The 63,003-nt window shown below is 54.5% G+C and overlaps 2 protein-coding genes across 13 annotated transcripts; both read left to right on the plus strand.

Annotated features, from left to right (window-relative positions):
* The first annotated feature begins 9,159 nt into the window (after positions 1-9,159).
* On the plus strand, positions 9,160-31,978 carry RAPGEF3 (Rap guanine nucleotide exchange factor 3). 11 transcript variants are annotated; one of them, XR_012324428.1, is made up of 29 exons: positions 9,160-9,408; positions 10,764-10,976; positions 16,945-16,998; positions 17,085-17,191; positions 17,399-17,520; positions 17,673-17,841; positions 18,453-18,537; positions 18,863-18,923; positions 19,034-19,110; positions 19,288-19,434; positions 19,983-20,095; positions 20,387-20,475; positions 20,780-20,858; positions 21,066-21,216; positions 21,295-21,377; positions 22,181-22,220; positions 22,855-22,943; positions 24,723-24,804; positions 25,067-25,235; positions 27,112-27,227; positions 27,672-27,797; positions 27,884-28,065; positions 28,310-28,400; positions 28,540-28,590; positions 29,254-29,372; positions 29,522-29,609; positions 29,958-30,022; positions 30,485-30,539; positions 30,640-30,668. XR_012324428.1 is itself a non-coding variant. In XM_073788769.1 (29 exons), the coding sequence occupies exons 1-29, from the start codon at positions 9,211-9,213 to the stop codon at positions 31,674-31,676; spliced, it is 3,093 nt and encodes a 1,030-aa protein (XP_073644870.1). In that variant the 5' UTR covers positions 9,168-9,210; the 3' UTR covers positions 31,677-31,978. The 11 variants fall into 11 exon arrangements, 10 of the variants coding, with proteins under 10 accessions (XP_073644874.1, XP_073644875.1, XP_073644870.1 ...); XM_073788769.1 differs by lacking the exon at positions 29,254-29,372 and adding an exon at positions 31,558-31,978 and having other exon boundaries at positions 9,168-9,408; positions 30,640-30,711; XM_073788771.1 differs by lacking the exon at positions 29,254-29,372 and adding an exon at positions 31,558-31,978 and having other exon boundaries at positions 9,168-9,408; positions 20,814-20,858; positions 21,073-21,216; positions 25,089-25,235; positions 30,640-30,711.
* Positions 31,979-42,293: 10,315 nt separating this feature from the next.
* Positions 42,294-56,983, plus strand: ENDOU (endonuclease, poly(U) specific). 2 transcript variants are annotated; one of them, XM_004310991.4, is made up of 9 exons: positions 42,294-42,432; positions 49,362-49,433; positions 49,965-50,099; positions 50,578-50,749; positions 51,132-51,331; positions 53,976-54,089; positions 54,751-54,857; positions 55,586-55,728; positions 56,358-56,983. In XM_004310991.4, exons 1-9 carry the CDS (start codon positions 42,378-42,380, stop codon positions 56,476-56,478), a joined length of 1,119 nt encoding a protein of 372 aa, XP_004311039.2. In that variant the 5' UTR covers positions 42,294-42,377; the 3' UTR covers positions 56,479-56,983. The 2 variants fall into 2 exon arrangements, with proteins under 2 accessions (XP_004311039.2, XP_019790115.2); XM_019934556.3 differs by lacking the exon at positions 42,294-42,432 and adding an exon at positions 46,329-48,941.
* Positions 56,984-63,003: the final 6,020 nt, after the last annotated feature.

The raw sequence follows: 63,003 nt of genomic DNA on the forward strand, positions 1-63,003 counted from the left end.
AGAGATAATTATGTAACAGTAGCTTGGGCCCAGGATGTAGGTTACCAGCAGGCTGACACTTTTTTTACATGTGGAAGCAATACGGAGCTGTTGAAGGATTTTGTGTTCAGATGGGATCACCACTTACTGTGCGACCTGGGCAGTTTTCCCCTAACTCGGGAGAACTTTCTGCCAAGAAGAAAATATTCTATATCTGCCCTCTTCAGAACGGCAGCTACTAGTAACATGTGGCTGTTGAGTATTTGATATGTGCCTAGTATGACTGAATTTTTAATTGATTTTAATTTAAATAGCCACACGTGGCTAGTGGCTACCATATTTGACAGCACAGGAACTTCTCGGAACCCCTGTCGCTCCATCTGTGTAGTGGGAATGATGATACATCATCGGCTTGTTATAGCAATCGAGAGATATTGAGATACTGCAGTTAAAGCACTCAACACAGTAATTTGACAAATTATTATCACTGTTGTTGAAATTATTGTTATTATTGAACAGGGCTAGCATGACATAAACCATGCCTTAAGAAGATTATTTGGTATCCAAGTTGGATTTGATGGGAAAAGAAAATTGTAGAAGAGAAAGCGTTCACAAGGCTATTTCTGTGGTGAGATGTGGGATAATTAAGATCTTATCTGGAGAAAGGCCACGAGAAGGGAAAGCATGGGAGGGTTATGAAGCTGCAAAGCACACTGGTAGGCACCACGCATGCTCTTCTCCCCACATCAGCTTCCTTTCCAAGGTGCTTTCTGAGAGTGCACTCCCATCCCAGCCCAAGACAGACACCACTGCCCACCCCCCCCATCCCCAAGAGAGAGAGCCATTCTCCCTGCCTGTGACAGAGACCACCAGTGTTCACCATTAGCATCCTTCTTCTGGCACGTGACCTACTAAATAGGAACTTTGAACACTTCCCAGCTTCCTTGCAGTTAAACTGATGCCATGAGAGTGAGTTCTGAGCAATGGAATCAAAGCAGAAGCAATGTGTGCCATTTCCAGGCTGGACCCATACAATCTCCCACGCAGCCCTCATTCCCTCTTCCCATTCCGTGATGATTCTAGAGGCCACATGTTGAAGACAGCTGCACCACATGGTGGAAAGAGCCTGGGACCCTTGAATGAGTGAATGAACAGAACTACCCACTCCATTCCCCAAACCTGCATCGGACTGTAATAGGAATGAAAAATACATCCTTTTCTTCGTGCTAAGCCACTGAGATTTCGGAGTCATTACAGCTAACCTCATTACCCTAATACACCATCCCTCATTCCATTTCAGGTCATGAAAACGTCTCTTATATGGATAACTTGTCTGAACTACCAATCCCTCCGAAGTCACTTTTAAATTGGGCCCCACCAGTATTAAGACAGACTCCTAACTCCCACCCACAGACACCTTGTCTCCTAAGACATTTCTTTCTCATTCCCCCAAAGCAGGCACATTCCAGACATAGATCTCCTCCCACAATGTTACATCAAGGATACCCCTACCGAGCTATATGACAGTTCATTGAGTTTCTTGGACGTGTGAGGGCTTCCTCCTCTCTGCTTCTTAATCCCCGCACAGAGGGACCTCTGATGTCCTTTGGGGTATATCCTTGTTTACTGTAGCTCCAGCCCCAAACCTAGGCACCAGTTGGTCCTCTCCTTCCTTTACCCCCTATGTGCAGTTCATTAGCAAGTACGGTTGGGTCTGCCCTGTCCTTTCTCCCCAAGACACTGCTTAGTCCAGGCACCATCATCACCACCTCCCCACTTGCAGCAGCTCCCTACGTGGTCATCCTCTGCTCGTTCTTTCCCCTCCAATCCACTCTCCAGCCAGCAGCTGGAATAGTCTTTTAAAAATAACAACCAGAACATGGCACTCCCCTGCTTAAATCCCTCCAATAGATTCCATAGCAATTGGGGTAAACAAGTCAGTTGCCAACTCCAGCTAGTCTCACCTCTGCCCATTTCACTTCAGGCACACTGGCCTTCTTTCTGTTTCTTGAATGTGCCAAGTTTGTTCCTGCCCCGGGGTCTTGGTAACTTTGTATCTGGAAAGCTCTCCTCTGAGTGCTCATAAGATTCATAAGGCTTGCTCATCATTCAAGCCTCAGGTCACATGCTACTTCCTCAGAAAGGCAATCCTGTCCTTCCTCTCTAAAGTACAGTCCCCTACTCTGTCTTACATCTTGTGATAAGTGATAGCACTATGTGAAATTGTCTTGCGTATTTGTTTATCCTTTCCAACTCCACCCTTGCCATCCCATTGGAATATAACCTCCATGAGGGCAGGGGCTTTACCTTTTAGGGACCAACTCCTCTCAGTTTGCCTAGGACTGTCCTGGTTTTACCAACACACGTCCAACATTCCAGGAAACCCCTGAGTCTAGGGAAAACTCTGATGGTTAGTCACCCTATTGCCTTCCTTGATCGCTTCTGTATCCCCAGTACCTAGTCTAATGCCAGGGCCTTAGGTAGGAACTCAATAAATATCTGTGCAATAAATGAAGGCAAGAATGGCTGGCTGTCCATAAAGAATTCTTTGATCCTGGCTCTAGGGGGCAGCCTTCTCCACCCTTGTGTCTTGAGACCGAGCTCTGCAAGGTTGGGCTAAAAATCTTATTTGCAAGATTTTCCCCAGAACTTACGTGGTCCCTTTGCTCACCTCCAGCCCTTGTGGAGTTCAAGGCTAAGGACCCTGGTTAAGGCAGCCCCAGGCCGTGCCTGACACGGAGGTGGATCCCCTGGGCCCAGCCCGCCTCAGCTGGTCCCCCTGCAGCTTCGTCTTCCTCTTGAGGTCAGGCTCATAGACCACAGAGCTGAAAGGACCATTCTAGAGAGGAAGAGCAGGTGGCTCCTTGCAGGGAAGAGCTGGCCCCATCATGAGCACCGCAGCTGCCCAGACTGCAGGAAGTAATCCCGAGCTGAGGACTCAGATCCAGGGGGTCACCTTGGCCACTCCTCCCCCAGCGCTGCTCCCTAGGGCCGTGGCTGCCTTCTGCCCCTAGAAGGGGACATCTTCACCTTTTATGGCTAGAGTGAAACCATTCACAGTCTGGCTTCTCACTGAGACCCCACTTCTTCTGCCTGCCCACTGACGACCTGGAGGTCCACGCAGAGGACAGGATGCTGAGTGAGAAGATGCTGAGCGGAAGCAACAGGTCTTTGAGCTCCAGAGCTAGATAAGCATCAGAGACAGACAAGTGTGGAGAGGGAGAATGTGCGAGCGTGTACGCGTGTTAGCAATCACAGCCGCCGCAGCATTTGGAAGGGCAACAAGGAGGGGCCCGGGGCCTAGGCCTGCTCGCCTCTCCTTGTCCTCTGGCAACTTCCATCTGCTGACCTGAACCCCCAATCACAGGTGCATCCTCCAATGCGCTCGCTCTTTTCCTTTCCCTTTTGCTGTGGGGTTGTTGTTGGGTGAGGGGAGAGAGAGGGAGAGAGAGAAAGAGACACAGAGAGATAAAGCCAGGAGTTAACCTCTGCATGGACTGGAGCCTGGGGCTGTGGGGAGTGAGCGAATACAAAGGCTGAGGCCAGGAGAGGAGGGCATCAACTCTCCCTAAAGGACAAAGCCCGGCACAGGGATTAGTACATATTTGTCCTTCAGATTTGAGTTTAGGGACTGGATTTGTTGAATGAGAAAGTCACCACGGAGTCTTGATCAGTACACGCAGATCCCCCCAAAAGCTTGACACCTGTGCTTAGTCCAGCGCTCGGGACCCATGAGTAGCACCCTAGAGAGGTTTGAGGTGCGAATCTGAGGGCACTCCCTGGAGGAGGGAGAGGATGGGCTAGAGACAGACTGAGGCAGTGCGAGGAACAGAGATGGGCCAAGAACCGGTTGGAAAGGTAACAGGAGAGGCAGACCTGGGGGAGCCATGAGGAAGGTAGAAGGACCCATGGCAGGAGAGGGGGAGACGAGTTTACCTATTCCACTCAAGAGGCCTCTCCTGGGTCTTCCCTGGTGGTGCAGTGGTTAAGAATCCGCCTGCCAATGCAGGGGACACGGGTTCAAGCCCTGGTCCGGGATGATCCCACATGCCACGGAGCAACTAAGCCCGTGTGCCACAACTACTGAGCCTGCGCTCTACAGCCGCGAGCTACAACTACTGAGCCTGCATGTTGCAGCTACTGAAGCCCGTGTGCCTAGGGCCTGGGCTCCACAACAAGAGAAGCCACCACAACGAGAAGCCCGCGCACCAACAAGGAAGAGTAGCCCCCGCTCGCCGCAACTAGAGAAAAGCCTGTGCTCAGCAACAAAGACCCAATGCAGCCAAAAATAAAATAAAATAAAATAAATAAATAAATAGAAGAAGCGTCTCCTGAGGGCCTCTGTGCCCACAGCCCTGGCTGTGCTAAGCGCGCGGCCTGGATTTCTAATTGTAGTTGTGGTGAGTGCCGGGCGTGTGGAAGAGAAATGGGGCCCTGCAGGAGGAACTGACACAAGCCGGGCTCTGTGGCAGGAGAAGAACCCGGCAGGGGCACAGCAGTGGCTGCTTCGCCTGGCACCCAGGACCCCAGCCGGCACCGTCAGCTGAGGCCTGGGGGAGACTGGAGATTAAATCAGGATCCAGTCCTCCGTGGAATGAGAGGGGGAGTGCTGAGGTGGGCTCCATGCCCGCCCTGCAGCAGGTTTAAGGGGAGTCCGCTGCCCCTCCATTTCTCTGGAGGTAAAGCTCCTAGCTGAGGGGGCTCCGAGGCAGGAGCAGGAAGGACTTCCTGAGGCCTGGGTGGGAAGTCTGAGCGGCTGAGGGCTGGGTGGGAAGTCTGAGCCGCTGGGGGCCGCCTCTCCATCCTGGAGCGGAGGACTGATCCCAGGCGGGGAGGGAGTGGCCTGCGGCCTTCTCTCTCAGTCAGACCTGCAGACGTCACCTCTCTTTTCTGTTTCCCTCTACAGACCCCATCTCTGCAGCCTCCCCTGGCCTTTCGCTGTGTCCTCTCTGGAGGGAGGAAATGGCCAGTGGGTCTAGTGCCGAGTCTTTGGAGTGTTCAGCTTCCTCTGGCCCCAGCACTTCCCGAGTGGGATTTGGGGGCAGGATTGGGGTCTGCGCTGATGCTGGGAAGGGCCTTCTCTGCATGGCCTGCTTGCCTGGCCACTCACAGCCTTGCCCTCTCCTTGGCCAGCGCTCTGGATCCACACGGAACCCTCCCTCGGGCTACTGCAGCTGCCCCTGCCTAAGTCTCTAAAAGGGCAAAGTGGGTGCAGAGTTCGAGTCCTGAGCAAGGGCCCAGGGAAGATGGGAGCCCCTGAGATGAGGGTCCGGGGAAGGCTGGGGATGTTGGGAGGAGGTAGTGCAGGCAGTGAGCCCCAGGGAGAGGCGGGGGAGTGGTGTGGGCCAGCAAGTGCAGACTGGAAGCCCCAACAGGGGTGCAGGCGAGGGAGCCAAGGAGAGGGCTCTGGGCCTGAGGGAAAGTGGTCACGACTGGGCTGGAGCCACGGTTTCAGAGCACTGATTACTCAAGGGCAGATGCAGTGTCTCCTGGGTATGTGGAATACACACACACACACACACACACACACACACACACACACACACACACACACACACACACACACTTGAGAAGCAGAAGCTGGAGGGAGAAAGCACTGCCTGCACATTCAAATACCACCAAACTTGCCTGCTAGGCAGGCCTGTTCCCCTCCCTTTAGCACAGCTCCAGACCTGCCCCTGCCTTCTACCCTGCTCTGCCAGCCTCTCCTCACCCTCTGGCTACCGCCATCAGCACCATGGGCCTGTCTGGTGACCGTTTCCTTGCTCCTGTCATGCACGGGTAGCTTGACCACCAGCCAGAAGAATGTGCCTGCAGGAAAGCGTGGGGACTCTGTTCTCGCCTCAGTCAGCTCCCCACTGCTCCCCAGCCCTGTCCCGCCCTCACAGACCTCCCTCCAGCTTGCCCCCCACTTCCTCTGCGTCCCTGCTCTACCACTGTCATAGTGGCTCAAGAGTGACTGGCTGTGACCTGCTGGTCCCAGGAAGGTTTGGCTTGGTGCCCATCAGTGTTCCAGCTCCCTGCCTCAGCCCCCCAGGAATGGGCAGGGGAGGAGATGGGGGAACTGGACTGGAACCATCCTTGGGGCCAGAAGCCTGGACAAGTGCCAGAGGACCTTCAACCTTCCAGAGCCGGGAGGTAGAGCCCAGGTGAGGGTACCTGGGCTCTCTTCTCAGTCCCTCTGCATTTGTTAATAAGCTATGGCCAGGGGATCACATCAGGATGCTGAGGGAAGCTGCAGCAGGCCGAGGTACCCAGGCACAGCCCTTATAACCTCTGGCCTCCAAGCTGGCCCTTTTCCTCAGTCCCGCTGCCAGCCTATCAGCTAAGACGTCCTCCAACCTCCCACCCTCCAACCCACCAGCAACCTCAAGGGACACAGTTGAGCCTCGTAAGCAAGGTTTGCAGCACAGAAGGAGAAAAGATAGGAGACAAAGAAGCAGCCGGCAGGGAGGTGAAACAAACTGTCCGAAAATGAACTGGGAAAGCAGCCCTTCTCCCTTCCGCCCTGCCCTTGGTACAGGCCCACAGCAGGCCCTGGCTGACTGTCCCACCGACTTCAGCTCATTTCCACCCGGAATCATTGAGCACCTGCTTTATGCCAGCCACTGTGCTGGGTATGGAGGCCTGACCAGATTAGTGTGTTAGTGAGCTACCAGAAAATTCCACCAGGCTCCGTGGCCCTGGAACCCAGTATCTGCCCAGTTTTAGATCTCCAGTTTACAGCAGAGTTGCTGGAACTTACAGTAAATGCCGTTGAAGGAATTAAAGATTCTTGTGGCACTGCACAGGAAGGACTGAGGAAGGCAAGGTTGAGAGTAGCGATCACCGAAGTGTGATTAAGAGGGTAGGCCCTGCCGTCAGACTGAGTTTGGCATTGCTACTTACTAGCTGTGTGACCTTGGCCAAGTTACTTCACCTCTCTGTTCTTCAGTTCTGTTCCTCACTTGTAAATAGTGATTGTTCTGAGGATTAAAAGATGATGTCTATAAAGTAGTAAACAGAGTACGCTGCACATAGTAAGTGATGGAAGAGACCATCGTTCTGCTAGAGCAGTTTTAGTGGGGATGGGGCATGATGGGTGGATGCAAGAGGTTATCCATTGGTTGAATCAACCAGAATTGGAGGCTGATGAGATGTGGGAGAGGGAGGGAGCGAGGTATCAGGTGCCTTGCTTAGGCAGTGGTGGGGGTCCTGGAGCAGGGAGCTGAGAGAGGCCAGGCGGGAGGAGAGGCAGCTGGGGTGGGAAGGGAGTTTTAGACTCGTGTAGTGTGAAGATTCAGGAAGCTGTGGGCTCCACGAGTGTAGAGCTCAGCAAAGAGGATTCAGTGGGAGGAATACAGCCCAGAGTCACGCCGGCCAAGAAGCCCTCCTTTCCCATTAACCCTCCTGGACTATTCCCTGGGAGCCTCTGCCGTCCCCTGCTGCCTGCCTGAGGGAGGGAGGCAGGGTTCCATGAGGCTCATGCCCTGGCAGAGAGCTCATCATGTGGGTGGACAGTGTGAAGAGGCCCTGCTGGTCAGCCTCCATTATCTGTCTGTCCCTCCCCCTACGTCTGGAGCCTGTGCACCCAAGTGTGAGGGAAATGACTCTGGACGTGGGCTTCTCTCCCTTTGCAGGAGCTGTCAGTATATTTGAGAGGCAGGATTACAGAGTGGTAAAGCATACAGACTCCTAAGTGCTTGGGGAGAACCACTCACTGCTCCACATCTTACTTGTGGAAACTTGGGTGTGTCAGTTAACTTTTCCATGTCTCCACTTCCTCGTCTGCAAAATGGGATAACAATAATACCTATCTCATAGGATCATTGAGATGATTAAATCAGTGAATGAATCAAGAACATCAACCAGTATAACAAGTACCAAGAACAGGGCCTGGTGCATGTTAACTATTGTTATCATTTATCTGTCCTAACATAACTTTCAGGCATCTAAAGATAGTCAGAGGAGGGTGGAGGCTGCACCAGGGTATGGCACGATTTTCCCTGTGATGACTCACCATCTGGCTTAAAGTGTCTTCCTCAGACACACTCCCCTAGTCCCCCGCCCCCTCCAGGCCTTAGGCTCCATCAAACACCTACCGAGCGTTCATTTCACAGGCCAGTCCCAACCAGGAATCCTGAGAAGGAAACACCTGCTCCATCATCTGCCTTGGTGGGAGGTGGGGGGCTTTGCCCTCCAGTGACAAGAACGAGACAAGTGGAAGGTCCAATTTGAATGACTTTCTTTGGATCCTTGTACCCTTGACCTTGGCAAGCTACTTGGTAACTCTGAGCCTCAGCTTCACCATCTGAAGTGGGAATGACAGTAGTACTGCTTCATAGGGTGGTGGCAGAGATAGAATACCTGGGAAGCACTTGGAACAGTGCCAGGCACTTACAGGCTATTGTGGCCTGCTGAGAGGGACGCAGATGTCCTGCCTCACCCACTGGCTCCATTTCCACTTGCCCAAAGTAGGGGCAGGATGAATAGGAAAGGGGGGACCCCTTTCTGACCCAACTGCCAGTCTCCGGAAACTCCCCTGCAAGGACTTCTAGACCAGGTCACTGGCACCAGAGACCTGAAATTTCAACTCACTCCCCCAGCCCCACTCCCTCTCTACTCTCTTCCCCATGGACACCTGTGACCCCAGGCTGTTATCCCTTCAAGCTGTTCTTCCTTCTTCCAAATTCCCCAAACCTGAGTGGATGGGTTTGGTCTGGGGGGCAGATTCATTTTCGGGCTCCCCTCCTTCCCTGAGGGGGTCATTTAAAACTCCACTATCATTTCTCAAAGTGGGAACCCAGCAGATTGGGGTATTTGTTCAAAATATAGATTTTCCACTTCATGCCAGTAGGACTGAATCTGAATTTGAGGGGATGGAACTTACAATCTGATAAACTCCTGGAATGATTTTCAAAGACATATTAAAATTGATTTTAATCACAATTAACACCCCCTCCAAGAAAATAATCATCGGTGAAACAGCAGGGGACACGGATTGTTAGAGACATGTCTTCCTCTGTCCAGGCAGGCTCAGCAGCAAAGGGAAAGGGACACAGGTGGGGCAAAAAGGGGGTGAGTCCTAGAAAGCCGGGGGCGAGGCGTGCGACTCCTTCCAAAACCCTCGGTGACGCCCTGAGCAGTTACGGCGCCGGCGCTGGGGGAGCTGCTGTCCCGGAGCCACTGTCTCTCCGCGGACTCAGAAGCAGGAGTGGAGCGAAGAGGGGGCGCTGGGCCAGCAGCGCGGCGATGGGAACTGAGGCCCAGGGAGGCGATGGCTTTCCACACAGAGCCCGCCTAGGACTCTGGAATCCCGAGCTCGACCTTCACCCGCCGGGGGCGTGGCCTTCTAGCCCAGCTCCTCTGGGATCTCAGCCCCACCTCCAGCGCCCACAGTCCCCGAGCGCCGTCCTGCCTCTCCAGCCTCAGTGTCCCCACCCGCGGCGGGTGTGTGTGTGTGTAGGGCGGGGAGAAGGGGGCGGACGGGGTGTGTGCATAGAAGCGCGGCAGTGGGAGGCTCGGCAGCGGGATTCCCTGCGGGAAAACGGCCCCATCCCTCCCCCGGCCTGTTCGAGACCCTGAACCGAAACAGGAGGCAGGAGGCCCCCGGCCGGCCGGGAAGCGGCCCCAGCCCGGATTTCCCTCCCGGGTGGGGCCGCAATGACTCACCCCCTTCCCCCTTCCCCCGGTTTCCTTGTTTGCATTTCTCCTCCCGGCCACGTGGCGGCCGGTGTAGCGGCCCGCAGCCCCTAGCCCGACACCCCCGCCGCCGCGGCCCCGGCTCGCAACCCAAGGGCGCTCCGGCCCGCCAGGGTTTCTCGGGACCCGGGCTCCCGCCGGCTCGGCTCACCCTGGGCTCGAGACTCCGCCCCTCGCCCGTGCCCGCCCCCGCCCCCGCCCCCTTCCCTACTGTAAGGCCTGGCGCGTCCTCCCCGCCCTCCCGGTCCTTCCCGGGAAGGGAAGAGGGCGGGCCGCGCAGGGGGTGTGACAGCTCCCGCCCGGACCAGTGCCAGCTGCAGCCTCGCTTCAGCGCCCGGTGCCAGCTGGCTCTTTCGTCTGGGACGGAGGGGAGGCTCGGGGCTCCTTGTCGCTGGGGGTGGGGGAACACCGCCCCTCAAGTCCCCAGCTTTCCCCCCACCCAAGAGGAGCCTCTCAACCCAGCCTGGCTCGGGCTGCCCTGGCAGCGGGTCCAGCCAGGAATTGGCCTGCTCACTTCGCCTGGGACTTACAGCAGGGGCTCGCTGTTGGCGGGGGGAAGGGGGGCGGGGGGTCTCCCGTCAGCCCCCGCCTTTTGCTAGAGGCTGCACGGCTGTGCGAGCTCGAGGAAGAATATGAAGGTGGGTAAGGTGGGGTTAGGGGGAGGAGGAGCCGGAGAGGAAGCTGGCACGGTCGGGGAGTTGGGGTGGGAGAGAGAGGCTTGGTCAGGGGTGAGGGAGGTGGAGAAACGAATGGTTTGAGCTGAAGCTGCATTTCTGGGGCATCCAGAGTCCGTAGTCCCATACCGGGAGTCGGTGGAGATCCCTGCAGGGCCATGGGCGGTGGAGTGGGGCAGAATTCCCCAGAAGACCGGGAAGAAGGACCTGATCTCTGGTGCGCCAGCTGGAGACCCCTAAGTGCGCCAGACCGGCAGGCCCCAGTGAAGGTCTTCCTGTCCCTCCCCCGGCTCCTGGCAGGGATGCAGCACCTCCGCCTGACCAGTCCAGAGGACTCTAGGGAAGTGGTTCTGCCTGGGGCAGTTGTGCCTTGGTCCAGCTGCCCCAGGTCCGGCCTCATGGCTGTCTGCCTTCCTCCTCCCGTCACAGGTGAGCTGGCCAGGTGAAAGCCGCTGGCAGGTGGGCCTGGCTGTGGAGGACAGCTCAGTTCTGGGAGCCCCGCCGGTGGGAGGGCTCCCGGACGTGGTGCCGGAGGGGACGCTATTCAACATGGTGCTGAGGAGGATGCACCGGTCCCGGAGCTGCTCCTACCAGCTGCTGCTTGAGCACCAGCGCCCCAGCTGCATCCAGGGGCTTCGCTGGGTGAGTGCCCACCCCCTGCCCGGGCCAGGCACCAGGGCTGGAGGGGGCCCTGACCGGAAGAACGGGCATGCTTCCGGCGGCCCAGCTCGCTCTGGGGGCATGAGGGGGACAGCTGGGGTGGACAGTGGGTCAGGCAGCTCGGCTGCAGTGTGTGGGTGGCTCACACAGCTGCACTGCGTGTGCATGTGGTGCCCAAGTCCCCCCATTCAGGCATGAGGGGAGGGGTACAGGGATCTGTCATTTACTTGTCACCTCTGTGTGCCTAGAGTTAGGTGCTTGCGTGTTCTCCAGGTGGTGGTGGGAGGCATGTATGAAATGCTGGGGACCAGGTCAAGTGGGGCGGGTGTGAGGTAAGCTTGGTTACTGTTCTTTAAACATCGCCGCGACAACATTCTCCTTTAGTGAGGGCTGAACTGCATCGAGTCTGCTTTTGGATTTCGGGGTGAGGTGGTCATGTGAACATTGCTTGGCATCTGGCTTTGAGGGGCTCAGGGGAGAATTCTGAGAAGTTTGGAGTCTCTGAGATGAACGGAGCTCCCTTTGCCGGTGAAGAATCTCTCTGGAGCTGCAAGAATGAAGGAGAGAGAAAGGGTGTGGGGGAAGGATGTGGGGGGGCTGGGGGGGCAGGATAAAGGTTGCAGGATCCAAATCACAGAGAAGCTCTCCCCAACCACCCAGACTTAATAGGTTCTTCACCTGAGATTCGCTGTGTCTATTACCTGTGCCCAGCCTGGGTGGAGGTGAGTGCGGGGAGAGTGCTTGGGCAAAGGGGCGGAGAGAAAGCAGGGCTTGGGAGAGCTCCTCTCTTATCAGCAAATTCCTCTGAGTAGAATGACCACCACTTTCTGCCTCCTTCCTCCTACCTCACCCAACCACCATTTATATTTACCAAAATATGAAGCTGGGTTGAGAAAACTGAAGCCCACCAAGGTGATGGGGTTCTCCTTGCAATGGGAATCGGGAGGAGAATCTAGGTGTCAGTCCCCAGCTCTCCCCCAACCCCTCCCTCCCTGGGTCTTCCTGACAAGGGGCCTCATGGGCCTGGGTCCTGTTCCAGATGACGCTCTGGAGGGGGCAGGGGAGCTGGGTTCCCTCTGGGCTTCGCTGTCTGCCCCCCTCACCCTCCAGGTCACTGGCAGTAGCTACTGCTTGGAGCCAGTGGGCTGGAACCCTCCCTCCCTCTTTCCCTCTCAGGCTATAATTACTTGTGCATTTCCTGTCCCCTTCCCAGCTTGTAGAGGCAAGGTGGGGAGTGGGGGGAAGGTCAGGTGCCGGGACAATGAGGTCACTGGAGGATCCCCTGGGACCCAAAGTCTGGGAGGGGGTGGAAGAGGCCGCCAGGCTGTCTCCTGGCTCCCCCAGTCCCCCAGAATTGAAGGGCTGGTATGCATGGGGAGGCTGGAAGAGTGAGGGTGAGGGTTAGTGGAGTAAAAAATGGGGTCAGAGGCACAGAAACAAAGCCCCTCCCCTGCCAGGTATGTGTGGGTGTTGGTGATTAGAGGGAACTTAGATTTTCAGGGCTAGAGACGGGGCACATCCTCTCCTGAGGACCATCTCTGGGGAGTGGGGGGGCAGAGGTGGTTTCAGCCCGTTGCGTCTGTGGTGTTGTTTTTTTTTTTTAACATCTTTATTGGAGTATCATTGCTTTACAATGGTGTGTTAGTTTCTGCTTTATAACAAAGTGAATCAGTTATACATATACATATGTTCCCATATCTCTTCCCCCTTGTGTCTCCCTCCCTCCCACCCTCCCTATCCCACCCCTTTAGGTGGTCACAAAGCACCGAGCTGATCTCCCTGTGCTATGCGGCTGCTTCCCACTAGCTATCTGTTTTATGTTTGGTAGTGTATATATGTCCATGCCACTCTCTCACTTTGTCACAGCTTACCCTTCCCCCTCCCCATATCCTCAAGTCCATGCTCTAGTAGGCCTATGTCTTTATTCCCATCTTACCCCTAGGTTCTTCATGACCTTTTTTTTTTTTTTTTCCTTAGATTCCATATATATGTGTTAGCATACGGCGTCTGTGTTTAAGAGACTCTGGGTACCTGTGAGCTGTACCTCTCTTCTCTGGATGATGCCTTTGGCCGAGGAGGGGCTCACATGAGGGAACAAGTACCCGGCAGGGAGCGTGCACACACAGGGTGAAGGGTGGATGTTGAAAGGAGGTGGGGCCCAGAGCCCCAGGAGGGCAGTGCTGGGAGTTATTCAGGCCATGCCCCCCTCTTAGAAAATCAAGGGGGAAACCCGTCAACCTCCTGAGGTCTGAAGAGAGCACTTTCTGTTCCTACTAGACCAGGACAAGAGAAAATGAAAGCAGGTTACAGCAGGAGGGCCTGAGGTTAGATACAGAAAGGACTTACCAACCACGGCAAAGCTGATGCTGGAATGGGATGGAAGGACGTCTCCTTTGGAAAACATGAAGGGGAGATGAGATCTTGTCCGACGTCCGGGAGCCTACAGAGGGACCGATCTGTCTAGAGGCAGGGGCGAGATCAGGATGACCTCTGCTGGGTCCTACCAGCTCAGAGAAGCCTGGGATGCTTCTCTTTGAGTGACTTATTTGGGGGACGTGGCTCTATTCTCGAACTCAGAAAACATGCTTTCATCCAACCTGTCCAAATCATGGTAGTAGCTAATCGTTGTGTAGTATTTATATCCCAGGCGCTATTATGAGCTTACTTTGTCATACCAGATAATCTCACAGCAGCCCTGTGAGATAGCTACTAATGCCATCATCTCATTTTATAGATGCGAAAGCAGAAGCACAGAGAGGCTAAGTGAGAGGTCTAGGGTCACACAGCTGCTAAGGGACAAAGCTGGGTTTTGGTCCTAGGCGATCTGGCTGCAGAGTTCAAGCTCGTAGTGGACTTTCTATTGCTGTGGATGGTAACACCGACACCCCAAAACATCACCCCCACTCATGCATCCTTTCCCAGTCCAATCGTACACACAGCCCTGGCCTGAGACCCTAGCTGTGGCCTAAGGGAACTGGTCTGACGGGTCCCAACATGGCTTTCTGGCTCTGTGCCTGCCCGTCCAGCGCGACTCCGACCCTCAGTGACGGGGGTGGGGCAGGCCATGGTGCTGATGCCAGGGAAGCTAGCTGGGACCTCCTCTTCCACCCTGAGTCCTTCCTGTCCAGACATGAGAGGAGGCGGTGGGTGAGGGCCTTCACCCCTGCCGTACCAGCCACTGCTCTCCAGCTGAGAACCCTCTAAGCTGACACTCAGGGTTATCAGATCAGGGACAGGGTCAGCGGAAGTACAACATTTCTTGCACTGTGTCCAGATGACAGGTGCCCAGCATGAAATAATAATGTTACATCAAGGTACTTAACACCGACTAAGCAGTTACTACAGAGCAGGCGCGGCTTCGAATGCTGCATGTTATGAACTCATCGGATCCTCAGAATTACCCTGTGGGACAGGTGCTGTTATCATCAACCCCATGTTACAGAACGCTGAAGCACAGAGACATTTATAAGCAGCCCAAGGTCACACAGCCAGCTGGTAATGGGGAACCGAGATTTGAACCCAGGTGCCTGGCTCCGGAGCCCACACACCTGCTGCTCTGGAATAGCGCCTCCAACCCGATGCTGGGAACATGGCAGGGGTCCAGAGGGGCTATGGAACTTGGTCTAACCCAGTATTTTCCAAACTTCCTTGCCCGTGGAACATTCCTGAGGGCGGCATTCACCTCTCTCATCTCTGCTTTCATGGCACACAGTGGGGGAAGCACGGGGCCGCGGAGGCACCATGGGATATGGTAGGGCTTGGTGGCTAAGGACGTGGGCTTTGGAGTCGGAGAGGCACAGCGTGAATCCTGGTGCTCCTGTTTACCGGCTCACGGGGCAGGTTATGTAACCTCTGAGCCTCCTTTTCTCTAGCTGTGAAATAGGAGACAAACACCTACTTCAGGGTCAGCGTTGGTAGGGTTATGCAGTGGGATCTTAAATTTCTAAGCGGTTGTGTGACTCTGGACAAGTTGCTTCATCCCTCTGGGCTCCTGCTTTCCTCGCAAAATGAGAAGGATGCCTTCCTCAGCTCTGATGGGCCAGAGCCCCCAGCTTCCCAGCCTTCAGCCTCCGTGCACATCCCCTGGGGCAGGACAGGAAGTGCTTTAAGCAAGGCCTGAGGATCTGAGATCTGAGTCTTGACCAGCCTGGCCACGTGACCAGGCACCTCCCCTCCTGATGTGCCCTGCGGGGTCACAATAATACCAGGAAGGGAGTGTGTGTGCGCGGGAGCCTGGGTCGTGGGCACCGAAGGGACTTGGGGCAGGGACTGGGGCCACCTGGGCACTCTGACAGCTACAACAACAAGTCATTAGCACTCGGTACTGTTTGTTCCAACACAGGGGGCTGGCTGGGTAGAACTCCTGCCCTTCCCCCTCCTCGTTTCCTGTCAGTAAGTCTCCAGGGCTATGTCTGGCACCAGGATGGGCCCCATGACCGGGTCAGGGATACCTATGGGACACCTAGCGACTTCCGCCCGGCGTTGGGCCAGGCACCTACGCGCGCCAGACCTCAGGCCTCTGCCTGGCACACGGTGGGAGGATGCTGGGACCAGGGGAGGGGACTGTGGCCCCAGGCCTGGTCGTACCCTAGCTCCCCAGCCAGGTCCTCTTCAGGCCCTGTGTGCGGATGGGAAAGCAGCAGAGAGAAGTGGGACGGGAGAGGAAACAGGCAGGTGTGGTGGGTGGAGTGGGACCAAGAATGTGAGCACTTCTGGTAGGAACTTGAGTTTATCCGTGACTGTGCGGCTGTGTCTGAGTTACAAGTGCACTTCATCTCTAGACTTTTGTTTCTTCCTAAGTCAGGGGGGATAGACAATACCTGCTCTGCCTACTTCCCACCTGATCCTATTCTATATGAGATCAGATGAAATCATGGAGGTAGACATACTTTGTAAACTTCAAGTGCCTGCCTTTGGGATGGCTCATAGAGGGTAGGGCATCCTGTCCAGAGATGCCCACAAATTCCAGTCCTCAGGTGGCAGGAAAAGAGGGCCGTGGGAGGCTTTCATGGCCGACATCCCAGGGCACACAGGCCCAGGAGTCCTGGATGCCCAGTTGATGCCAAGGGCAGGGAGACCTCGTTCTCCAATGATTTGTACGTAAACCCCGTCTTCCAGAGCTGTCCTGTGTGCTAGCAAGACTGACTCACTGTTACAGGGCTATTTATGAGCTAGCAGCGACGGCATCTTGGAGAGGAAAGGGGCCTTCCAGCTTCACAGATCAGTAATAATAACTAACATGTATATACAATTACACGTATATGTCAGGCAGTGCTTTAAACATGTGATCTCTATTAACTCACATAATCCTTCCTAAAGCCTGAATTGTTGTTAGGAATGTTTTATAGATTTATAGGCAGGGAGAGGTTAAATCATATATTCAGGGTCACACTGCTAGTAAACAGAGGAGCAGGGATTTGAATCCAGGAGTCGGCTCCAGGGTTTGTATTTTTAACTACCAGTCTGCACCGAGGCCCACGGAGGGCAGGAGTTTCGCCCACGGCCCCGTGACCGGGGACTGACCCTGGCCTGGCAGGAGGCCCTGGGACGCCAGGCCTCCCGAGCTGCTCACTTTCTGGCCTCTCCCTGGCCTTCTTATCTCACGTCATCATGCTCCCCCCAGCTCCACTGTGCCCCTTCCCTACACGGTGCAGTTTACCTGGGAGCCTGGGCACACCTGGGCCCTGAGTAAGCAGAACTGGAATCTCATCTGTGGGGATGTACCGCTGGAGTCAGGAAGCAAGACAAGGGTCTGGGGATAGGGCAGCAGGGCGGGCATGAGGCGGACGCCTGGCATATGGGGGGTGCTCAGTGAGTATTTGTTGAAAGAGTAGCTAAGTGGACGCCTGGAGTCGGGGACTGGGCAGGGGCTGGGACTGACGGGGGTGGGCATCTGACAGCTGGGTTTAAAGGCCTGGCACTAATACTCAAACCCTCCCACCGCCCTCAGACGCCACTCGCCAACAGCGAGGAGTCCCTGGATTTCAGCGTGAGCCTCGAGCAGGTACAAGCCACGAGGGGTGGAGCTGGGAGGCGGAGCACAGCGAGGGCTTCAGGGCCTGAGCCAGCTGTGCCTCTCCCCGCCCCTAGGCCTCCACGGAGCGGGTGCTGAGGGCGGGGAGGCAGCTGCATCGGCATCTCCTGGCCACCTGCCCCAACCTCATCCGAGACCGAAAGTACCACCTCCGACTCCACCGGTGAGTGGTGGCCTTGGCTACCTCCTCGCGCACCCCCTCCAAACCCTCCCCACCCCCTGTTTTCTTTCCCTTTCACTCTGTCCAGGCACCTGGGCCCAGCCCTGCTTCTAGACCCAGGTGCCTTTCAGATGGAGTGTTCTTCCCTCTCGCCTCTCCCGTCCTGCCATTTGAGACTCCTTCTTCTTCCCTGGCCCCTTCACCTCCCAGGCAATGCTGCTCTGGCCGGGAACTGGTGGATGGGATCTTGGCCCTGGGGCTGGGGGTCCATTCCCGGAGCCAAGCCGTGGGAATCTGCCAGGTGCTGCTGGATGAAGGTGCCCTCTGTCATGGTGAGCCCTAGCCCTGGGTGGGTGCCCGGGGCTGGGCAGTCCTGGGGAGCAGGCACTGGTGGGCATTGCTGGTGGGCATTGCAGCAGGGGGCCTCACACCCACGTGGCCTCAATTTCCTCTCCTCCCCAACGCCTGGGCCTCTGCCCCCCAGTGAAACACGACTGGGCCTTCCAGGATCGAGATACCCAATTCTACCGTTTCCCCGGGCCGGAGCCGGAGCCTGCAGGCCTCCACGAGCTGGAGGAGGAGCTCGTTGAGGCTCTGGCCCTGCTCTCCCAGCGGGGGCCTGACGCCCTGCTCACGGTGGCGCTTCGAAAGCCGTAAGTCGGGCGCCTTGCATCTCGCAGCCCTGCTCTCAGACTCGGTAGTTTCGGTTTCCCCTCTGAGGGGGTGGTCCCTTACTTTTTGTGGAGGGAAGGGACCCTGGCTGGACCAGAGGCCTGAGCTCTGGTCTGCATTCCGCCATGGACTTGCTGTGTGATCTCGAGCCCTCCTTCCCCCTCTGAACATGGTCCTTCCTCTGTAACTGAGGCCGTGGGACACGTGGCCTCCGGAGACGCTACCCACTCTGCAATGCAGAGAGACGGAAGGCTTTGGAATCCGCCGGCAGGTCTGCGTTCAAATTCCAGTTCCACTGGCTACTAGCTCGGTGACCTTGGGCCTCTCCATGCCGGCTTCCTCTTCTGTCAAAGGATAACAATACCAACGTCATGGGGTTGTCGTGAGGGTGGAATGAGGTAATGCGTGTAAAGCGCATGGCCCCGTGTCTGGCACACAGTGTGCTCCCGGTAAAGACTGGCCCACTATTGATAAACAGCTACTGCTGGGGCACCGGCTGGCCCAGGCCCAAGCTGGGTGGACGTGGTGGCTTCCCGCTCTTGGCCTTGGGCCCACAGCTCATCACTTCTTCCCCGCCTTCCTGTGCCCGCAGCCCCGGTCAGCGCACAGACGAGGAGCTGGACCTCATCTTTGAGGAGCTGCTGCACATCAAGGCCGTGGCCCACCTCTCCAACTCGGTCAGTCCCCCGACCCAGCCCTGCCCTCCCCACCCCCAAACCTCCCTTCCCTGTGACCGCTGCTGGGCCAGAAGACATTCCCCTCCCCTTCTGCCTGTGTCTGGGAAACCTCAGTCTAATTTCTTGCCCCCGGCATCCTTATCTGTAAGCCCTTCTGCCTCTCTTTGCCCATTTCTTCCCCTTGCTTTGTCTCCCGCTGAATCCCAGGTCACCTGACCTAACTACATCTCTGTCCCCTGAGCACTTGTGGCTTTGGACCTAACCGCCTCACATGCTCCCTCTTCCCCTGAACTCACCTCATTGACCCTCCTCTCCCCACCCCCAGGTGAAGCGGGAATTAGCGGCAGTTCTGCTCTTTGAACCACACAGCAAGGCAGGGACCGTGTGTAAGTCAGACGGGATGGGAAGCTGGGCACCAGGGACCTGGACATGGGCGGAGGCCACAGGGAAGAAGTGATGGGTCCCCGGGGGCATGTCTGATCTGTGCTTCTCTCAGTGTTCAGCCAGGGGGACAAGGGCACCTCCTGGTACATCATCTGGAAGGGATCTGTCAACGTGGTGACCCACGGCAAGGTGAGTCTTCCCTCCCTGCCCAGCCCCCTGGGGTTGACCTCATGGGCAGTGCCTTTAATAGACCCAAGGCTGCCGATCTCCCGGGTCTCCTCCTGCCTTGGTGGCTCTGTCCGCCATGGGTCTGTCCCGGCGAGGGCTGGGCGGTGGGGCTGGGCTGTGACTCAGGCCTGGCTGCAGGGCCTGGTGACCACAGTGCACGAGGGAGACGACTTCGGACAGCTGGCTCTGGTGAACGACGCACCCCGGGCAGCCACCATCATCCTGCGAGAGGACAACTGCCATTTTCTTCGCGTGGACAAGCAGGACTTCAACCGTATCATCAAGGTGCCATTGCTGGGGGTGGGGAGGGCAGGGGACGTGGCAGGGACATGTCTCTGGAGAAATGGTGTGGGGCAAAGAGTAAAGACCAGAGAGAGCCTTTAAGGGTCAAGGAGAGGTCGAGGGTGGAGAAGCTCGGGGCGCTGGCTGCAGGTGGCAGCCCAGCCCTGCGTGTGTGAGGAGGTGCAGAGCGTGCTGAGGAGGGCCAGCGAGCCCTGGGGACCCTGGCTCGGGTGGGAGACCAGGGGCTGGGCTTACAGAGGGTGGGGGTCTAGGGTGCAAGGGGATGCAGCATAATGGAGCATGGGATCCACGGAGGGAGCCCTGGGAGGGATGGGGTGGAGGAAGGGCTCAGGCTGGGTGATGGGCAGGGGTAGGAGTGGGGGTTAAAACCAAGGTCATGGGCACTGAATGGAGTGGGAGAAGGGCTGAGGGTCCCTGTGGGAGCCTTGTGGGGTTCAGCGTTTGGAACGGGGGAGGGAGAGGGAGAAGCTGTAGGGTGGGGAAAGGAGTCATGGTGTATGTTGAGCACTGGGTATTGGCTTGTTCTCCAGGATGTGGAAGCAAAGACCATGAGGCTGGAAGAACATGGCAAAGTGGTGTTGGTGCTGGAGAGAACCTCTCAGGGCACTGGCCCTTCTCGTCCCCCAACCCCAGGCAGGAACCGGTAACATACCCACCATGCTCCCTTTCCATACCACCTCTCTTGCCCACCTCCTCTCCTTCCATTTCCCAGGCTTTACTCCCTTCCCCGTGTCATACCCCTGCCCTCTGGCCACCTGGGGGTGGAGAGGCTTCCAGGGACTAAGAGGCATCCCCTGAGTTGGTCCCCCCTCCACCCCAAGGTGAGAGAGGGCTGGCAAATAGGGATGAGTGATACGATTGATTATTGATGTCTGCCCCGGCTGTGGGAAGGGGAGTCGTGGCATAAGTGCTATGGACTGGCTGCTTCTGCTAGGTATATAGTGATGTCTGGCACCCCGGAGAAGATCCTAGAACTTCTGTTGGAGGCCATGCGGCCTGATTCCAGTGCTCATGACCCAACAGGTAGGGGCAGGAGACACCCTGACTGCTCTCTGACTCATTGGGTGGTCAGCACAGCATGGGAGAGGGCCAGGCACCCTGCCGTCTGACCTCATCGGGTGCTAGTTTGGTCCATTTGGTCAGTTGACGGGAAGTTTGCATTCCTGTGTTCTTGGTTTGGGTGGGAAGCGTGGTGACAGGGACTGGGCATCGCTGGTCCCCTGCCCGTGGTGGGATTGGGGAAAGGGATGCTCCAGCTGTGCATATACTTGTGCTCAGTAGACGTGACCGCTGAAGCCCCCACCTGTCCCCTGTCCCTGCCCTACAGAGACATTCCTCAGCGACTTCCTCCTGACCCACAGTGTCTTCATGCCCACTGCCCAGCTTTGCGCTGCCCTCCTGCACCAATATCCTTCCGGCCCCAGGGGATTAGGATGGCGTGTGGAGTGGGGAGAAGGAATCCCTCGTATCGTGGCTGTGCCGAACCCCCCGAAGTACCAGCATCGTGCCAGGCCCAGCTTGTGCATATGGGCTCTGGGCGTCCTGCCCCTCCCTTGCCCAAGGTGTGGTGGGTGGTCTGGTTAGATGTTGTGGTTCCCTTGACGGGTGCCCACTTTCCACGCGGAGCCCATGGGAGGCAGCGAGCAGGAGTGCAGCACCTACATCTGCAACAAGAGACAACAGATCCTGCGGCTGGTCAGCCAGTGGGTGGCCCTGTACGGCCCCATGCTCCACACCGACCCTGTGGCCACCAGCTTCCTCCAGGTACCTGGGCGTGAGGCAGGGCTGGACCGGGCTGCCCAGGGTGGATGTGGAGTCTCAGTGAACTTTGGCTCCTCCCAGAAACTGTCAGACCTGGTGAGCAGGGATGCCCGGCTTTGCAACCTGCTGCGGGAGCAGTGGCCAGAGAGGCGGCGACACCACAGGTGATGCTTTGGCTCAGGTTAACTCGTCACCTGGGGGACGGGCGGCGCAGCGGGGATGGAGAGCACTGCCTCTGGGGCCAAGCACGTGGCTTCAGTCCAGGCTGCACCACTGTAGCTATGCCGCCCTGAGCCCATTACCCTCACTGCCCCCCCACCCCCTAGGACTTCAGCTCTTGTCTGTAAAACTGGGAGAATACCTACCCCTCACTGCACCTGAAGAGTGCAGCTCAGGGTGTGCTGTGCTCACTTGTCTAGACTTGTTAGTGTTCTTACCGGTCCCCTTGCTACTCGCCCTCCCATCACGTGCTCCTCCGTATGCTCACGCAGCCACAGTCATTCGTGGGCCATCCTTCTAGCCCCAGCACACCTGCTGTGCTCACTGCCTCCTAATTATTGCCAAGCACCCGTGGTGCCAGCTTCTGCCGGCCAGCCCGGTCAATTTCCTAGCGTTTACCTCGCCTTCCGAGACCTTCCCGCCCTCCCAGGCATCCCATGGGGGCGGCTGAGGTCCAGGGAGAGCTCCTGTGCAGGCTGCCTGCCCGGACACCGCGTCCCTTTCTCCCTTGAGCTCTCTTTCCCTCCCTTGCTGGCCTGGGAAAATCCCAGGATCCAGGGGCTGGATTTCGAGTCTTGCCTGTCTCACCAAATCTTTGATCCTCACCAAATCTGCAAACCTCTGAGCCTCTGGTGAGGGCAGGTAGAATCCAGAGCCCGTGTCGTCCTCTCTGCTCCTGACCCCATGTCATCCCGCCTGCAGGGGGCCCTGCCCGCCACTCTCACCTCGCTCCTCTCTTGCTCCACAGGTTGGAAAATGGCTGTGGGAACGCATCTCCGCAGATGAAGGTGTCTGCCCCGAATGAGGTCCTCTCGCTTCTGCGGGGCCCCAGCTGTCCCCACTCCTCCAGGGACCGCCGGGCCCCTCCTTCAGCCCCTACCCAAGGGGCTCTGCGTGGGCAGCCCCCCGTCCCCTGTCGGCCCCAGGCACATCCTTGGGTCTGGGATAGGTGTTCATGGAGCTCAGGCTGCATGTGGCGCTGGGGCCAGGCCCTGCAGGGAGACACAGAGGTCTAAGGTCACTGCTCCCCCCGCCTCCCCCAAGCCAGAGGGCTGTTATTCCATCCGGGAGGTGATTCATGCTCACAGTTAGAGCCAGCTAGCAGTTCCCACCTGGGAGGTGAGGGGTGGTGCCTGGGGGTAGCCTCGGAAGCCCAGGGGTTCCTGGGGGCCACTGCAGGGAGCCCAGAGGAAGGCAGGCCGAGATCCCAGTGCCATTCCCAGCAGCAGGCGGGGCGGGGGGAAGCAGGAGGAAGAGCCGTGATGGGCGCGAGATTTGAGGGATGGGGCGGAAGGGGCTGGGCAGCTAAGTTGGGGCTGGCTGGGGGCTCATGCATTGGGAATAACACCTAGATGCCTCACCTGGGCCTGCAGCGCCCAGCTGCTTCTCCCACCTCATCCTGCTCCCCCCTCCTCCTCGCAGGCTCCTTTTCGGCTAAAGGTGAAGTTCAGCCCCTCCTCAGTCTCCTGCCCTTACCTGCTGGCCCCTCTCCCACCGGGCTCCCCTCCAAGGTGTCCTCTATGGTTTTCCTCAAAGCATTATCCCAGTGGAATTGTTTTCTTTGTTTGTGTACTTGCTTATTGTCTGTTGGTGTCTGTCATGTCCCACTGGAATGCCCGCGTGAAGGGCCTTGACCTCTGTCTCCCCAGCCTGTGGTTGCCACTCAGGGAACGGCCGGCGGGCACTGCGTTAGGTGCCGAGGATGCCGTAGGGGGCGGGGGGAGCCACGCTGGCCTCGAGGGGCTTGCAGCGAAGCGAGGGACGGGGCTGCAGGGCAATCTCATGCTGTATAAGGGCGAAGACAGGGGTCTCTGGAGACGGGAAGGGGAGGGCTGACTCCGGGTCAGGGTCAGGGAGAAGTGACCGCTGGGCCTGGAGGAGAGGGGGGAGGTGGGCAGGGGCCAGAGCAGGTGCCCCCCCCCCCCCCCGCACTGTGGGCCACGGTAAGGGGCCTGGCCTTTGACCCCAGAGCAGCGTGAGCCGTTGAAGGTGTCTGAGCCGAGGACTGACAAGATGAGATTTGCGTATTGCATAGGTCAGCTGAGGAGACTGCGCTATCCAGCAGACAGTGACGGTGGGAGCCGTGATAGGAAGCTTAATCGGGCTCTTGTCAGGCAGATGGCAGTGGTAGAGAGGGAGGCGCTCGAGAGGTGAGGCTGGCGGAGAATAGCTGGGCCGTTTTAGTAGATAAAGAGTGAGGCAACACACAGGCTGGTGGACCCTGAGGTTGGCCTGGGCTGGGGAGGGGGGCACACGGAGACCCCAGGACTAGAGACATGCCGTGGGGAAGCGGGGGCTGGGCAGCAGGAACCATGAGCCCAGGGGAATGGCGGAAGAGTAGCCTGGCAGGTGGGATGAGGGATCCGAGAGGTGTGTTGAGTTTGGGGTGATGGAGCACAGACGCGGGAGGATCCAGGAGGCATTTGAGACCAGGGCCTGGAAGAACATTCAGTGCTCAGTGGTATGGTTTTAAGAGTCTTCCATCTGCGGGGGTGGGGTGGAGTGGGAGGGTGCGTGAGGCTGGGGGGAGCTCGGAGGGGAGCGCAGAGATCTGGAAATCCAGGGAAGAGCCATGAACCAAGGTCCGAACCTGATCTGCCACCTTCAGAGCAGGTAGAGAGTCAGTACAAGAGTTAGAAAGAGTGGTCGGTGTGCAGAGGAGCTGTGTGAGGGAGGCCTCTGGCCAGCAGGGGCTCCCCAGAAGCCCACTGTGGTGGGGCCATGGAGGAAGGGCTGTGGGGTGACGGGGCAGCTGACACAGTTGAGTGCTGGTGGACAAGAGCGGGGTGTGTGTGTGGGGGGGCGCAGGTGGCGGGTTAGGATTCCAGCTGGGCCACTTAGCAGCTGTGTTTCTTTGGGTATGTTACTTAACCTCTCTGAGCCTCACTGATCTCATCTATAAAATGAGGATAATAATATTTTGTCAAAGGGCTTTTGTGACTATTTAGATAGTTAAAAGATGCCTGTACTTAGCCTGGCATGTAGCAAATAGCAAATGATAGCTGAAGGAGGAAAAAACCGAGATCAACAGCTGAGGTGTGTTCGTATTAGAGCAATTCTAGACCCATCTGGTAGAGGGGGTAACACACACGTAGGGGGGCACAGACTTTGCTCTGTCTCCTCCAGGAGCCTCAGTCCCCAGCGCCTTACCTGGCCCAGATTCATGGGCCAAGCAGAGCCCCAGGGTGGTGTGCGTGCCCCGCGAGTGCCATGCTCCTGGTGACAGAGGCCCCTCCCCGTCCCTGCATGCTCTCCTGTGTCCTCCCGGCCTTACTTTCTCTCCCTCTCAGGCCCGGAACATGCCTGTTTGGCTCCCCAGCCAGGATGAACCTCTCCCCAGCAGCAACTGTGCCATCCGAGTCGGGGACAAAGGTTGGTGGTCTGTCCAAGCCAGCCAGTTCATAGCTCGAGCCCTACTGTCATCACCCTTGACCTTGGGGCGCCTGGCCGAGGATGGCATGCCACGCTCCTCGGGGTCTGTGTTCCAGGCTCCCCCTCTCCTTGGCTCAGGGCCTCCCACCCACCCAAGCTACTCCGTAGTGCCCTTGCCCGCCTGCTCGGGACCCTCCCTCCGCTGCAGTCGCTGCCCTCTCCCTCCTGGGGTGGGGAGACGAAGCAGCCCCCCCCCCCACAGCTCAGCCAGCCTTCCTCTCCAGTCCCCTATGACATCTGCCGGCTGGACCACTCGGTGCTGACCCTGCAGCTGCCTGTGACGGCCTCAGTGAGAGAGGTGATGGCGGCGTTGGCCCAGGAGGACGGCTGGACTAAGGGGCAGGTGCTGGTGAAGGTGAACTCTGCGGGCGGTGAGTTGTGTCTCTGGGTAGGGTGGCCCCAAGGGAGGGGACCCCCTCAGAGCCGTGTCCATCCCCCGAATTAAGATTATCATCATCTCTATTATCTTTATCATGTTAGTGATGGTTGGCATTTATTGGGAGGTTTCTTACATCTCTTCAAAGTGCTTTGCATGTGGTGAAGAGCATGAACTCTGGGGCCTGTTGCCCACATTTGACTTCTGCCCTTTGGCTCCCTTCTCTCTGTCCCTGGGCAGGATGCTTAATCTCTCTGGGCTCTGTTTCATCATCTGTAAAATGGGGATGAAAAGAGTGCCTGCTTCATAGAGGAATTGTGAGGATAAATGAGCTCATCTATAAAAGCGTTTAGAATGCGGTCTGACCCATAGTCAGCACTACGTTATTATCTGTTATTACGTAGCTACTGCTACGTCATTATCATGCTTACATATTTATTGAACTCTAATAGCAATCTTATGAGATAGGTATTCTGATCCTATTTTCAGACAAGGAAACTTAAGCTCAAAGGGGTTCAGTGATTTTCCCAAGTTCACACAGCGAGAGCATCGTCGAGAGCCTTTGAATTCGGGTAGTTGCTCATTTAGTCTGTAGTCATCTTTGAGGGTCAGCTGTGGGCCAGCAGTGTGTTAGGAGGTAGAGGTACCATGGCAGGTAAGATAGAGCAGCTTGACGGTTAAGAGCCTAGACAGTGGACTCCCAGATCTGAGCTGGAATCCCAGACCCACTGCTTACTGGCTGTGTGATCCTGGGCGAGTCGTTTAACCTCTGTGAACTTCGGTTTCCTCGTCTGTCGAATGAGCACTGTAACTGTACCTATCACATAGGACTGCTGTGGCTATTAAATAAGCTACTGTGTTTAAAGCCGTTAGCACGGGACCCAGCATAAAGCTGGTGCTCGGAATACGGCAACATGAGGATTATTAAGACCTGCCTTTGGAGAACTTGGGACATTAAAAACCACTGTTGTCCATGAAGGACACAGCCCAGGTCTGACAGCTGGAGCCCAGGGTAGGCAGCTGAGAATAATGGCAAGGAATGGCAGGGACACTGGCAAAGCCTCCTTCCTTCAGGAAGTGGGGAGAGAGGATGAGGTCACCTGTGCCTATGTGCTGCTCTGGGAAGCACTGCCCTCTGGTGGCTACCTGGCAAGTTGCAGTTGTCCTAAGCCAGTGTTTATTGAGACCCTACGTGCCTCAATATTTTATTACAAACTCCATAATATGTGTATATTTCCTTGTAAGTCACATACGTATATTCCTACCCTAATGTTACATGATCATAACACAACACACAAAATAGAAGTGCAAAACAGGTGAGAAAAACCAATAAAGTGAAAGAGCTAAGGTTTTTTCCTAGACACGTGGATGGTCTTGTGTACCTTACTTTGGAGGCTGATGGTCTAGGGACTGGGGACTCAGATATGACTAAAAACCCAGTCTCAGTCCACAAGAGCTGATGAAAATCCGCACAAAGATTTCTGCAGGGCCTTTCCCAGTTCTCAAAAGGCCTGTATATGTATCGTGTATTTATAGCCACTAGTTATATTTATATCAATGATTTCATTTGACTTGTGAGTAGTCAGGGAAAATCTTAGTGTCTCCGTTCGACAAAGGAGGAAGCCGAGGCTCACTGAGACTCCAGCGTTGCCTAGCGTCAGCCTGTCTCACTAAGACTCCCCTTTCATCGTCCTTGGGCCGTGCTACCCTGTGTGTGCGGATGCGTGGGCATGCGCACCTGTGTATTTAGAGCACCTGCCCAGGGCTCCAACCCTGCTACGGGGAGAAGAGACCTTCCAGCCTCCTGAATGGGGTCTCCACCCTGCCTCCGGTTGCTTGCTGGCCGCCCTCTCTGTCCCCACCCGGCACAGCCTCTGCTCTCTTTGCAGACACTGTTGGCCTGCAGCCAGATGCCCACGGTGTGGCCACATCCCTGGGACTCAACGAGCGGCTCTTTGTTGTCAACCCTCAGGAAGTGCACAAGCTGGTAGGGACAGGCAGGGCGCCAGGGCCTGGGGAGGAGCTGCGTTTTGCGGGTGGTAGGAGTGGGTGCTAGGGTCACATGGAGAAGACGGGGAGGGCTGGCTCTGACTGCTGCTGGGCCTTAAGGAGGAAGAGGAAGGAGTTGGCCTCAGCCAATGGGGAAAGTCCCCAGGATGTGGGAGGGGAGAACGGGTTGGGAGCTCTCAAGGGGGAAGAGGGAGACCTGCCTCATCAGGGGTTCCCCAGAGAACAGGCACCCTACAAGGAGGGGTCCCAGCGTCGGGGAGCTGTCTGGGACATGCCTCCTTGGGAAGCCCCTCCATCAGATGCTCCTCCAGCCCCTGCCCTCCCTGACATTCCTCCGACCCTGGGCACAGAGGCTCCTCCCACCCTGCACCTTTCCCCCGGATTCCCCAGGCAGCCCCCCTGAGCACTCTTCCACCTGCAGACCCCACACCCCGAGCAGCTGGGGCCCACCGTGGGCTCTGCAGAGGGGCTGGACCTGGTGAGCACCAAGGACCTGGCGGGCCAGCTGACGGACCACGACTGGAGCCTCTTCAACAGCATCCACCAGGTGCAGGGGCAGAGCGGAGGGGAGGGGGCCGGCGATGTGGGCTTCCCGCCTGCCACGCGCTGACCGCTCATGCTGTCCCCGCCCAGGTGGAGCTGATCCACTACGTGCTGGGCCCCCAGCCCCTGCGGGACGTCACCACCGCCAACCTGGAGCGCTTCATGCGCCGCTTCAATGAGCTGCAGTACTGGGTGGCCACGGAGCTGTGTCTCTGCCCTGTGCCCGGCCTGCGGGCCCAGCTGCTCCGGAAGTTCATCAAGCTGGCTGCCCAGTGAGCGCTGTGGGCTGGGTGCGCTGGGTGGGCGGAGTCCTGAGGCTGCCTTTACTTAAATGCCCGATCCATGGGCAGGGTGTTGCCAAATCTGCCAGCCCCATGCTTCCCTGGGTCCCCTGGAGCCTCCGCCTCCCCACCCCGTCCGGCCCCAGTGCCCGCAGGCCGCTGGACCCCAGGCCGGCTGCTGTATGGGTGCGGGGCTTTGCACGTGGCTGAGGGTCTCTGGGTCTTCTGTTCACAGCCTCAAGGAGCAAAAGAATCTCAATTCCTTCTTTGCCATCATGTTTGGCCTCAGCAACTCGGCCATCAGCCGCCTGGCCCAGACCTGGGAGGTGAGTACCATCTGCCGGGGCAGGCCAGGGCCTTCCCACCTCGGTCCTGAGTCAGGCCCCTGCCCGTTCTGGGGGTCCTTTTTGGGGATGGAGCTCCCACCCCAGAGCAGTGACAGCCCCGCCTGCCTCTCCTTCACAGAGGCTGCCCCACAAAGTCCGGAAGCTCTACTCGGCCCTCGAGAGGCTGCTGGTGAGTGCTGGGCCCCGGTTCCTCCCTCCAGAAACCCCGATTCTTGGCTCCCTTGCAGCCTCTCTGCCAGTCCTTGTCTCCTTCTGGGTCCCCTTGTCTACCCTGGGTCAGGGCCTGGTTCCCTTTGGCCTGTGAGTTTGGGGTGCTGGCTGAGGAACAGGTGTTTAGCGTGATTGGGTAGTGTCTATAGCCCTCAGTATGTGTGCTGGGGGGATGGCCTTTGCTGTGGCTATGAGGTCCTGCATGAGGGCAGTGTCTGGCCCTGGGGTCTGAGGTGCCAGGGGACCGCTGGGGGACGCTGGATTCCAGCTGACCTGCCTCAGGATGCAGGAGGCAGGTCCTGACCTCAGCTCCCATGGTGTTCTGGGGCCTGTCCGTGGCCCCTCAGGAGACTCAAGGAGCCCATGTGCCAGCCCAGGCCAAAAGATGAGGAAAGAATTCAGGAGCCGAGCCCTCCACTGCCAGGAGCTGTTAGGGGGGCTGGTTTGAAAGGTTTGACAGTATTCAGGGGAGAGCTAGTGCAGGGTGCTTTCATCAGCAAGGTTCTAAGACGCTTGAGGAAAAACTTCTCCTGGGGCTCAAGAGGTTCAAAGGAATTTACCCACTAGAGAGAGAGAGGTAGAAACAGGGACGGAAAAGAAAGAGTTTTCCATGAAACCTCAGGGCCCCTGTGATAATGGCCACGACGTGTCCTTGGGGTTTAATCAGAGGCCAGGAAGCCACATCACGCAGACTGGCAGTCACAGGTCCAGGCCCCTCCCGCCTCCGCAGAGCCTGCCTTGGTGAGATCTGGGGCCGAGAGGAAGCTGAGCTCCAAGGGGATGGGTGCACAGCCTCTCCTTGGGACGGTGGGCATTGGTTGCGCTGTGGCACGTGGTGGGTTATGGTGTATGGGACCTTCCCTCTCTCACTGTGGCTTCTTCCCTCTCAGGACCCCTCATGGAACCACCGTGTGTACCGTCTGGCCCTCACCAAGCTCTCCCCTCCCCTCATCCCGTTCATGCCCCTTCTTCTCAAAGGTAAGAGGGCCAGTATCCACCTCCCTGTCTCCATCCCATCCATTCCTGCCCCTGTGTGTCCATCCGACCCTCTGAGTGATTCCAGTGCGCTGATGCCCTGGGGGACACAAAGATGAACTAGGAGTTCACAGGGTAGGAGCAGAGTTAAGACATGCAGACATTAGATGGCCGATGATACGAGGCCTAAGAGATACAAGGAAATCGCTCCAGGAGGTTAGTTGGGGAGGAAGAGGGCCATGTGGGGGACCGACAGGCCCGAGCCCCCCTGTTATTGACCCCTCACCTTTCCTTGGCTGCTGGAAGGGGAAGGAGTTTGGGGACCTATGAGCAAAGCCCATCTCTTTGCAGACATGACCTTCATCCATGAGGGAAATCACACGCTGGTAGAGAATCTCATCAACTTTGAGAAGATGGTGAGTCCGAGGAGAGTGGGTGCCTGACACTGGAATGGGCTGCAGGCTATGCACGTGGCTGAGGGTCTCTGGGTCTTGCAAGACGATGGCCTTGCAAGGGCTTGGGGATGGGGAGGGAGATGGTCTAAAGTTGTTCTCAACAATATAAATATGAATTCTTCCTTTAAAATAGCCATTACTCCATTGCATGCCCTCATGAGGGTCTGGTCTCCACTGGGGAGTGCTGGGGTGACAGCCTCAACTATCTTGCTCTTCAACCGGAGCCCCCTCCCGTCTAAGCCCTCCCTGACCTCTGTTCTTCCCAATGCCTGGTCCCCACTGGGTTTCTGGGTGAGCTGGGGCACAGCAGACAGGACCCCATCTCCTACAGCCACTAGTTCCTACGAGCACTTCAGCTGTCCCGCAGGCCACACCAGGGTCTCATTCCTCACACTGGGTCTCACGTCCTTGCTTGGCCCGCAGAGAATGATGGCCAGAGCTGCGAGGATGCTGCACCACTGCAGAAGCCACAGCAACGGTGAGAGGGCGGGTTCCCCGCGTGGGTGCCCCTGACTGGTGTCCCCTTCAAGGCACTGGCTTGGTCCTTATCTCGCTGACTCCCCCCTCTCACCCGCCAGTGCCTCTGTCACCGCTTAGAAGCCGAGTCTCCCACCTGCACGAGGACAGCCAGGCGGCCAGGATTTCCACGTGTAAGTGCGGGCAGGGGTGGGCGTTGACGAGTTGGCCATGGCTGGCATTTACAGGCACGTGCATACGTGATGCTGATGACGCTTCACAACACCTCTGTGAGGTAGGTAGAATGTTATCCTAACTTGAAGATGTGCGAACGGGCTGGAGCCTTGAAGAAGCCTGTGGAAACCACAGGGTTAGATAGAGCTGGGACCCAGGTACTCTTACTCCAGATCTGCGTTCTTTTAATTGGCCTTCAGTTGCATGAAATGGGATTCACTGTAATCCACGGTTCATACCACACCGTCCTCATTATTTTAATGTATGTATGTAGATTCTGATAATACAATGGGCACCTCTGGACCCAAGCCAAACATGAGGACATTGACAATAGCTTCCATCTCCCTAGTGGTGTCCCTCTCCCCTGTCCTCGTGCCCCTCCCGCCCAGGGGAGCCACTCTCCTGAATTTTGAGTTACTCGTTTTCTTGTTTTGGAAAATAGGTTTATTATATATACGTATGATAAAATATATATGCACACGCACATACATATACATCTTTTAAATACCTCATATATATATGACAACAAAATATTCTTTAGTTTTAGTTGTTTTTGAGCTTAGTAAAAGGGGTATTAAACTGTATGCAATTTGGGGGGCCTGTTTTCTCCAGTCTGTGCTCTTGACCGCCATGCTATTCTGCCCCAGCAGGGGGGTGGGGTGTCTTCTAGATCGGCCCTGGGAAGTGGCAGGCTCGGTGGCGGAGGGCAGGGAGGCCGATTTGCTCCTTGGAGGAGGAGGGGTGGGCTCTACAAAGTGCGCGGCGCCCCCCCCGCTGACCACCCCTCCCCCCCTCCCCCCACTTAGGCTCGGAGCAGTCCCTGAGCACCCGGAGTCCAGCCAGCACCTGGGCTTACGTCCAGCAGCTGAAGGTCATCGACAACCAGCGGGAACTGTCCCGCCTCTCCCGGGAGCTGGAGCCGTGAGGAGGGGCCGGGCTGGAGCAGGCACTGGCCGCCGGGAGAGCCAGGGCGAGCCGGGCCAGGAGGCCCACGGGCTGGCCGCGCCGGGCAGGGGCTCTCCGCGGACTGAACTTGAGGCCCTGGAGTGGGCGGCATGGAGGCAGCCGTCCCCTTGATGACTGGTGGCCAAGGAGGACCTCGGAATGGAATGAGCCGGGGCCCAAGGCCAAGGAATGGGGGACAGAGAAGCCCTGGAGTGGGTGGGAGAGCAGAGCGCTCCCTCTGTGTGTTCAATAGAGAGCTCTCCGCACCAGGTCTTTTCCAGATTCCATGCCTCTCGGCTTTGTTGACCGGCCATCGCCGGGCCCCTGGGGTGTGTTTCCGCAGTGGACCGAGCGTCTGCATGTGTGTGGCATGTGGGTGGCAGGGGCAGGCCCGCTGCCCGGGGAGGTGGGGAGGCAGGGAAGGGTGGGGGCCGTGCTGCTTTTCTTTCCACGGCCTGTGCGATAAACAGCTGGGTGTGGTCGGGGCTGTTTGTCTGGGAGTGGTGGTCCCTGAGGAGACTTATTGTTACCCTAAGCGGACAGAGAGGCTGTGTTCTCGGGCCAGCCCCGGGGGGTGTGGCAGGGAAGGCCGAGCCCTGCCCCCTGCCCGGGATGGTCTCTGGGACCCTGCAGGGCTCCAAGGCTGACTGCGGCTGGACCTCAGCCCCTTGGTCACCAGAGCGGCAGGAGCCTGGAGCCCTGCACGGGGCTGGCCGGAGTGGCCCTCAGCTGTCCACAGTGGTCTGAGAGGTCGCTCCTCCCTCCTCTCCCCTCCCCACTCCACTTCCTGCCCGTATGCTTGCAGCCCTGCTGGGCGGTGCTCCGGGAGGTGAGGCGAGGCGGAGGTGATGGAGAGGCTAAGGCCGAGGCTTCTGAGGGGAGCCCATCCCTTGCTGAGGCCTAAGGGCATCCAGGAGTCAGATTTCCTGCCAGCAAGCCTTGTCAGCTTGGAGTCCCCTCTCCCCTGCCAGCTGCTGTGATGGGCAGTGAGGACCCTCCTGCCACGGGAACTCACGTGAGGAAGCCCCAGGTGGGGCTGCCCTCCTCTCTGCTCCCTGTGGCTCTGAGCCTGGCCAGGGGAGGTGCGCTGTCTGACCCCGAGAGGGGCCTCTCGGCCTTGGGGATGACCCGGAGTAGGTTCTGAGCAGCAGGGTCCTGGGGCATGTGGAGGGAGTGGGCCCATACCTGGGAGGAGGAGGCAGCTGGTACAGCTGCTGGGGCTCAGGCTGGACACACCCTCACCTCCCCCCGCCCCCACACTGCCAAACCTCTCATCCCTGTGGTCATGGACACGCACTGCTTCCAGAAAGGGCCAGAGCCCTTGGCAGGAGGCAGCCCAACTGGGACTATGCCTCGGGTTTCTAAGTGCATCTGAGCAAGTCAATGAACAGTTCTCTGCCTCCATTTCTCCATCTGTAAGATGGGTGTGATACGATGATCTCAGATCAGCGCTTAGTGGCAAACAAGTAAACTGCAGCTCTGCCTCTGCAGCTGAGGTGACAGCTGACGGCTGTCCTGTGTCCTCTGCCTGCTGGGGCAACATCACCTCAGAGGAAGTGGGGAGCCCACTCCCTCAGGAACAGCCTGGGGTGGAGCAGACGGCAAGGTAACCAAGCCAGTGTGCCCTTGCCCATGGGTAGAGATGGAGGACCCTGAGGCACGGAAGCTTCCAGAGCTGAGCAGTCATGACATGAGGTGCAGGCCCGGTGAGTCAGGACTCCCAGGGCCTTTCTTCTCTCCTAAACCCATTGTCTGTCAACGTTTCAGCAAAGGCCAGACCAGCCAGCCAGGCGCCCTTCTCCATCCTTTCGGACCCAGGGTGAGACCAGGCCTGTGATGAACGGTGGGAGCTGAGCGTGGTGGGGCTGGTGTCCTCCATCAGCATTTCTCTTTTTCTTCCCTGTGGTCACACCCGTGTCCCCAAGGAGCTTTGGCTGTGCAGGAATCTCCCTTCCACCTTGACCGCCTGGCCACCTCTAGCTGCCTTAGTCTCTGGGGCCAGACACCTTTTGAGCCTGTAGGGAGAGGCCTTGCCAGGAAAGCAGTGCCCAGGGCAGGCAGGGGACATAGACCGGGAGCCGAAGGCCCCAGTGATGGGCTGGACCACTGCGGAGGGAAAGGCTCCAGGTCACGGTGGCCTCTTGCCCTGAGGGCTGTGTCACCTTCTGTATCCCTGACTGCCCAGGCATGGGGTGGAGTTGTGGCATCCCTTGTGCGCCCTAGCAGCCCGGGCTGTGTGTAGGGGGCCCCCAGTGTGTGTCCCAGCTTCGGGAGAGCTGCGATGGGAGGAGGAATTCATGGGACTGCTGAAAGAAGGAAGTCTGAGGTCAGACCTTTAAAACAATCTCTTACCTAAAAGGAGGTAAAGCAGAGAGGGAGAGTGTGTGTGTGTGTGTGTGTGTGTGTGTGTCCTATGGGGAGAAAGGACAGAGGTGGTAATTCCTAACATCCCTCTTTTACCCTCTTATCCTTAGTTTCCCTGCAGAGCCCTGGGGCAGCCTGGGGACCAGGCCAGGACTGTAATTGTGGGGTGCACACCAGGGAGGGTTCCCCTCCAGCAGGCTGAGCAGGACCTGGTGAAAGGGTAGGGCAGCCTGGGGAGCCCCGACCCTCTGGCTGCTCCCACTTCTCTCCTGGGAGCCAGCCATCCCCTTTCTCCCCAAGCCCCCTCCAAGCAGGACAGACCTGGAGGTGGTGATCTAGTGCCCTTCCCCCACCAAGGCATCGAGCAGAGTTAGAGCTCACGGTTGGGGGCGGGGCCCGGGGGTGGGGGGGGTGCAGACCTGCTTTCACATTCTCCGTGGCTTCTGTGTTCCCGGCAGCCGCAGCCCCGGGCCTCTGCCTGCTCTGCCTTCCAAGCAGCAAAGATTAATCTTCTTAATGTTGCTGTTACTCACAGTATTTATCGCGCTAATAGATTGAGATTTGAGTAGCGTTTTCATCCTTTCCAGCACACTTTCACATCTGTTATCTTAATTTTTACCCTGATGATAGGGTAGGTATTTTTACCCCTGTTTTGTAGTCAAACTGGAGCACGTAAAGATTTGCTTAAGGTCACATAACTGGTTAATAACAGGGTGGACTGGCGAAGGAACTGGATGTGTATCAGCCATGCCCATGCAATGGGCCTCCCCATCCATGCCTTTCCTCGTGCCCCTGGCACTCCAGATGCAACCTTTCTGAGCCCCAACCTTTTCTGCTTTCGTAGGGATAGACACAGCATATAAATGTCTCCCTCCCTTCCTTCATTTTGGAATACTTACCATGGGCTTTGTAGGGGAGTCCTACCTATAAGACGGGCAGCCCCGGCCGTCCTGGAGCAGACCACCCAGCTAGGCAGACGGGCACAGGACAAGGCCATCGGAGGGGACGAGATGCCAAGAGGGCAAGGCCAGAGAGAGGTGCGTGCCTAGGGCCACGGGGTCTCACTGCTCACCCCTAAGCCCCCAGGCCCCCAGCTGCTCCGTTGGGCTGCAGGTTCACGGTCCCAGCCATCCGGCCCCCAGAACCCTGCATGCCTGCCTCACAGCTCTGCCTTCCAGAGTTGGGGTGCTCTCAGCTCACCACTGGTACAAACCACCTGAGTATCAGTATGGTGGCTGGTGGCTGGGAAGGGCTCTGACCTGGCCCTTGTTCTTGATCCCTCCTCCCTCCCATGGAGGTCAGAGCATAAATGCATTTCCAGAATGTGTACTCAGACCCTGCCCCGTGCACAAAGTTCTGGGCTTCTCACGTGTGCCAAGGCCATGGGCTGGAAGTACATGGTGTCCTCTCAGGCCTGTCCAGCTGCCGTCTCCAGCCAATCTGGGTGACCCTCTCTGAGATTCTGGGCTCTTTGAGACCGGAGCCTAGCCCAGCCTGACAGGGCCCTGGAAGGGGCTTGTGGTACAAGTGATGGGTGGCTACCATCCCGCCCAGCGATGATGAAACTGATCTCTCTGAGAAGCCAAGTCCGACTCCCCTGCGCTTTGAGATCACTTCTCTCCCACGCCTGGGGCCTTCGTGCGCGGGCCAGGTGGTCTGGATGGGGCCAGAGGGGCCGCCTCTGCAGGAGCATGGGCCTAGGGACCCCCAGAAGAAGGAGGAAAGGCTGGGCTCAGAGCCCAGACCCACTTTGTGTGGGAAAGTGTGAGACTCTGGTTGCTTGCGTGTGTTTAGACTGACCGTTACGAACCCGGAGCCAGGGAGCCGAACGTTCACGCTGCCTGCCATCCTGTTGGCCCTTGAGGAGGGCTCGGGGCCCCAGTTTTCTCGCTGGGGTGTGAGTTGCGGGCAGCCAGAGCTGCTTCCCGGTTGCTGAGTGGAGGAGAGCTCAGGCTTTCCTGGCGCTCGGGGGGCTCTAGCCAGCAGAGGGGCGGAGACAGGGTGACTTTGTGCTGCAGCCATGGCAGCAGGACGCGTTACACTTACTCTGCCTCCCAGAAAAGTGCTCCGGGAGAGCTTGACGCAGCGCAGGCCAGTGTCAGGGCAGTCCTCCCGCAGGTGGGCCGTGCGTGCGGGAGGCTCGGCCTCAGCAGCACCTGGCCTTGAGCAAGTCCCTGCCTCTCCCTAGACCTCAGTTTCCTTATTTATAAACAGGGATTTGGACTAGAAGGGTTTGGGATGTCTTCCTGCAATTAGTGTCTTTGATTTAGACAGCTCAAGGCGTCACACGGGGTGAGACTGTGCAGACCCCTCTTGGTCATGAGGCTGTGGGGCCTCCCCACCTTCCTGAGCACCTTCCCAGTGGCGGCCCCCAGCCAGACTGCCCGCGGGAGGGAGAGTCAGCTGTGAGCACAATTGTGTTAGAAGCATTCTCAGAGAGTTCTCTGCCCCTAAATATCTCCTACTGCAGCCTACCCGAATTCCAGTTGTCTGTGGGAGGCCCCTCTTATGTAGGTACGTAACTTGGGAGGATTCTAATGGTCACTTTAAGGGGGAGAGCAGGAACGGAAGAGTCCCCAGGCAGGGGCATAAGGGGCATTTTCATGACATCAAGTGAGGGGCAGGGTCCAGAGTATGACTTAGGGAACACGGCAGAGTCTTCCAGGGTGAGAGTTGGAGGGAGAAGTGGATGGCCAGCTCCTCTGGGGCAGGGCCCTGCAGGGTAGCCTGGGTGCTGGAGGGGGAGCCTGCACATCCAGGCTGCACTCTGGTGGCCCACGGAGGAGGCCAGCCTTCTCTGTCTCTCCTCTCGTTTCTTGTCTCCTGGGCCGTGCAACTGTTGGCAATCTCATCAAACAGAACCAAGGCCTAGGAGGCCAGAGCTGTTCCCACTGAAGCTCTTGGCCTCCCGCAGAGCAAAGCTCAGTTCCCCAGGCTACAGCTGCAACCCCAGAAAATAGGTGTTACCTTCGGCAACCGAACCAGGTAAGCTGGATGATGTGTGACTCGTTAAAGAATCATCCCCAAGACCTGAAAGTACTCAAAGTGTACATTTTGAAATGTAAATTTATTTTTGGAATTATATTTGGAATTTTTTTTTTAAAAAATCACCTTATGGGGAATTCCCTGGCGGTCCAGTGGTTAGGACTCTGCGCTTCCAATGCAGGGAGCACAGGTTCGATCCCTGGTCAGGGAACTAAGATCCCAGAAGCCTCGCGGCGTGGCAAAAACGAAAAGAAAGAAAAAGAAAGATTGCCACTTTCTCATGTCTCTGTTTTAAAGGTAATTTTTTCAGGGAGGCCTTCCCTAACCATCCCATGTAAATTAGATCTTATGTGACCTTATTTTTTTTTTTAAACACACACTTATCCGGTCTTGTTACGTGCCTGATACTGTTTTAAGGCTTTGCAAGTCTTGACTCATTCAAGTCACCACAACTGCCCTGTAAGGTATTCTTATTCGCTCTATAGTTACAGGGGACACCAAGGCACAGAGAGGTCAGGGAACTTGCCTAGGGTTGAACAGCAGGTGAGCGGCAGAGCTGGGATTCAATCACAGGCAGTCTGGCTTAGAACCAGTGGTCTCAGCATGGTGTTCTGCTGGCCCCAATCCAAGCTTTCGGTGCACTCCGTTCCGTCGTCCTGTAAAACGCTGAGCAACTCACCCTTGCATCCACTTCGCTTTGCATAACGGAGCGCATGCTCAGATGCACGAGGAAGGGGGAAGTTGTCCATCATCCAACTACCTCGGCACAGTAATTATGGTAATTTTGACAGATTGTAGATCTCCAGACCGTGGGTCGGGAACTGCCCCTGCCAGTCCTGTCATCGCCTTTGTGAGCAGCCGGCTGTGCCCAAACACCTGGGGTGAGAGGTGTGCGAGGTGCCTCACGCCTGCCTCGTTCCTGATCGGCCTCCGCCCCTTGCCCTTGCTCACTCCCCTGCTGTCTCTCCGAGCCTCCTTATCACTGTCTGCCTGTCTCGGCCACCTCTCTTTTTCCCATCTGTGCCTCCAGACCCTCTCTAAAGCCACTGGGGTTTGAGGACATGAAACAGAAGTTTTATTTTACAATCACTAGCAGGCGGTATAAAACAAACATTAACACAGCTGGCAAAAAGCGCAGGCAGCTGGTTATCTGGGATCCTAAAAAGCAGGGTAAAGTTGAGTGATCTTTACATTGTGGATTCAGAAGCTGCTGGAATTCTGAGTTCTAGCCGATCCCTGCACTGGCTGCCCCTTGGCGGTGGTGTTGCCAACAGGTGGTTTGGGGCTTTGGGTCCCCCCCCCAAAGTTTCCATTACTCCTGAATGTGTTTGCTATGAAAATACAACTACAGAATGAATCCCTGCACCCGCTTCCAGCCACTGCCCATAAGCCCTCTGCCCCCGCCCCCAGTACCAACCCGGGAGCGTCCAGAGCTCCTGGAGGGAGGCATCTGTTCTCTCCGTTTTGCGAGTCATCTTCCTTTGGGCCTTTATCACAAGTGAGGCTCAAAGGCTCAGTTTGCTCATTCAGTCACTCACTCATTCACTGATTCATTGCTGGTCCCAGGCACAAGTTGACAGTTATCTAACACACATCGCATGGGCAATACAAAGCAGTAGAGGGGACCCAGGAGGCAGGGTTCCTATCTCAAGGAATTTCAGAGGCCAGCTGAAGAAACAACCCGTGTGGATGAAAAGTTCACCGGCAGTGCAGGGGTTAACCGACACTTCGTTGGCAGCACTGTCTATCCGAGGCGGCTGTGATGTGTTTCAAAGGCACACATGACAAATATCAAGAACTGAGTCCATAGGCAGGAGTGGAGGAGGAAGTTAGGCTTTGTGGAAGGGTGGGTTTGCTCTGGGCCTGGAGGATGCGTAGGAGATGGACAGCTGATGTGTATGGGGAGGGCCCTTCAGGCAGAGGACCAGCATGGGGCACGGCCGGCACAACCAGAAGTACCGCCTGGGTACATCGTAGTACACTGTGATGAACGGGGCAGGAGGCACGTCTGACTAACATGCCTAGGGTTGGCGGTGAGTGTGATGCTGAATGTCAAGGATGCCCACAAACTTAAAAACAAAAAAAGCTTGGGAACCGAATCGTGGTACACAGCACACAAACCAGTGCGGGAGAAAGCCACACACGGAGCCGTGCTAAGACACACTCAACAAGAGGAGACTACAGACTGACGTGGCCCACACGTGATCAGATGTGGGCTGCCATCCTGGGGCACTCCCAGGTCACGGTGGGATGGAGCCTGGAGATCCAGCATCTTCAGGTGCCAGGGTCCCCTTGGTAAGTGACTCCAGGCCTCACCTGTGCTGGACCAGCTGCAGGGCCCTTCCAGTCTCTGGTCGTGTGCAGAAGTGACTTGGCCTTGGTTTCAGAGAGGTCAAGGGTGGTGGTCTAGGCTGGTCTGGGCATACGTCTCCTTTAGTAGCCCCCTGGGGCTCTCCCATAGCCTGTTGGTCCTCACAGACCCCTGACCCTCTTGGAAGCCCAGAGATGAGTGTGATCTACTTCAAACAGCAGCCTAACGCTGGGGCTTCTCTGTCCTCTATCCCACCAGAAACCGGTGGGTTCCAAGAACAGTTTTCTAGCCCAGCCTGAACCCTGCCAGTCCAGCGTCAGCATAGCCCCAGCCACAAAGACAGCACCAGTAACTATTTGCTGCTGGAATCCCCACTCCTCACACCACTGACGGCTGACAGCCTCCTAGACTCTTGCCCAGGCAGCTGCACCCTCTCCACCCTCCAAACCTTGGCGGAGGCCATAGCTGCAGCCTCCCCTCCCTTCCTCCCGTGGAGCGGCCGCCTCCGTTGGTGTCCTCATTGTGGGGATACGATCCACAAGCACCTGTTGCCGATTTCTCCCCGCCCGGGTCTCAGGGCCCCAGCCTCCTGGGATTCCCACCTTGCTGGCTGGCCCCCACGGTGGCTCCTTGGGAAGTAGAGCTTTTCATCAAGGGTGGAAAGCTGACAGGGGGACCTCACTGGGGGAGAACTTGGAAAAAGAGCAACAGCATTGTCTGCCCAGGAAAAGAAAGCTGTCTGAAATACAGTTCACCGTGTCTGTCTCTGTGTACATACGTGTGCGCATCGAAGCTTATGAGGCGTCTTTGCATGAACGTGTGGATGTGTGCTCCTAATATTGGCCAAATGGATTTTTCCTACTGTCCTGTCGACTTTTGTCCATGTCAGCAGGTCTCGGGGTTTGGGGTTTGGGAATCTGATCTGGGAAGGGGGGATGAGCAGCCCCGTGATCCCTCAACACCAGAGGCCCCCCCGTGGAGGCAGAGTGACGATATAGTGTTGTTAGGGCATTGCAACATCATATGAGAAGTGGAACCAGGTGACCACGGAGGTCCCTTTAATTCCGATGCATCTGACTCCAGACCACTTTGCATAGCAACCCAGACATAATTAAGTGGTTGTTGATGTGTTTTGAAGGTTGCTGTTTGAGGCAACCTTTCTGTGTCTCAGTTTCCTCACCTGTAAAATGAGGGTAACGATAGTACCTATAAAGGGTTGCAGCGAGCGTGGACGGGATAGCACGTAGGAAGCTCTTCGTGGGTGACACGTGGTACGTGTTCAGTCAGTGCTGGCGGTCGTGGTGAAGGTCAACCTTCTGGTTCTTGTTGGAGGACCCTATCCAGGACACTTCGGTCCTCAGATGGCCCATCTGGCTCTATGGGGTCAGTTTCAACTGTCTCCCCAGCTCCCAGCCTTGCTCCTGACCTAAAACTCCCCTGATGGAGGGAAGCGCTCCCACCCTTGAAACTCCATCCCACAGTCGGTTCAGCTGGACATCAGGGCAACCCTGGCCAGACCCCACTCACACTCTGATAGGTTTGGCCTCACCCAGGGTCCCACCCTGGAAGGGACAGACCTTCCAATCCCAAACTCTGAGGCACCATTGCTTCCTGCCCGGCCAGGGACACTCTCCTTTATTCCCTAAACTACCTGGGGTCCAGGATATGTCCCCGTGCTCCCAGTCCAGGGAGGGTGAGGATTCTGGCTCGCAGTGGCTCAACCTCTGCTTTCCGGTTGTGCAAATGACACTTATGCAAACAAAGGGCTCCTTCTCCCTTTAAGCGGGCTTCCTTCCTGGAGAAAATGGCGAGGCAATTGTGCTGGTGGTGTGAGTCCCTTGCAAGGTGGGGACTGCCCCACCTTGCAGCTGTGCACCCTGGGGGGCCTGAAAATTAAAATCTGAGAACTTGGAAGGGACCATTAGCTCCAACCCCATCGTTTCAAAGATGGGAAAACTGAAGACGGGAGAGAGGAAGAAAGTTCCACTGTTAAAGAAGGATGGAGGATGTGCTCACCCCGACCCCACCCCAGGAAATATTACTGCAGCGTGGTCTCAATTGTTCATCAGTTTTGCCTTTTTCTATGAGACTTCCTTTTTGAGAGGCCTGAGAATCTCCGTGCAGTGCTCTTTCTGGAAAGGGCATTTTACTTAGAAGATTTTACCTTTATTAGGAGGGAAAACTTGGCAGCCCTACGTTGCTGCATCTCTGCTCCCAGACCTGGGAAGATGGGAGCCCTGAGAACCTTGTCTCTCTCTGGGGAGGGGTCCCTGGGGGAGAGGAGTGTAAGAGGGATGAAGAGAGGAGAGAAATGATGGTCCTTTGGCTGCCTTTAAGAGGCGTCATCAACCTGGAGCCTGGGAGAACCTGAAAGAGGTAAAACCCGAGATGCTGACTCAGTAAGAGGTAAAGGCCCATTTGCGTGACATTTCAAGGGTGATGTGGCTACGTGTGGCTTGATGTAGCAAGAACAGCACTTGTTTCTGACCTGTGCCTCCTAGATCACTCCTTCTGGACCCCCAAAGCTTGTTGAAGCACTTCCTGTTTGTCTAACACACAATGACCCTCTTACTATGTTCCTCATGCTGAGCACCTGGAATTCAAATATGGAGCCAGTTGAGGCCCTTGGAGGGTCAAGACCCTGGCTTGCAGGTGGGTGGATGTTTGAAAGGCATCACCCAAAGATGAGCTCATGAGTGCTCCCCCCCCACACTAGACCCAAGTTGCTGTGCCTGCTTGCATGACCTATTTTCTAGCTACAAACAGCTAGCATCCCTTGTTCTAAACATCTGGCGTTGCCTGCCTGCTTAGTTCCCTTGCCTTGGGCTTCAAACGGCTGTTGGGCTAACCCACTCTCCACCTCCTTCCCCCTGGAAGGACCTGGATGCACCAGATCCACAGGTTCTGATGTCTTTAAAAGGATCAGCCTGGGCAGCAAGGCTCATTTGGGAGCTGTGATATTCACGTTGACTCTAGTGAGAGTCCAACGGCCAATCGCCTTTTGGCCTCCAACCGGACACCATGAAGGCCTGTGTTCCCCTGATAGTGGCCGTGCTCTGCGGCCTGGCCTGGGCTGGTAAGTCACTACTGGTGGGGATGGCAGGAGTCCTGCCGAGAGTTGGGGGACTTGGGAGAGTGTGAGGGTAGTGAGAAGAGAGGGAGCCAGCTCTGTCCTAAAGCCATGGACACCTTAGACCAAGCCTGGTCTGAGGCAGGAGTTGCCTCTGGAGTGGATTGGGTTGTATGAAGGGAGCTGCAGAGCTGATGGACCGATGTCATGGAAGCCCCTTCTCGACGACTTGGAAGATGAGCCCCAAGCATCCCTTAGTCCAGCCTGACTTTTGATCTCACCAAGGTTTTGTTTTCTGGGGCCACTGTATAGCGTAAAGCTGGGCTGTGGCCGACTGGCTTTGAGTGGCCTGGTCGCCCTTGGTCACTTCCTCTGCTACCTGGGGGTAGGTGAGCTGTCTGCATGGGACCTTTCCCTGGGTAAAGGCTTAGGAGGAGGGCAGGCTCCGGGGAAACTGGAAGAGCCCCTGACCAGGAGGCAGGTCATGTGGTCAGAGGAATCAGTCTTGTCCCGTGTTAGAGGACCTAAAGCAGAGAAGGGTCCTGGCCCCCAGGTACTAGCGATGCAGGGACAGGACCCGTGGCTAAGGATGGGAACATGTTCCTGTTCAGCAGCTGCAGATGCGGACGCTGATGTGTTAATTAGTGGTTACTGGGTGAGTAGGGAGAGTGCCAAGGGAGGGGGCTGGGCTGAGGGATGTGGGGGGAATCCTCAGCCCAAGGAGAAAGAATCCCACTCAGGTTTTTCCTACCTAGGACTGTCGTAAGGGTGAAATAAGATAATATACAAGAAGCCCCCTACATGGAGTGAGATCTCAATAAACTGGGTCTTTGGTTATGATTATAAAGATAAATACATATAAAATCATTTATAATATTTATAAGTATATTTAGAGCATATTAATTCTTGTAATATAACAAGTATTTATTTATATAAAATAATTTATATAAACATAAAATTTACTCTTGGAATCATTTCCAGTCAGGTTGTGGATAAGGAGACCCCTAACAGGATTCCTAAATGGAAAACGTTTGGAGGGGAAAGCCATTCCCAGGCCTCCCACGCTGGATGGGATCGTGTACCCCCTCTGCAGCACACATGGCAGAGAGCTGGGCCCGGGGTGGCGCAGAGCTCTCGGTAGGGAGTGAGGGAGGGTGCGAGAGCCTATAGCTTACTGTGAAGGAGTGGTGTGGGGTTGAGGCATTCCAGTCTCAGGAGAGGAGAGCAACTGGAGACATTTGATCCTTGGGGGACATCCCTGAGGGCAGAGGCCAAGGTGGCTTCGGAAGGGCAGATGGAGCCCTTGCCCCTGGGGCTGGTGGTCTGATCCTGCTATGGGACTGATGGGGAAGAGAGGGTCCAGTGGGTGATGCCTCCTTCTTTCCTGAAGTGGGAGGAAGAGGCTCGGTTCTTGTCTGTCCTATGCCAACATCTCAGAACTTAGATGCAAGAGTATGAATAGCACGGGAGCCAGTCTTAGGTCCCTGGTTGTTTCAAGTGAATTGAAGCAGGAATCTGGTCCTGGAAGTGAATCTACCTGGTTGGCTAGGTGTCCACGGAAACAGCCTCTGAGACCCCCAGAGAAGCACAGATGTAGGAGTCCCCAACCATCAGAGGGGCTGAGGGCTGGCATATAGGGACACCCAGGTTTGGGACCAAGTTTCTTGGCGGGCAGTGTGGTTAGGGACTGGGTGTTGAGGCATACTGAAGTGTTGGAGTGTACGGAGAAATTTAGCATTTCGTGTAGGGATGGGGGCTGGTGACAAGCTCTTCCCGGGGACTGAAGAGGGTACCTCTGTCCAGGAGAAGAAAGGCCAAGATGGAGTAAGGCAGAAAGAGAGTCAGAGAGATGGGGCAGAGGATTACTGGAGCGGCGATTCAGGCGCCTGGCTAGTGAGGGAGGCGCACACAGAGGGTTTGTATGAACGGGAGGTACTGGGTGGGATCGCTGGAGTGAGTAGTCAGGGTGACACTCTGACACTCACCTGAGTGTCCCCAGAGCAGCCCGGGGAGGTACGTATGAGGAGAAGTCCCTCCCAGTCCTAACCTCCCCCCTCAAGTCCCAAGGTCCTCTTGAAGGTGAGGTGTACAGGGAAGTGTGAAGGATCCCTGGCCTGGGGTTCCTACTGGGGACAAAGTTCTTGAACAGAGATGAAAAAGTCCACTCAGCCAGGGCCAGTGGGGCGGCGCCCTCTTGAGCTCTACAGAGCTGACTATTGACTTGCAGCCCTTCTCGACTGGTGCCAGCTGCTGGAATGGGGTGAATTCCTTCCTTGGACTCTGCTGATCTGGCCCATTAAGAGCGTTGCCCTGATTTGTCTGAATTCTCTCCCTTTGGATTCTGGGTGTACTGCCAGGCTGACTGAGCAGGCAGCTGACACAGCCTTCCTACTGGGCTGAAAACTTCACCTTAAGGTCTTTGCATTTGGGTTCCACCAAGGGAGCATCATTTAAGATTCAGGGGGAGTTCCCCTAGGCTTGGAGGGACAAGTGGCCTTGGGCCTGGTCTCTTTTAGGGACAATCCACTGGCTCTGCCTTTCTGGCCACACTGGAAGCCCTTTACACAGTGTGAAGTTGCCTCAGGACCTGGGTTCATCTTGACGCCTCTTTGATGTAAAGAACACAGACCCATAGCGGAGATGTCAGCTAGAAACTGTCAGCAACATCAACATGCTGACACCCCAGCCCGAGCGATGGCCCAGTTGAAACCCCGGGAGGGAGTCAGCTAGATTGAGTAGGTAGACAGGGAAGACTGCTCCAGCCAGTCTGGACACTTGCCACCTGGAAGATGGGCATGAAATACTGACTGTTTATTTATCTAACATCTAAGTGGCGCTACTGTGTGTCATGCGGTGTCCTAAGTGCTTTACAAAAATGAACTCATTTAATTCTTATGAATAGACTATGAGATGGGCTCCATTATTATCACACTTTTACAGAGAAGGAAACTGAGGCAAAGAAGGTCAAATGACTTGCCCAAGATCACATAGCTAGAAAGCAGAAGAACCAGAATCCTGGCCTCGAGCAGTTTGGTGCCAGAGTCCGGGTTCTTTGTTTCTCTGCTGTGCCACCCTCATTAGCACAGTATAAACCCTAATCCCAGAATGCAAACCAGTGGCTAAACCCATATCTCTCTTCTCCACCTCCACCCCAATCCAGGCTAAATTTCGATGCTACACCTGTGTGGAATCACAACCAGGACCAAACCCCAAATCTAAGCTAAGGCAAAATTGGGATTATTTCTCCTCTCCTAGTCTTGACACATTCCTCAACCCTGCAGTTTTCAACCTATTCCCTTTCCTTACCCGAACAGCAACACAAAATTGTTATTTTACCAATAATTAACTCAAGCCCAAATCCTAACTTTAGCTCTTAATCTAAACCTAACCCACCCCAATCCGGGCCCCAGTTAGGTTTCAGTTTCTTCATTCATACAAATTCCAGTGTTAACTGTGACTCTGACTCTGATCTTGACATTCTCCGTAACCCACAGCCTGACCCTAAACCCAGTACCCACTAAATCCAAACCTCAGGAACCTCAAATGGAAACAAAGGCTCTGTTATCACCCTTAAAGCCCAGAGTGAAAGGAAAGAGCGCCCAGCCAGCTACCCCCTCCACTGTCTTTGCTGTGGCGGGCTTGTCATTTTAGGAGTGCTGGTGGGTTTGTACCATGTCTTTCAAAATTTCTTGTCTTATGCCCCTTGTGACCAAAAGCTGGCTTCTGCAAGCCATTTGGCTGGAGTAAGGGATGTGGTCTGTGGTTACATAACAGAACTTATTCCAAAGTCCAATTCTCACCCAAACCCACCTCATTCCCCACCCTGAGCTAAACTAACCCAAACTAGAAGAGACAGAAAGACGTGACACGGGGGGGGGGGAAGAGGGTGCAGAGGAGACCAAACGAAGGGGAGGGAAGAACAGAGAAGCAGAAGACATCAAAGGGACACAGGATGAGAGACAGAGGTCAGAGGGGAGAAGGCAGGTGGGATCACTGGAGCGAAGGTGACTCACCAGCCTCTATGTGACAGGTGAATGGTGGCCTCTGGGCCATGCCCAGCCCACAGACCTCTTTCTTCGGTCTGTCTGAATTTTTTAAAGTTGGAAAAGTTCACATAGAAATGAAGGCTTCTTTTGAAAAACTGGAGGCTCTGGCGACACTGAGCCTGCATCTCAACATGGCAACAATTGGCTGGAGCTGCTCGTGGCTGCCAGTTTCAGGCAGGGCATCGTTCCCAGGTTTGTCACCGTCCCCACCTCTTTCTACTGCCTTCCTGCTTCTTGATTCATTTGTGTTACAGGTCTAGCCCCGATTGGCACCTGACTCTGTGATCCTGGTCTCTATTATTAGTCAGTGGGTGGCAGGTGGTGGGTGGTGGGGACGAGGCTTATGTTGTGTATGGGAGGCTGTGCACGTACCTCTCCCCGGCAGCTAGCAATGACCTTCCCTGCCAGGTGGGGCTCCTGCCCCTGTCTGTGAACCCTTCTGCAGAGGGTGCCTTGATGAGGAGAGTAGGATCCCCATAGAGCTAAGTTTGTGACCTTTACTGCCCGTAGGCCAAATGGAGTCATGCGCATCTCGCTGTAATGGCCACCACTTGTCCTGGGTATTCTAGGATGTCTCCAACATAAAGCCCCAACTTAAAATAAAGTAGATGTCGTTTACCTGGAATATCTGTCTGAACTACCAGGATTAATAATATCTGGAAAATTTAAGTAATTCCCCAAAAAAGCAAAAGAATGAAAATATCATTTCAGCATGCATTACATTACCAATTATCATTTTCAAAAGTAAAAAAGTGGTAGTGAACTTTCCCAACTTGCATGCCACCAGGAAGACCGCATGGCATCAGTAACTGACAATTCATACCACTCTTCCTATCGCGAGTGGACTGAGTGGTTGCACATCTCTGACCTGTCATTCCCAGGCCAGAGGTTAAATGGGACATGCATCGCCCTCAAAAGCCAGTTGTTCTTCTGCTACTCCAACTACACAGTTTAAAATCTGAAAAACTCGCTTCGAATAATTCCCTTGTTTGGATGCTTCCGATATTTTAGACTCCCAGATAAATGGTCTTCTGCTTTGTGACATGAAGCCTTGCTAACCGTGTGTCAAACCGTGTGTCCCATGGTAGGTAATGGCCAGCAAGACCACTGCATATGGTTGTGCAGGTTGTGCACTGCACAAGGGCCCCTGGTTGAGAAGGTGAGTTGGACCGAAGTTGAATTTGTATCCTTCTCGCTAAGCCATGTGTCTTGGTGAAGAGCTGTGTCTGCTGAGAAAGGCGTACCTTTTCCTAATTTGCCCAAGAGTGGTTTCTGCTGGCCCAGCAATGTGCCCTCAGAGTTACTTCCACCCAAAACAATGCTAAATCAATTTACACAAAAAACACCACACATACTAGCAGCTCTGCTCATCAGGCCCAGGCAGGGAAACCCAGGCCCAGAGCTCACTCAGTGCCAGAATCAGAGCCAACCCCCCTTCTTTTTTTAAAAAATTAATTTTTATTGGAGTATAGTTGATTTACAATGTTGTGTTGGTTTCTGCTGTGCAGTAAAGTGAATCAGTTATACATATACATACATCCGCTCTTTTTTAGATTCTATTCCCCTATAGGTCATTACAGAGTACTGAGTAGAGTTCCCTGTGCTATACAGTAGGCTCTTATTAGTTATCTATTTTATATATAGTAGTTGTATATGTCAATCCCAATCTCCCAATTTATCCCTTCTCCCCTTCCCCCTCGGTAACCATAAGTTTGTTTTCTACGAGCCGACCCCTTTCTGCTGCCCTGTGCCCCATGTAGCAGACACAGGGAGGCCTGTGCACCTCGGACAATCAGGCTGGCATTTCAAGATAGAGACGATACTCAGCCTAGCAGCCGTTTCATCACCGTCTCTGATGTGCAATTCAGAATCCTTTTCCCACAGAAAAAATATCATCAATGGCGATTGAGGCTCTAGATCAGCTCACAAAGGTCTATTTAGCATAAACGGTGGCTGAGTTAAGAACCCTGTGGACTGTCAGCACTTAAAACACAGCCTGGCAGAAAGCAAGTGATCAGGAGATGTTTGTTGACTGAATGAATAACCTGCCCCACGGTTCTGATGGTAAGAACAAGATACTATCTGGTGACTGCGCTGACAGATTCTGAAGCACTTTGTAATAGTGTTGGGTTTTGGGGGGAGTGGTGTAGGGGTAGAATTTATTCCCCTCCGTGATGAGAGAGGAGCTCAGAGTCCCCAGCAACATTCATTCCCTCGTCTTCCTCCCCAGCCCCGCTCCACCCTTCTCTGCCCAGAGCCAAGGTTGCAGTTACTCAGCTTGCAGGCAAGGGAATGGGCCAGCAATAGGAATGTGCTTTTCTGAATGCGCCTAAAGATTCCCAAATGCAGCCTTTGTGGCCATTGCCAAGTGTAATTGCGAAGAAAGAAGGGAATCTGGTATCTCAGGAAACAGTTCTTATTCCATGAGGCCTGGGAGGAGTTCACCCTTGACTCTGGGAGTTATTACAGGTAAGCGATGTTCCTAAGTGAGGGTCTTGTCATTTGGAGAGTTCAAGCCTATCCACCTATCAATTTACATTAAATAAAAGTCATCCCAACCTCAGAGTTTTCAGCCCAGAAGAGACCACCTCCTGCCCACCACCTCCCCTTTCTACAGATGAGCACACTGGGTACCAGAAGGGTGAATGGCGAGGAGGGTTGTCGCCTGGGGATGTTGTTTCACTTCTGTGAACAGTTTTCAATCCCCCTGTCTTACACTTTCAGATTTTCTCCTCCTTCACCTGGTACTTGCTCAACGTACCCTCGCCCCTGTTTTGTATTTTCTTCCACTGCACATGCTTGTCCCCGAAGCCAGGAGGACTGAGAATCAGTGATAAAGAGGAGGGGCCCCTTGGGGAGGTTTGGTGACTTTACTTCTCTGACCTACAGCTGATGAGGACCTCAACGAGCCTGAGCCATTCCTGGAGCTGGAAGAAGAGATGGAGGGGGCCCCGGCTAGCGGTGAGTCTGCCTCCCCAGAGGGGGGCCTTCGGGATAAAGATGAGGGACGTGAGAGGATGAGGAGGAGGGGGCAGCCACGTGAGTGGCCACAGGCCCAAGCCAAAGCCAGATGGGACCCCTAATCCAGCACCTAGAGGTGGTGAGAGCAGCTCGCTGGACTCCTGGGGTCTGGGAGGGAGGAAGCCCCAGGGCCTCAGTGACCTGGGGGGTAGGCAGGAAAGAGTCCGAGGCCTGCTGAGAGGGACAGGGAAGGGGAAGAGATTTTATTTTTAGAGAGGGAAGATTATAAAAACAACAGGCCAGAAAGTAGAGTTCGGCACCAGAAAGGACTTCCTGACTGTGAAGGGTGTGCACCAATTAGGCTTGTTTGTTTTCCTTCCCTGGAGTTCTTTAATAGGAAGCATCAGGAAAGCAAGGCTGGGGGGCGGGGCACGGGGTGGGGTGGGGTTCATGCAGTGGGCACGGCCTGGCCGCAGCGGGGAGCGACCCCTAGAGGTCAGCCCAGGACACACCTCCCCTCTGTCCTCTCAGACTTGTACTCGGCACCCAACTCCTGCCGGGGCCGCTGCCTGGAAGCCTTCGACAAGCACCACCTATGCCACTGCAACGCCCGCTGCCCAAAGTTTGGAAACTGCTGCGAGGATTTCGAGAGCCTGTGTGGCCGTGGTCAGTCTCCTGCTCCCTTTAGCATAGCCCCAGAGGCAGAGGAACTCTCTAGAGCAATAGCTCTCCGGGTGTGGTCCCTGGACCAGTACCATGAGCATCATCTGGGAATTTATTAGAAATGGAAACTCTAGGGCTCACCCCGGACCCATTGAATCAGAAACTCTGGAGGAGGGGCCCACCACTCTGTTTTCACAAGCCCTCCAGGCAATTCTGATGTGTGCCAAAGTACGAGAAATTTCCTAGGGGCAGGGGGCAGTGTGGCTATTTCATGGACATTCTGTGGGCAAGGCCATGTGCTGAACTTAAGGATCCTTTAGGCCGCTAGGCCCCTGCCCTACAATCACTAGGGCGCCTGACTGCAGCCCCTCTCCCCCGCTGCGGGCTTCTGGAAGGTGCCCAGGAGGGGATGCACACAGACAGCTGCTTGCCCCCTGGCCTCCCTCGGGCTCTGAAACACCCCTCCCCCAATTCCTCCCAGAGGGTTTCTCCCACACCAGCGATGTCATAACGAAGGGGGAAACGCAGAGCATCTCTGAGAAAATCTATAGGGCAGATACCAACAAAGCCCAGGAGGAAGACATTGTTCTCAATCGCCAAAAGTGCATCTCGCCCTCGGAGGCCAGAGACCAAGTAGACCGCTGCCCAGAGCCGTGAGTTCCCTTCAGGCCTCTTCCTGCAGTCTCTCCCCCAGCTTTGCTCGCTTTGGTGCCTCAGCTCTTTTCTCCTCAAGGCAGGCAGGACCAAAGGGAGAGGGAAAAAATATGTCTCCAGAGACAGATAAAGCCATCTGAGGACCTGTGGGGATCCATTTGGGAGGGTTTCTGGGACTGGCTGGGCTGAGAATAGAACTGACCTTCCAAGAGATGAAGTGGAAGAAAAGAGGGACCTCATGCGTTGTCCCCAAGAGTATGTGAAGTCCCCACTCTGCCTCTGAACCCAACCCTCTCATGCCCGCCCCTGCACCTGGAAGTTCTGGAGGGGTTTCTGCTCCGCGTGCAGGCCTCTCACTGGGCCTCCCTCTACCTGCCCCAGGCTCTTCACGTATGTCAATGAGAAGCTCTTCTCCAAGCCGACCTACGCCGCCTTCATCAACCTCCTCGACAACTACCAGCGGGCCGTGGGCCGCGGGGAGCACTTCACAGCCCAGCAGCTGGCTGAGCAGGACACCTTCCTCAGCGAGGTTATGAAGACGGCCGTCATGAAGGAACTCTACGGTTTCCTCCACCAGCAGAGTGAGTGACGCCGTGAGGCCTCCCCCAGGCCCCGAGAGAGAGGGAGGCCCTGCTGAGGATGCGGTGTGCCCACAGCGGGCCAGGCACCCCTGGGGGCTCCACGGCGGGCAGGTTAAGAGAGCAGGTGGGGACTAGGTGGAGGCCAGTGGACCTCTGGGAGGGGACAGAGAGGGGCCTAGAAGAGACCACAGACCCAAGCAGGAGCTGAAAAATCCTCTGTCCGGCTTCGAAGTCAGCCCATCTTTTGACCTAATCTTAGCAGCCTGGTTTGCCCCCCACTTGCTGCTTCGGTCTCAGGGTTCTCCGCAGGCCGTGAGTCACCCAGCTCCCGCTCAGCCCCCAGGGCACTCCTCTGCCACCTGAGTTGATCCCGGACTCAGCACCGCTTTGCAGGCACGTAGGGTCCCTGCCCCCGCTCCCTCATCGGGCACTAAGTCCAGGAAGGAGGCCGGCCCATTCCACATTTTTGCTGGGGACACAGCAACAGAAAATCAACAAAGGTTCAGAGGGGGACGTGATACTGGGAAGGGTTCTGGTTGGAGAGACTCCAGATACAGATACATGTGAATCAGACCAAAAAAGGTTTGGGCCGCAGGACTTCTTGGCATGCGGTGTGTTTGTTGGTGTCCTCCAGATTCCTTTCCTGAACTCCAGGCAGCTGGGCCTTGCCTGGGGGTGGCTCCGTCCTGGTCATCCCTTGCTGGCCATGGGATCGCCTCTGCTCGGAGCCGTTGCATTCCATCCTCCGGTAGCCCCGTTAAGAGTTAGTAACACTGTTTTTAGGTAAAGCCGGTGACGCACAAGCAAGCCCCGTGAAGAGGGCGCGATCCTGCACTGCCCCCTGGTGTTCTCCTTGTAGTAAACACAGGAGAGGATCTTGGAGGTCGAGACTGAGCCCTAGTCCAGGCTGTTCCACTACCCACCCGGTCTGCGCCTCTCTCCCTGTCCAAATCCCACTTATCCTTAAAGTTCTAGCTCACATTCCACCTCATTTATGAAGCTGCACTTGCTGCAGCTCACAGCTGGCTTTCGGAGTCTCTTCAGAGGTCAAGGGTTTGGAGTGTGTCCTAAAATAGCCTTGGGCCAGAGAGACTTGGTTTCACTTGCTAATGATGCAAGGGATCCTGGGCCGTTTGACCCTCAGACCCCAACTGAGCCTTGTCTGTGCAATGCGGTCTTGGGGGATTCATGCATGTAAAACACTCAGTGGAAAGCCTGGCACCCGGTAAGCTGTAGCCATTCAGATTGTGAAGGCGTTCTCTGTTATATTGTGTGTTCTTAGTCTTGTTTTCCAACTGCGTGGTTTTAAAAAACTGTTTATTGTATTTTATTTTTATTTTTGGCTGCGTGGGGTCTTAGTTGCGGCACGCTTTCTCTTCGTTGAGGTGCGCAGGCTTCTCTCTAGTTGTGGCGTGTGGGCTCAGTAGTTGCGGTGCGTGGGCTCTCTAGTTGTGGCACGCAGGCTCAGTAGCTGCCCCTCGGCATGTGGGATCTTAGTTCCCTGACCGGGGATCGAAACCCCATCCCCTGCACTGGAAGGCGGATTCTTAACCACTGGACCACCCAACCGTGTTTTAAGTCCTTGAAAGGAGGGAATATGCCTGGTATCTCTTTAGCGTCCTCTACACACAATTCTGGGCAGTGAACCGTCGATAGTTGCTAGCTCTCTAATTCAGATCTCCAGCCCTGACATTTCCCTGCCTGTCTAACTGGCATCTACTCAGAACTTAGGGTAAAGAGAACTCACGGTTCCTGCCTCTTCCTCCAGACCTGCTCCTTCCTCATCTTCCCCATCTCATAAATGACCCCATACTTCATCCAGTTGCTCAGGCCCAAAGCCCAGGGGTTATATTTGATTCTTCTCTTTACCTCCCCACTCCCCACCTCCATTTCCTCCACCAGGAACGCCTGGTAACAACCTGACATGAAGAATCTATGTGAGGATTGAAAGCACTCAAACAGTGCCAGGTACACAGAACAAACTCAGTAAATCGAAACTATTTTTCTTATTGTTAAGGTTTGACTGAGCTCCAACCTTCTTTGCATGGGCTGGCAGCTGCCTGCCTCCCAGACCTCCTCTCCTACCACTCTCCCTTCCTGCTGGCTGTGCTCCAGCTACATGGGCCCTCAGCTCTCTAAACACCGGGGTGTCCTGGAGCCTTTGCACTTGCTGCTCCTTCTACGTGGAAGGCTCTTTCCCCCAGGTCTTTGCATGGCTGACTCCTTACCCTTCAGGTCTCTGATCAGTGCTACCTTCTCAGAGAGGCCTTTCTAGAAAAGCTCCCACCCGAACCCCACCTCCAGGCATCATGGGACAATCTGCTTTATTTTCTTCATAGCACTTATGTGAAATCATACCGTTTATTGTTTGTTTATTATCTGTCTCCTCTACCGGAATATAAACTATAAAGACAGGAATCTTGTCCTTGTGATTCCCTGATGAATCCTCAGCCTTTAGATCTGGGCCTGGCACAGAACAGGCGCCCCATAGAATCTATGGCATAGATAACTGCTGAGCGAACAACTGACTATGTTGGCGGAACCCACCTGTCTCTTGTCACGCTGGAGCAGGTGGCCCTTCCTTGCTTTCCAGGATCTGGCCCTGCCTTCCCCTCTCCTCAGTCCTCTGTGTTCCTCTCCCCAGACCGCTACAGCACAGAACAGGAGTTCGTCAACGACTTGAAAAACATGTGGTTTGGGCTGTATTCAAGAGGCAAAGAAGACGGGGACTCAGGCGGCTTTGAACATGTCTTCTTAGGTGGGATTACTCTGCTTGGGAAGAAAGAGTTGGAGGGATGAAGAGAGATGCTTCCCTCAGGCACAGGGCAGCATCAGCACCGATGAATCAGTAGTCGAGCCAGCTCGCAGGGCAGGGCACGTCTGCTCCCTGGCCAAGAGGGAGGGGACTGAGGGGCCATGTTTGAGGGCCAGTTTCTTCTGGAGTATCAGAGGGAGAAAGAAGCCCAGACACCGGGGCTCCCAAGGTGCACACGTAAGAAGAGAGACGTGTTTGAGGCCCTGGCTGTCTACCTCTCAATGGTCCTCTGCTTCCAGGGCTTGGTCAGCTGTTTCCTAAGGAGGCCCCATTGCCCCAGCGTAAGGCTCCCACCAAGTCTGGCTTGCTCCTAGGGAAATGGCTAGAGGAGTATCTAAGATTGGCTCAGGGTCAGCGGGGAGAAGGAACTCTCCCAAGGGCTTCAGCTGAAATGGGAGTTGTGTGTGTATGTGTGTGTGTGTGTGTGTGTGTGTGTGTGTGTGTAGCTTTCTGAGGTGAGAGTTAGGGGCGTGAGGGACTCTGGGAAGTTGGGGTGGACATTCTAGGAATAAGAGACTGGAGAAGGGGTACAGCCTTGGCACGGGAGTGGGGAAAGAGGTCGGAGGGGAGGCCCAGATCACCCACCTTGATCTGTTTATTACAGGTGAAGTCAAAAAAGGCAAGGTCTCTGGCTTCCATAACTGGATCCACTTCTACATGCAGGAGAAGGAGGGCCTGGTTGACTATTACAGTCACATCTGTGACGGGCCCGTGAGTACTGAGTGCTGACCCCGTGGGCTGGAAAAGCGCCGTCAGTACCCAGACATCCTGTCCTCGTTCTGAATTCCAAACAGGCAGACTTGTCTCCCACCCTGACCCTCTTGGCAGTCTAACGGGGATCGTGAATAGGACTTCCCCATTTGCTGGAAAGAGGGTTTAGCCAGCCAGGACGCTTCCAAACAGTGAAGGCTCCCGAGCTGCAGGGGGCAGGGGGCAGAGGGCGTCCTCTCTGGATGGGAGAGTGTGGGCAGGGGAGAATCCTTAGAGGGGAAAACCAAAGACCTGACTTTCCTTAGAATGTGGTGTCAGCTGAAGTTTCAGTCTGGCTAGTCTGAGTTAAACTTCTTATATTTTTATAAAAAAAAAGAACCCTTTGCTGCCCTGAGCCTGGAAATAATTTGGGGGCAATAAGCTGTCCTTCTCTTCCGCATGTGAGGGCCACAGGAAACGGTTATGTCCCTGCTCCCCTGGCATCGGGCACATGGATGCTGACTGTGGCCTTTCTGGGAGATGCGAGCTGGCGGCTCCAGAGAGAGGGTGTGCGCAGGACTCAGATACCCTAGCAGGGAAGACTGCATCGTCTGTCGATGTAAAGAATCCAGTCTCCCCAGGGAGCTCACACAGACCCCCACGGGCCCTCGACAAATCCTAGTCAACCCTCCGTGCGACTCCGCACTGTGGCACTCAGCAGACCCCCTTTACCGCCCTTCTCTCCGCAGGGGGATTCTTACCCCAGGGTGCTGGCCTTGCAGTTCAGCTGGGACGGCTACTACAAGGAAATGGGTTCAGCTTTCATCGGCAGCAGCCCCGAGTTTGAGTTTGCCCTTTACTCCCTGTGCTTCATCGCCAGGCCAGGCAAAGTGTAAGTCCTGGTGGCTCAGGAGGGCTTGGACAAATCACTGTTCTGGGCCTCGGTTTTCTGTCTTGGAACGTGAAGCAGTTGATCAGATCAGTCGTGTAGCTGCCAACCTTCACCCCAGCAGCAGAACCACATCCCCTCCCTCCTCCAAGTGCAATCGTATGCAGGAGCTTAATATACAAAACAGTTAGAAATGGAGTTGCCCTGGGGCTGCAAGCCTCTCTGTTTGGCCCCTGAGGCTGTTTGGGGGAACGCTGGAGCCCCAGAGAGTACAGTTAGAAACCACTGGCCCTCATCTTCTCTAACATTTGAGGACTCTGGGCCCAACCACTTCTGAAACCCTAAGCGGACATTTCATTTCTGGAGGTCGCAGCTCTAGAGTTGGATTTGAGAATATTCCTGTAGGACAGATGAGAAGCAGTATTCTCTAAGAAGACAGAAAAGAAGACAGAGTTTAAGAGGGCCCTCTGCACGTGGGGAGCCAGAGGCAGACGCTGAAGCGAGCTGTGGCAGCTCCCTTAGAGGCTGAGACAGGGTGGAGCCCTTCCGCGCGGGCTGAACTTCATCCTTCCAGCTTGGGGACGGAGGTGGAGTGAAGCAGGTCCCTATGATTTGCTGATCTTTCCCCACAGGTGCCAGTTAAGCCTGGGTGGACATCCCTTGGCCATCCAGACCTATACCTGGGACAAGTCAACCTACGGAAATGGCAAGAAGCACATCGCCACAGCCTACGTGGTGTCTCCTACCCAATAGAGCTTCGAGCTAGAAAGGGGCGTGAGGGCAGTGAGAGCTCTTGTCGGACTGAGATGCTATTTGCTCTGCGCTGGAGGGGGAGGGAATGGAGGAGACTGGGAGGGACTCCCCAATCCAGAAATGCCCATATGAGAAAGAGAGAAAATGATACAAATTAGAGAAACAGTCACATCTTTGTCCTCCAGCATTTTGGAAACAGAAGGTGGGGACCCTCAATAGCTCTTTGCCCTGCTGGGAGGTGGAACCCTGAATAAGTCCTTGAGGTCTCCAGGCCTCATGTTTCCTTTTAATGCAAAGGGAAGGGGTTTGCCCCATTTCCTCTTTTGGGGGTTGGTGAGAAGGCAAACCTGATGACATTCTTACTGTGAAGATGTTTTCAATTGTTCTTAGGAAGAATGGCTGAGAGAAATTCAAGGTTACCCTAATGGCTCTTACGGTACACAGCTCTGCAAACTGTAATCACCCCCATACTGGGGCCTCAAATAAAACAGGCTATGGAGATCAAGGGTGGGTATTTGGTCTTTTCTAGGGTGAGATCCTCTCAGAACAGGGTCCGCGAGAGGGTAACGGCTGATGCAGCGAGTAGGCTGGAGCGGCAGTGGACTCCTCCAGGCCCGATTTTTTTGTAGTCAGCTAGGTAACTGCAACAAGAAGCTTCCTAACTGTGGGTATTTGGTGCAGTTACAGAGCTGTATTTTGATTCCAAATAGTTTGTAAAAGAGTTCCCCTCCTAGGCGGAAGATTTTGCATCAGAAGAAGAAAGGAACCTAGAGCTTGGTGTCACTAACGTAATTATTTTAAGTCTAACTCGGCAGCCATAATTTGCATAAGCTCTTAGAATGGAAGACAGGGAGACTGGGGCTCCCTATTTCACTCAGTTATGCATTTCTCCCCTAATCACATTGGGAACCAGGGCAAGGCTTGAACTATGCTATAGAGTCTTGAGTCTCAAGTCATCTCAGAAAACTTGAAATGTGTCTCTTCTTTGCATATGGTCCCCCTCAACTGTCTGTCTCCCAGCCTTTTCTGTGGAGCAGGGCTGGGAGTGATGCTTCTGGCTTTAGTGACTCTTTGGGATGACCTGGAGGATGTGGTATCTTGGTAAAGTTCCTGACTCACCTAAGTCTCTCTAGCTAAGACCGGTGGAGAATTCACCTGGTGGACTTGTAATGTGAAGGGCGGAAGGAGAGCCCTTCCCGCTTCCGGTTCCACATATAATTGAGCCTGGAAGTCACCATTCCATCCTAACAACAAGTAAAAACTGAACAGAGTGAAAAACCAACGATTCTTCTTGGATCTGTAAGACAGGGGAGAACACAGGCAAACTGCTGCCCTCGGACTGGAAAGACAGGTGAATGTAGGAAGACACAGAAACCAGGGCTGTGGTTCAAAAACCTGAACTGTAATCGATAACTGCTGGAGGTTCAGTGCAGTTGGCTCTGAGCGTTAAAAACTCCAGGGGAGTTTTTAACGCTCCTGCACAATGCTGTGAAATGTACCTCCAGGAGCTCCCATCATAAACGTGTGAGAAAAATCCCCTCACCCTTCCCGCACCGGTGTGAGAAAAGAAACCATTTTGAAATACTCCAGAGCATTCTGTCCTTCTTAACAAAGTCTGCCCTGAGGTGAAGCTAGTTCGCCAGAGCCTAAGCTGCTGGGGTATTGTCAGAGCCTAACTGACAGGTAGGGACAGACCCAACTCTAGCCTTCCAAGTGGGAGAAGAGAAATTACCCAACTCCAGCCCCCTTCCATCCATCCTCTCCGCACAAGCGGGGAGAAACACTTGTGAAATTCACAGTACAGAGGCATAGGCTGACTGAAGGACAGACCTACAGAGGACTACAGAATGCCTTCCCTCCCCTCACACCTCACCACCACATTACTAAAGGCCTATTTACAGCACTTTCTTTTACTGGTACATTGTGTCTGGCTATCAAGAAAAAACTGTTACCCCAAAACGGGGTTCCCCTTTTGGTGGGTGTCGAGCCAAAAGACAACCAGGCCAAAGATAGGGAGGAAGAAGGATTTCTCACTTGCAGCCACAGTAAGGAGAACACTGGGGATCTTTCCCAAAGCAGTGTCACCCCAAACAGCAAAACTGGGCAAGTGTTAAGCTAAGGGCCCCTGCATGTTCATGGAGGGGCTTGGGCTGTCTGACAGAGTCCAAGCTTTAGTTGAGGGTCAGAAAAGGTCAACAACATCACCCCTCAGTTTCCAGCTGATGTGGTGGTTGAGCTCTTCAGGCTAATCTTTCTTTTTTGTGTGTGCGTTACGCGGGCCTCTCACTGTTGTGGCCTCTCCCTTTGCGGAGCACAGGCTCCGGACGCGCAGGCTCAGTGGCCATGGCTCACGGGCCCAGCCGCTCCGCGGCATGTGGGATCTTCCCGGACCGGGGGCACGAACCTGTGTCCCCTGCATCGGCAGGCAGACTCTCAACCACTGTGCCACCAGGGAAGCCCCCAGGTTAATCTTTACTACTGAAACAGAACGGGGAGTTTTTACCACTGATCTTTGCTATCTTTTTTTTTTTTTTTTCCTGATCTTTGCTATTGTTACTTCTCTTGCCTGATAACAGTCCTTTGTTTCTGCATTCTTTTGTTCCCTTAAGATCATTAAATACTCAGACCTGTTCAAGGGCAAGCACTGTGGCCAGGCTTAGATTACAGAATGGCTTAGGCCCCAAATGGCTTCTCTTCTGTCAAGAAAGCCATGCCTGGTTCTCTTTCTCTGGGGACTCCCTACCCTCTCTGCTTGCATAACGAAAGGCAAAAAACACAATTTGAAGAGATAGAGCAAATAATCAGAACCAGACATGGCAAGAATGTTGTAATTATCATACTAGGGATTTAAAACAACTATGATTCATATGCTAAGGGCTTTAAGGGATAAAGTAGATAGCATGCAAGAACAGATGGGCAATGTAAGCAAAGAGATGGATGTTCTAAGAAACAATTACTGGGCTGCACCCCACAGGCCTGCAAGCCCTGTACTTGCCCAGCCTGCAGGCTGAGGAAAGAGCCCAGGATCGAGGACAGAGACATCAATGGCTTAGTGGATAGGGGAATCTTACATGCCTGAAGCAAGGTCCTGGAGCAACACCCTGCTCTGTGCAGCAGGTGGCAGGCAGCAGTATTCACTACCATGGGGGTGGGTGGGTAGAGGAGAGCGAGGTTACCTGTGATAGAGGGAATTGACCTCAGCACGCCCCTCACTGCCCCTCTATGGTGGCAACACTAGTATGATGGTGAAACTATCATAGTGGAGACATTGTGATCTAAAGGTTAGAACAATCCCTTGCTGGAACCTGGGGCAAGTAGCAGACATTTACTGATTAGGCTATATGATTAAGAGGGAAGGTCAGTCATGTGAGTAGGGTGTAGGTAAGGCAGGGACTGGTTGAACAGGGATGTACAGAGAGCAAGAGAACAGCCATCTTGGGTGGCCTGATCATACAACAATCAAAAAGAAATGCTAGAGATAAAAAACACTGTAATAGAAATGAAGAATACCTTTGATGGGCTTATTAGTAGACTGGACTGCTGAGGAAAGAATCTCTGTACCTGAGGATAGTTCGATAGGTACAGAAAAACCAAAAGGCAAAGAGAACAAAGACTAAGAAAAACAGAACATTCCAAGTACTGTGGGACAACAACAAAAGGTGTAACATATACATAATGGGAATACCGGGAGAAGAAGGAGCAAAAGGAACAGAAGAGATATATATTTTTTATTTTTATTTTTTTAGAAGGACATTTATTTATTTATTTATTTATGGCTGCATTGGGTCTTCGTTGCTGTGCGCGTGGGCTTTCTCTAGTTGCGTTGAGCGGGGGCTACTCTTTGTCACGGTGCGGGGGCTTCTTGTTGCGGTGGCCTCTCGTGTTGCGGAGCACGGGCTCTAAGCACGCGGGCTTCAGTAGCTGTGGCGCACAGACTTAGTTGCTCCGTGGCATATGGGATCTTCCCAGACCAGGGCTTGAACCCGTTTCCCCTACATTGGCAGGCGAATTCTTTTTTTAAATAATTAATTAATTAATTTTGGCTGCGTTGGGTTTTCATTGCTGGGCGGGGGCTTTCTCTAGTTGTGGCGAGCGGGGGCCACTCTTCGTGCGGTACACAGGCTTCTCATTGCGGTGGCTTCTCTTGTTGCAGAGCACAGGCTCTAGGTGTGTGGGCTTCAGTAGTTGTGGCACATGGTCTCAGTAGTTGTGGCATGCGGGCCCTAGAGTGCAGGCTCAGTAGTTGTGACGCACTAGCTTAGTTGCTCCGTGTCATGTGGGATCTTCCTGGATCTTCCCACCGCAATGAGAAGCCCATGCACGGCAGCAAAGAGTAGCCCCTGTTCACTGCAACTAGAGAAAGCCCACGTGCAGCAACGAAGACCCAATGCAGCCAAAAAAAAACAAAAAAAAGACAGAGATTGTCAGGGTTAATCAAAAAACAAGACCCAACTATACACTGTCTACAAGAAACCCACTTTAAATATAAAGACATGTACAGATTAAAAGGAAATGGATAGAGAAATATACCATGCTAATACTAATCAAAAGAAAGCAGGAGTAGCTATGTGAATTTCTGACACAGCCGACTTCAGAGCAAGCAAAGTTACCACAGATAAAGAAGGGCATTGCGTAACGATAAAGGAGTCAATTCTCCAAGAAGCCATAACAATTCTAAACTGTATACACCTAACAACAGAGCATCAACTACATGAGGCAAAAACTGATAGAACTGAAAGGAGAAATACATGAATCTATTATCATAGTTGGATATTTCAATATCCTTCTCTCAAAAATGGACAGATCTGGCAATAAAAAAGCAGTAAGGACATAGTTGAACTCGACAACACCAATGATCAACTGAATATAATTGACATCTATAGATTACTTCATCCAACAACACAGCATACACATTTTTCTCAAGTTCATATAGATCATCCACCAAGACAGGCCACATTCTGGGCCATAAAACACACCTTAACAAATTTAAAAGAATAGAAACCATACAATGTCTGCTTTCAGACCACAATTAGCAAACTGAATCCAAAACAATATAAAAAGAATTATACACCACCGACCAAGTGGGACTGATTCCAGGTCTGCAAGGCTGGTTAAACATTCAAAAATCAATTAATGTAACCCAGTACATCCACAGTCTAAAAAAGAAAAATCACGTGATCACATCAGTAGATGTAGAAAAAGCCTATGACAAAATTCAACACCCATTCATGATAAAAACTCTCAGTAAATTAGGAATAGATGGGAGATTTCTCAACTTGATAAAGACTATCTACAAAATAACCTAGAGCTAACATCACACTTAATCGTGAGAAACTCAAAGGTTCCTGCTAAGATCAGGTACAATGCAAAGATGATCCCTTTCACAATTCTTTTTCAACATTGTACCCCAAGTGCTTGCTAATACCATAACGCAAGAGAAGGAAATAAAAGATATACAGATTGGGATGGAAGACATAAAACTGTCTTTATTCACAAATAACATGATCATCTATGTAGAAAATCTGAAAGAATCAATGAAAAAACTCCTGGAACTAACAAGCAATTATAGTAAGATTGCAAGATACAAGGTTAGTATACTGAAGTCATTGCTTTTCTATATACCACAATGAACAAGTGGAATTTGACATTAAAAACATAATACCATTTACATTAGCCCCTCAAAAATGAAATACTTATGTATAAATCTAAAACAATATACACAAGACCTATATGAGGAAAACTACAAAACCCTGATGAACAAAGTCAAAGAACAATGAAATAAATAGAAAGATATTTCATGTTCATGGATTGGAAGACTCAATACTAAAGGTGTCAGTTCTTCGCAACTTGATCTACATATTCAGTGAAATCCCAATCAAAATTCCAGCAAGTTATTTTGTGGATATCAACACGCTAATTCTAAAGTGTATATGGCATGGCAAAAGACCTAGAAGAGCCAATAAAATATTGAAGAAGAATAAAGGAGGACTATATTACCCAACTTTAAGACTTACTATAAAGCTATGTTATCAGGACAGTGTGGTGTTGGTGAAAGAACAGACAAGTAGATCAATGGAATAGAATAGTGAGCCCAGAAATAGACACCCCTAAATATAGTCAACAATCTTTGACAAAGGAGCCAAGGCAGTGCAACGGAGTTAAGGTAATCTTTTCAATTTTTCAACCTTTTCAACCTGTCAATGATGTTAGACCGACTGGACATTCACATGCAAAAAAATCTAAATATAGACCTTATATCCTTCACTAAAATTAACTTAAAATGGATCATAGACCTAAATGGAAAACACAAAACTATAAAACTCCTAGAAGATAACATAAGAAAAAAACCTACATGACTTGGGGTCTGGTAATGCTTTTTTATATATTTTTTATTTTTATTTTTTTTGGGGCACACGGGCCTCTCACTGTTGTGGCCTCTCCCGCCGCAGAGCACAGTCTCCGGACACGCAGGCTCAGCGGCCATGGCTCATGGGCCCAGCCGCTCCGCGGCATGTGGGATCTTCT

Source organism: Tursiops truncatus, chromosome 11, assembly GCF_011762595.2.
Source record: "Tursiops truncatus isolate mTurTru1 chromosome 11, mTurTru1.mat.Y, whole genome shotgun sequence".
In the NCBI taxonomy this organism is placed as follows: Eukaryota; Metazoa; Chordata; class Mammalia; order Artiodactyla; family Delphinidae; genus Tursiops; species Tursiops truncatus.

Excerpts from the sequence above, each read along its gene's own strand:
- RAPGEF3 (XM_073788769.1), top strand. The coding sequence starts at position 9,211 with ATGGGAACTGAGGCCCAGGGAGGCGATGGCTTTCCACACAGAGCCCGC. Across the intron at positions 17,521-17,672 it reads TGAAGGTGCCCTCTGTCATG|TGAAACACGACTGGGCCTTC; the intron begins GTGAGCCCTAGC and ends TCTGCCCCCCAG. Across the intron at positions 17,842-18,452 it reads ACGGTGGCGCTTCGAAAGCC|CCCCGGTCAGCGCACAGACG; the intron begins GTAAGTCGGGCG and ends CTGTGCCCGCAG.
- ENDOU (XM_004310991.4), top strand. The coding sequence starts at position 42,378 with ATGAAGGCCTGTGTTCCCCTGATAGTGGCCGTGCTCTGCGGCCTGGCC. Across the intron at positions 49,434-49,964 it reads GGAGGGGGCCCCGGCTAGCG|ACTTGTACTCGGCACCCAAC; the intron begins GTGAGTCTGCCT and ends CTGTCCTCTCAG. Across the intron at positions 54,858-55,585 it reads GTCACATCTGTGACGGGCCC|GGGGATTCTTACCCCAGGGT; the intron begins GTGAGTACTGAG and ends TTCTCTCCGCAG.